Source organism: Mustela nivalis, assembly GCF_964662115.1.
Source record: "Mustela nivalis genome assembly, chromosome: 3".
NCBI lineage: Eukaryota > Metazoa > Chordata > Mammalia > Carnivora > Mustelidae > Mustela > Mustela nivalis.
In genome coordinates, this window is record NC_139022.1 from 133,300,158 (window position 1) to 133,371,266 (window position 71,109).

A 71,109-nucleotide genomic window follows, 5' to 3' on the forward strand; every position below is an offset into this window, starting at 1 on the left:
AAATAAATAAATTCTTTAAAAAAATTGAAACTATGGGGGGAGGGGGGTTAGGAGAAGGGGGGGTGGGGTTATGGACATTGGGGAGGGTATGTGCTTTGGTGAGTGCTGTGAAGTGTGTAAACCTGGCGATTCACAGACCTGTACCCCTGGGGATAAAAATTCATGTTTATAAAAAAAGAAAAAAGATAAAAAAATTGAAACTATACAGCAAACTGTGGGGGAGCAATACATTAGCCATGACTCTCACCTAAAGTGCATTGTTTAAACAATATATGTGAGCTGATAAAAATCATATGATAGGAAGAAACAGGGACTGGAGATGAAAAATTTAATTTTCCAGCCTCTATTTTTCTGTCTGGGCTTAACAAGCAGAGATACAATGTAATTGACTAATATGACCTCAGAGATTTTTATTTATGAACTCTATCAATGATGGAGGTAGTAAGACCAACAAAATCAAAATCTGCTCGGGTCATATTCCCAGGATCCTGGGATCAGGTCCTGCATTGGGCTCCACACTCAGCGACGAACCTGAGTCTCCCTCTGCCTGCCACTCCCCCTGCTTTTGCTCACCCTCTCTCTCTGACAAATAAATAAATAAAATATTGTTTTAAGAAGAAGGAAAGAAAGAAAACATGGGAAAAATCTTTGTGATTTCAGGTTAGGCAAAGATTTCTTGGATAGCATACAAAAATATAAACCATAAAAAGAAAAACGATAGACAAATAGGACTTTATCAAAACTAAAAATGTCTGCTCTTTGAAAGACACTGCTAAAGAAATGAAAAAGATTAGCTACAGACTGGGAGGACATATTTACAGAACCCATATCTGATAAAGGATTTACATCCTGGGTGTGTGAGTGCACCTGCAGTCTTATAACGGAATATTGAGAAAACAAAAAAGCCCGTTAAAAAAATGGGCAAAAAATTTGAACAGATAGTTCATCAAACTGATTGAATCGAAATTAACCTGAAGTTAATTTTATTATATGTAAATTATTCCTCAATAAACTAATCTTAAAAAATATTTCTGCTACCATTTAGGCTCAAATGATAAATACTGATGTCTTTTATGATGTGCTGACGTAAGACTCCAGTTGCCACAGACCCCTGCCTATTTCTGCCCTTCATCTACCACTCTTCTTTGCTCAATCATTAGAGAGCACGTAGGCCCCCTCTGTCTCTGTAACTCGGGAAGATCATGGCAGCCTTGGGCTCTTTGCTCCAGGTCTTTGCATGGTTGTCTACTTGTCATCGTTCATGTCCTATCTCCAAAGTCACCTGGGGGAGAGGTTTCCCTGATCATCCTCAATAAAGTAGCTACCCCCAAACCACATAATTATCACATTATTTTATGTTATCTTTTCCCCCCATATCCCTATCACTATCTGAAATTCTTACTTGTTTCCATGTTGCTGTCTGTGTCTCTCCATTAGAAGGCAAGGCTTTGTCTTTTTTACCTTCTAGAACAGTGCTGGGCACAGTAGACTATTTGTTTCATGGACATATTCCTTGTAAAGCTATAGGAGGCATCTTTAAGGAGTAAATTTTCCACTCAGATTCTGAAAATATCGCCACACAAATAAAAATTTATTACATGGTATATTTTCACTAGCCCCTTTCACAATATGACTTTCATACCATTATTTATTTGTAGTTTATTGTAAAGAACACGAGACTGAGAGTTAAGAGTTATAGATTCTAACCTTGATCCTGCTATTACCCAAAAGACACTGCACCTATGGGTTCAGCAACTCAAGTTCCAGGACTTTATCTCAAGGAAAAAAAAAAATGGATATTATGTACAAACAGATATGCACCAGGATGTTCATCCAGTATATTCATAATAGCAAAGATTTAGAGGAATATAATTTCACACAATGGGGCTTTGGCTAAATAGACTGATTTATCCTTCAATGTCACATTGTGAATTCATTTGAAAATGTGATTGAATTCATTTCGTTACTTATACAATAAATGTCCATTGAGTACCTGCCCATTTCAGCCACCAGTTCTAGGTGCTGAGAATGTAGTAGTGAATGAAACAAAGTCCCTACCCTCATGAACCCTGTAATTTGATGGGTAAGAAAAACAATAAAAATAAATAAAAATACTTCATAATATGATATCACATAATATGATATCACTTCATAATATGGTATCACATATAAGTTCTATGAAGAAAGGATACTGCATTGTAAAGGGATTGGGGCATCCCCCAGGAGAATGATTAGGGAAACTACTATTTTATATAGTGACCAGGAAAGACCTCTCTGAGAAGGTCACATTTGACAGAGACTGAATGAACTGAGAAAGTGAGGCATGTCAACATCTGTGGAAGAGAGTTCCAGGCAAATACAATGCCCCTGAGGCAAGAGTTATGGTGGCAATTTTGAGGGAAAGAAATAAGGCCTGGACAAGAGTGAGCATGGAAAAAAATGGTGGGAAATTATATTGGGGAAGGAGCCAAGGAGTGGGTTTTTTAAGGCCTTATATAGGCCATTGTGAGGATATTAGATTTTTATTGTAAGTATGATAGAAAACCTTGGAGAATTCTGAATAAAGATAATCTTCTATTATAAGACTGTGATAAATAGGCCAGGGGAGGACAAGAGTAGGAGCAAGGAGACCATTTAGAAGTCTATTTCAGAAGTCCGGTTTCTAGTCCTGTGGCATGGACTAGGACCATAGCAGTAGGAATGGTGAAAATTGGTTATGCTTGGGACTTTTACTCATTCTAAATAAAAGTAATACAACAGGCAGGTATGGTAGTATCAGAGAAAAAAAGAACAAAACATCTTTAGATCTGAGTCTTTGCAATTGAGTGAAGTGCCATTGAGTAAAAGTGTGTGATAGTGTTGGGTGGGGGGGCCTGAGGACAAAGGAGAGTGTGTTGCCAGGGCCTGGATATCACCTGGTTATTATCACCTGATGAGACCCCACCAAGAAGTGAGAACTCAGTCCTGGGACAATTCAAAGGATCAAACGTGCCAAATGTGGCTGAGCTTGGAGTAAAACGAGGACTAAGAATGACCATGGGAGGGCCTGGGGTGGGTCACATTGAATAAGGAGAGGGTTAAGATCCAGGCAGGAAAGATAGGAGGCCCCTGACCCCACTGAGGTGGCTCCCACAGGGCCTACATGACCAGGCTCACAGAAATCCAACATGTGGAGAAACGCGGAGGTGTACAAAACCAGAGAGAAAGGGAACAGATCAGACTGCCTGGCCCTGAATGTTAGGGAGTGCTGCCCCTCTCCACCCGCCAGCTACTTTGTAATCACAGAAACTGACAGACCTCAAAGAAGTAAGCCATTAAGGATGTTATCAACAGTCCTTGCTTAAACCAAGACCACACAAGATTTTCAAGGCCACAGTCTTCCTGGTCAGTTCTCAATAAAAGACCGCCAGTAAAAGGCCACAGTGACAACCCATTTGGGACCCCTCTCACTCTAGAGAGCTTTTTTCTTTCATTTCTGTTCTCACCTTCACTTAATAAATTTTCACTTCACTCTTTTGTGTCAATGAGATTCATTCTTTGACTCTGTGAGACAAGAATCCTAAAACCCTGGAAAAGCATTGGTCCTATTTGGGAAGAAGAGTCTGAATGGGGTACACTCGCAAGTGAATGGATTTCTTCAACAAATACATTGGTATGAGGGGAGAGGAGAACTGAGATGGAGAAGGCTATTAAAAAAAAAAACCACAAAGGGGTTAAGCACCTGACTCTTGGTTTTGGCTTAGTTCATGGTCTCAGGGTTGTGGGATCCAGCCCGGTGGACTCCATGCTCTGCCTGTAGTCTGCTTCTCTCCCTCTCTCTCTCTGTCCCTCTTTCTGCTCACTGGTGCGCCCTGTGCTTTCTTTCTCTAAAATGAATAGATAGGGGTGCCTGGGTGGCTCAGTGGGTTAAGCCTCTGCCTTTGGCTCACGTCATGGTCTCAGGGTCCTGGGATCTGGCTCTCTGCTCAGCAGGGAGCCTGCTTCGCTTCCTCTCTCTCTCTCTCTCTGCCTACTTGTGATCTCTGTCTGTCAAATATATAAATAAAATCTTAAAAAAAAATAAAATGAATAGATAAATCTTTTTAAAAATGGAAAAATAGGGGCACCTGGGTGGCTCAGTGGGTTAAGCCTCTGCCTTCGGCTCAGGTCATGATCCCAGGGTCCTGGAATTGAGCCCCGCATCAGGCTCTCTGCTCAGCGAGGAGCCTGCTTCTCCCTCTCTCTCTACCTGCCTCTCCGCCTGTTTGTGATCTCTGTCAAATAAATAACTAAAATCTTTTAAAAAAATGGAAAAATAAAAAAAGAAAAGAAGACCACCCCGGTCCAAGGTGGAGTCAATTGCCCACAGGATAGCAATCTAAGACTTAATAGGAGTTTCAACTTTTCCAGGAATGGAATTTTGTTATTTTTTTAACCTTTAATTTTTTTGAGAAGAAATTTATTTTTGTTTTTGATCTGAATTTTTTGTAAAGATTTTTATTTATTTTTTTGACAGAGACCAAGAGAACACAAGCAGAGGGAGTAGCAGAGGGAGAGTCAGGTCCTGGCTGAGCAGGGAGCCCAGTGTGGGGCTCCATCCGAGGACCCCGAGATCACGAGTTGAGCCAATGGCACCCAGGTGCCCCAAGGAGTGGAATTTTATTTATTTATTTATTTATTTATTTTACTTTTTTATGTTCAGTTAGCCAACATATAGTAGTATACCATTAGTTTTTGATGTAGTGTTCAATGACTCATTAGTTGTGTATAATACCCAGTGCTCATCACGACGTGTGCCCTCCTTAATGCCCATCACCCAGTTACCCCACCCCCACCCCCCACGCTCCTCCCTTCTGTAAACCTCAGTTTGTTTCCTGGAGTCCAGAGTCTCTCATGGTTTGTCAATGAGTGAAATTTTAAACCAATCAATCTGGAATTTTCTGGTCAGCACAAAATGAGGTAATCTATGGCATGGACCATTGCCCCTCACTCCCAAAGGAAGATGAGGTTATCTTCATAATAAAGCCCCTGCTCTTCCCCTTAAGGGAACAGACCTTGCGGAAGACAAAAGTTTCTTTTGCTAATAACTTCTTTGCTCCACCCTGCTTTCTATAAAAACTTCCCATTTGGTACACATCCTTAGAGCTCACCTTTACCTACAAGATGGGATTCTGCCCGATTCATGAATAGATTAATAAAGCCAATTAGATCTTTCAAATTTACTGGGTTAAATTTTTATTACTTAGCAGAACCTTTAGGTTAAAAGGTAATTGAAAGACATATCAGCCAGTCACAAAGGCTTATTGAATCCTGAAACAAATGGTATCCAAATAATCACTTGATTTTGATTTTTTTCCCCCCCCTTAGAGAGGGAAGGTAGGGGGAGGCGCAGAGGGAGAGACAATCTTAGGCAGATTCCACGCTGAGCACAGAGTGATCTCATGACCTGGACATCATGATCTGAGCCAAAATCAAGAGTCAGATGCTTAGCTGAATGAGCCACCCAGGAACCCCTGATTTTCATGATTTTTAAATAGTTACTGATTTAATTTTTTTTAAGATTTTATTTATTTATTTGACAGACAGAGATCACAAGTAGGCAGAGAGGCAGGCAGAGAGAGAGGAAGGGAAGCAGGCTCCCTGCTGAGCAGAGAGCCCGATGTGGGGCTCCATCCCAGGACCCTGGGATCATGACCTGAGCTGAAGGCAGAGGCCTTAACCCACTGAGCCACCCAGGCGCCCCACTAATTTAATTTTAAATGAAATAATGTTTCTGTGTTTATGGGGGGGGGGAAATGAAGAGCCCTATTTCAGAGACGCATGTTGAAATAATGTTTAGTTCTAATGGGCAGATACTCATTGAAGGTGGATGAGTACAGTTCTCTCTACTTTTGTATGTACTTGGAACCCCATAATTTTGTAAAAAATGAAATTCAAATAATCTTAAAGAGGTAAAGTTGAAAACTTTTATCAGAATAACAACCTTATTTTTTATGTCCAATATGCTCTTGTAAGATTCCCAGGAATTTATAAATTTGTGACTTATGAAAATTACCTCTGAAAAAAATAATTTTTATATTTGTTAATCTGTTACCTGGAAATATAATTAGACATGTTTCAATTTCTCAATGAAATTAAATATGAATATATAGTGAAGAAATGAAAACTGAGAACGTTACTGATTCCCAGTCATGTTGACAAATATTTCCAGATTAAAAATTAATGTAATTTTATTTTTGACAGTGGGATTAGAGCAGCTATAATTAAAAATGATCTGTTTATCTGTATTTTCTAACTTGCATGTAAGGCATTTGGATGCGCTGTTTAATTCTAGGCGTTAAAAAACAAGAAAAATAAGGAGTGAAGCTTACCAACTGCTAATTTTACTGATATAAAATACTAACACATACGCCCCCATCTCCAATCCCGCAGGCAACAAAACCGCCCAAGCAGGAGTAGAAATGCACAGGCGCAATAGCAAGCGATTAGTTGGAGGCGGGCCTAGAGCCTCGGCTAAAAGACAGCTCTTTAAGCCAATCAAAAGACAGCATCAGGGGTTCTTCCTGTAGGAGGCGGCCGGAAGTCGGATTTCGGTTGCGGAGGCGAAGGCGGCTCCAGTGTAAACCCTGAGCTGAGGTGAGTGGGCGGCGACGACTCTGGGCTTGGTTCCGCGTGCATCTCTCCTCCCGGACCCCGCGCCTTCCTCAGGGCGGGCTGGGAATGGGGTAGGCCTGGTGCGGGGCGTATGCTCTCTGACTTCCCTCTCCCGCGTCCCTCCGAGGTCGCCGCCTCGCTGCTGCTCGTGGGGAGCCGGGTGGAAGGTGGCTTCGGGCTCGGGGCTTTCTCTGTGTGCGGAGGCCGAGCCCGACCGCAGGTTGGGAGACCCGAGTTCTCGTCCTGCGCGCCGCTGGTTTGCTAAGCTGTGGGGAGTTGGCGAGTCCTTTAGCCTCCGGCCTTTGTCACCTGCCAGTGACCATCCCCGCCCTCCCTCCTCAGGCGGCGATCCTGAAATCGGCTGAGTTAGTGGGGCGCGGAGGAGGCCGGCCGACCCCAAGCCGCCTGGTCACTTCGTGTGGAGAGTTTTTAAAAAGCCGCTTTCCAGCGACCGGATTCACCGTAAATGAAACCAGTCACATGTCTGGGGGCGGGACCCTGGAACGCCGTCCTTTTTTGGTTAAGCTTCTATCTTAAAACAAGCCCTGTGGAAGGTGACTCTGGGGTCGGATAACCCACTGTAACGCTTGGCGCTGGCTTTACAAAAGACCTTGCCTCTGAAAAGCTCATTCGAGAGAAGCGATGCAGATACACACTTAACTTCTGTGGCTTGTCAAGTTCCTGTACTTCGCTGTCTTAGAGCTTGTACCGAGTAACGAAAAGGACAGGGATAAGAATTCTTGCTGTGCTTTTTACTAGCCGTTTTTTTTTCTTTTTCTTAAGATTTTCTTTATTTGACAGACAGAGATGACAAGCAGGCAGAGAGGGAGGAAGGGAGGCAGGCTCCCCGCTGAGCAGAGAGCCCTATGCGGGGCTCCATCCCAGGACCCGGGGATCATGACCCGAGCTGAAAGCAGAGGCTTTAACCCACACCCAGTGGGTTAAAGCCTCTGCTTTACCCCTTTACTAGCCTTTACTAACCCACCCAGTGGGTTAAAGCCCCTGCTTTAGCCCTTTGCTAGCCTTTTGATCTGGTGCCAAACCCTTCCCCTCGTTGAGACTCGGGAGCTTCCTCTGTAAATGAAGTTGACAGCAGTACTTAATTTATAGACTTTGTAGGAAGACAGAGGATTTAAAACGTGCCTGCGACGGAGTTGGCCCTTGGAAAATGGCAGCGTGAAGAGAGGCATGCCCGTGGTGTTGGGAAGCACGAAACAGGACCCCCCCAACTGAAAGATGCCTGAGGGAGGTGAAACTTGGGCTGTCTAAAATTGCTTTTGAAATACCAGATCAGTGCTAATTCCATGATTTTGGTAGTAAGGGAACGTTCCTATTTGAGGGAGACCACTAAGGCAAGTGAGGGAAAATGTTAACATTTCGAGAGCTGGGTGAAGAATATGGAATGTTCTTTATACTTTTCATTCAACTTTCTGTAACTCTGTATTTATGTTAAAAGTTGATTATCACTGATGGCAGCTATCCTGTGTTGTAAACAGGACACAGTGTTTTTAACCCTGCCCCCATGAAGTTTTACCAATTTTTTTCCTTAAGGGCTGCATTGTGTTATATAGAAATACTTGACGCAGTCATATTGATGAAGTCATGGATTATTTCCGACTTCTTTTCAAACATCGCTGCATTAAACACCTCTAATGCACATTTTTATGTGCTTCTGATGTAGGAAGGAGGTTAGGATCTGAAGTTGTGGCTGCTGCTGCCTGCTGACCCAGGATTACGTGGAGCAAGTGGGTTTATACCTTGGGATTGGGAGAAATAAAGGGAAGTTCCAAAAGGACTTTCATATGTTAAAGACGCATTGGACGCTGCTGGAGGAGTGTTATAATCTGCCTATCTCAAGTATTTGTGGATGGGCTGCAGATTATAAGATTTAATTTTCTCTGCATTCCTCCTTTGTTCTCCACATCACTTTCTCTCATTTTCTTCTTTGGGAATGTCATCCCAGATTTAGAATCAGGCTCTTAGCTGTTCTGGCCCTGTAGGGAAACCAGTTGGGGTGCAAAGACCCCACTAACCCCAGTTCTTACAGAAACCATCATTGCAGCCACCCCACAACACTCTTGGGTACTGGGCAGGTAAAACCCAAGACATTATGGGAGAATTCTCACACACAACTGACAAGAAAGGAAACAAATATATATTTGGAATTTAATTTGGCAGTATCAAAAGTTTAAATGGTGATATTCCTCGAGCCAGCAATTCTACTTCTAGAAATTTTCCTATAAAAAATATTGGTATGAGCGATGTGGGAAACAAAGAAAAAAAGTCATTATACTTCCTTGCTACCTATGGCCTGCTGACTAGGCCTTGAAACAGGCAGGGTGACATTCCTCTAGGAACTCAGCTGCCTTAATGTTAATATTTTGCTAAGGGCAGCTGGTAACCTTAGCCCAACCCCCAGGATCCTGTGAGTCTACTTTAACATATAAAAATTCTGTTGGAAACCTCCTTTGTTTCTACTCCCCAGATATTTGTTAGCCGTCATCCCCCAAGTATATGACCCACTGATGTACATCTGAAGGGTCTCTTGACTGAGGTTTTACTAACCAGTAATAAATGACCTTTCCTAACAATAGCTAGCCTTCTCAGGGTCCTGGAAACCTTGTTTCCTGGGAGGCTTACCCTATCCCTAACTCCCTCCCAACTCGAAAGTATTTAATGGACCACTCCTCAGGACTCCAGTCCAGCTCTTTCTGTCCATGGGTTCTGTCCCCAACCTTTTGCACCAAAGACGTCTCAGGAATTCTTTCTTGGCCCTTGGCTCTGGACACCATCAAATCTGATCAAAAACATTCCAAAAGAACCACATCAAAAGGATAGTGTGACCTCTGCTGGAATCCAGTGCTTATCACATGGAAGGTGTTCTAATATTTGTTGAATGATGGAATATCTGAAATCTTGATAGTCTATTAGATGAAAAGCATCGTTTTTAGAAATTTGCTTTTAGAAATGTATTAGTCTGAATATTTTCCTGCCTTTATTCAGCATACGCATTTTCCTTGTCCTCTTTTGTTTGTTTTTCTAGGTTTTAAAAAATAGAGGTAAAAAACAAAAACGAAACTCATCCACGGGGTCTTTATTGAGGATCTTCTAGGTGTTGAGATGCTAGAGGTGGAGTTGTGTACAAGACAGGCAGTTCCTGAAGTCCTGGTGCTTTCCTTCTGGTGGGGATGGAGTCAGAAAATGTTTTAAAAATCAAAATAAAATTTCTAGTATTTGCTCTTGGTTAGCTTGCAAGCATTTTCCTTTCCCAGAAGAATGGGATTGTGTTTTAATTTTGCTTGTGATACATTTTCCTATATGTAATTTTTAGACTTATTTTTGGTAATTAGATCTGTTTGTCTTTTGTATTAGCCTCAAAACTTGGTAGTTATTTTTTGTCTGTTTTCCTTGATAGGTTGTAAGCAACACTAGGATGGTGGGAGTGTTTTTTGTTTATCCTTGAAAGATGGTGTAGTGTAGTGTTTGAGATCTTTAGGCCCTAGATCCTTTACTCCTTAATCTATGACTTTATGCAAGTGGTTCAACCTTTCTGAGCCTCAATTGTCTCATCTCCAAAGTGGAAAGAGCAGTTTTTCTCACAGCCCTGAGAAAAGTAAACTGTCTGGCACATAGTATGTACACAGATATTATCTGTTGTCAAAGTCATCATCCCTGGATACTCATTGTCCTGTATTAGAAGACAAACAATAAACAGTCAAAAGAGGGAATACACATTAAGTATGTTTGTACCAGTTTCCAAACTCCACTGATTTGGACCCCTCCTGAAATGAATGAAGTTACTCAACAAATATTTATGAAGCTTCTGTGTGCAAGGTTGTAGACATAGAACTATGATAAGAGTTCTTTCCCCATGGAACTTACAGTCTGGTCGGGGAGAGAAATCAAATACTGCTTCAGAGGATAAAAGAAGAAAGGTAGGATCTGTTTTTGATTACTATTCCACTAAGTTATTTCTTTAGAGGTGACATTTTAAGCTACTGCCTGAAGCAGAGAAAAAAGCATATGGAAAGACCTCAGGCCAGAAGAAGTTGGTATAGTTATAAAATAGTGTAGAAATACTACATTAAAGACAGTACTGCTAGGATACAATGAAAGAGAAGGAATGATGGTTGAAAACAATTATGCTGGCTATTATGTGGAGGAACAGTAATGGAAGCAAAAAGATCCCTGGGGAAACGATTATATTCCTGGAGAAGAAATGGTGGCTTGGTCAGAATTGATGAACTTGAGATAGTGAAGGTGTGGAATCAACAAGACTTGATAGATTCGTGATGGTAGGGAGGAGAGGAGGTAATTCTTTTGGGGGGGGGTGCGGTCTGAATGCTTTATGAGCCATCCAGAAGTTCAGGCAGTCTGGATTGGAGGTAGAAACAGGGTTTCTCCACTTTGGCACAATATTTTGTTGACATTTAGGGCTGAATAATTGTTGGGAGCGGTCATAGGCATTGTTAGTGTTTAGCAGCAACCCTAGCCTCTATCCATTAGATACCAGTAGCACTCCATCGCCCAGTTGTGACAAGTAAAAATATCTCCAGACCTTGCCATTTATCTCCTGGTGGTCAAAATTGTTGTTTGTTGAGAACCACTGGTAGAAGTGGTGTTTTATAAAAGCCATGGAATTGACTGATACTGCCCAACGGAAAATAAAAAGCAGAGCTCTAAAATTATTGGCTCACAGACCACAAAGATTGTTGTAGATAAGTTCTTTTTGAACCTACAGAACTTGATGATTTCTGGAATTAATTACCAGTATTTAAAAACCGAGATTCTGGGATGTCTGAGTGGCTTAGTTGGTTAAGGGGCTGCCTTCTGCTTCGGTCGTGATCCCAGCGTCCTGGGATCAAGTCCCACATCGGGCTCCTTGCTCAGCAGGAAGCCTGCTTCTCCCTCTGCCTCTGCCTGCCACTCTGTCTGCCTGTGCTCACTGTCTCTGACCAGAAAAAAAAAAAAAAAAAAAAAAAGTAAAAACTGAGAGATCTACATAAAATACGGGTTTTTGCTGCCTTTTAAGAAATCAAGAAGCTGAGGAACAGTGAGTCTTCTTTCTCACATGAATGCTAAAGGCTGGAGACTTTGAGATTTGGCTTGCATGTGCTTAATTCATATGAATCCCTGCCCAGAGTGCTTCAGTGTTCTCCCCTTGGCACTTGAGTTTGTGATTCCCTAATTTAGAGTGAGGACAGGGCCTCAGAGCAACCCTCTGAGACAGGTCAGCATTAAAATTTGGGTAGCAGAGTGGTGGTAGAGAAGATTGAGAGGGAGTGGCCAGTGAAGTAGGAAGAGAACCTAACTGGAGGCTCACAGAAGCCAAGGCAGACGGGAAGTGTGTTGAAAAAGAAACGACATAACTGGTGAGGGATATGGGATCCAGATTTTATTTATAGATAAAAATACACTACTTAATTTTTTTTTTTTTTTAAGATTTTGTTTATTTACTTGAGAGAGAGACCGTGAGAGAGAGCATGAACGAGGAGAAGGTCAGAGAGAGAAGCAGACTCCCCATGGAGCTGGGAGTCCGATGCGGGACTCGATCCCGGGACTCCAGGATCATGACCTGAGCCGAAGGCAGTCGTCCAACCAACTGAGCCACCCAGGTGTCCCACTACTTAAATTTTTTTGTGTGCCAATGAAAGGCTTAAGCAGAGAAGGAGAAGTCGTTGGATGTTTAGCGATATAATGCTAATTAGAAAAAGATGGCAGCCTTTCCATGTTGTTTTAGAAACTAAGATCATTTTGTCCTGGGCCCCAAACTTGCCAGGGGGGGAAAAAAGGAAAATACTGTCTGTAGTCACCCAAGGTGACAGGTTTGTGTTGTAGCTGTACTCTAAATCTTTGTTTTATTTCCACAGGTTCTTGTTCTTCCGCTATGGGTGAGCCGCAACAAGTGAGTGCTCTTCCACCACCTCCAATGCAGTACATCAAGGAATATACAGATGAAAATATTCAGGAAGGCCTAGCTCCCAAGCCTCCACCTCCAATAAAAGACAGTTATATGATGTTTGGCAATCAGTTCCAATGTGATGATCTTATCATCCGCCCTTTAGAAAGCCAGGGCATTGAACGGCTTCATCCTATGCAATTTGATCATAAGAAGGAACTGAGAAAACTCAATATGTCTATTCTTATTAATTTCTTAGATCTCTTAGATATCTTGATAAGGAGCCCTGGGAGTATAAAACGAGAAGAGAAACTGGAAGATCTTAAGCTGCTTTTTGTACATGTGCATCATCTCATAAATGAATACCGACCCCACCAAGCAAGAGAGACATTGAGAGTCATGATGGAGGTGCAGAAACGTCAACGCCTTGAAACAGCTGAGCGGTTTCAGAAGCATCTGGAGCGAGTCATTGAGATGATTCAGAATTGCCTGGCATCTTTGCCTGATGATCTGCCTCATTCAGAAGCGGGGATGAGAGTAAAAACTGAACCAATGGATGCTGATGATAGCAACAATTGTACTGGACAGAATGAACAGCAAAGAGAAAATTCAGGTCATAGGAGAGACCAGATTATAGAGAAAGATGCTGCCCTGTGTGTCCTAATTGATGAAATGAATGAAAGACCATGAAGGATAAATATATATATATATATATATATATATATATATATATATATATATATATATTTTTTTTTTGCTTTTCTCCTTTTCTTTTCAGTAAATGTCATATATTCGTTATTTTGCTTTTGGAGAGTCTTAAAAGAGATATAACTAGAAGTCATGTGAATGGCTTGACTCCTGCTTCATCATTTAGGAGGCGTTACTGTCTGTAAGTGGCAAGCATAGGCAAATGATTATATATGTATACATTAAGAGTAATCACCTTAAAAAGGAAAGTTCTGGGATTGTGTGAAACGTTCCTGGATTTGGAGTTGCAGAAAACATTGAAGATCTCAGTAATAGCAAGCTTTCATCTTTGAAAACTAGATTTGTCAGTTGCTTTAAGAATGATAGATAAATAAAGGATATCGAGCTGTATAAATGTGAAATTATAAAATCTTCAGATTTACTTTTCTTAAAAACTTACTTGATCTCTAAAAATATAGTATAACATGTTAAAAGAGAGGAACCCCATAGAGTTATAAAACAGCAATTTTATTTTTCCTCTTGACTGCTTCTGTAAATAGATTATCTCAGCTTCTTGTTCCTACCCTGAGTAGGTCTATTAACTTTTTTCCAGTCACTCAGATAATAAATCTTTTGATTACTTTTTGTTACATTCATTTTGGTAAAATGTCTATGTAATTAGCTATACGTTTCCTTTGAAGCTATACTCAGACTCGCGAAGGCTGGAAGCCTGCAATGGGAAGGGAACTGGTAACAGACCATTGGATTGTGTACTAGAGATGCTTGTTCCCCTGAGATGTGGCTACCAGGGTCTGTGTTTTTTCACTCCTCCTGGGTCTACATTCAGCCATGGAACTAAGTTCTTAACAATGAAATATGGGTCCATCACTGATAAAGATAGTATCTTTTCCAGATACCTACTTTTCTTACCCAGTTCTTGGTATACCACCCTTCAGGGATTTGCTCTGTTGAGGTTTCTAGTCTTAGAGCTGGCAAAGTTCAGTTTAATGTGGCCACAGGCCTATTCTGTATGTGAAACATTCCTGCATCCTTTTCTTAAATCTCAGGAGTGTAGACTGTTGCCAAGTAGATGCCTCTCTATTGGGCAGCTAGTTGGCCAGTTTTTTATTTTCCTGTATATGTTTAATACAGATTTGGGGACACTAGGGACACAGTCCAGGCTCTCGAGATTAAATTGAAGCGGGGAGAGGAGCCCCCATATGCTTGTGGGGGAGCAGCTGGATGTTGCACAACACTTGAACAACTCTCCAAAGAAGTCTCTTTCCTATGGCCTTAACCATTTTATAACTTTGAGGGTGTTGGGCTAGGAGATACTAAACCAATTTTTGGCTGCTTTACAATTCTGGAAAAAACAGGTAACATTATAAGAGTCACAACATAGTTTATAGAAGAGTGTGTATATGTAGGGAGGATTAGGGGTCAAAATTCCACAAGGAATCTTAAATTCTGACTTTTGGAGGATATAATCTTGGAGGTCCTGGGTGGCACTTGCCCAAAACTAAGTGAGAGTTCTAATGTGAACTGTAATTAGAATGAGATTTGGGAACACTAGTGGTTTGATAGTTGTTAAAAGTTTCAAAGTTGGTTTTTTGATCTTGTGAGGGTCAAATACATCTCTGCCTACCTAGTTACAGTGAGTATTCCTAATAGACTGATTCCTCAAAGTGAAATCTCTCGAATAGCCTGGCACCTCTTAAAATTACTGATTCCCAGACTACAGAGATTTTGATTTCATTGTTATGGAGTGGGGCTTTGGCACTGGTTTTAAGAAATCTCTAGATGGCCTGACTGTGCAGTGTGTTAAAGAAATAGTACAGGGGCGCCTGGGTTGCTCAGTGGGTTAAAGCCTCTGCCTTCGGCTTGGGTCATGATCCCAGGGTCCTGGGATTGAGCCCCAAATCGGGCTTTCTGCTCAGCAGAGAGCCTGCTTCCCCTCCTTCACTCTCTGCCTACCTCTCTGCCTGCTTGTGATCTTTGTCTGTCAAATAAATAAAAATCTTAAAAAAAAATATTAGTACACTCTGCTCAACCTAGTTGAAGGAAAAAGACCAATTAAAAAAAAAAAATAACCATGTTGCATGGTTGAAGGATAAATTGAACAAACTATGAAGAGAACTGGGAGGATTTCCAGGGCAACTGAGATTCAAACTCAATTCAGGTCTCTTCACGGTTTCTCCTGTTTTCTTTCCGTTAGCTCCATTCTCTTTACAAACCAGCCTTATCGTGAATGGATGGAGAACATGGCTGCTAGCAGTTCTCGTGTTAAGTCTTTGTGCACCACTGTCGGAAAAAAGGAAGACTAATTATTAACCAGGCCAGAGGGGGAATTAGGGGTGGTATTTCTGATTCCAGCTGGGCCTATCAGTTGTGGCCTGAATCCTCTAAGAATTTGGCAGTCCTCCAAATGTCCATGTATGGGAGAAGGTAGTTCATTCTCAGGAAAGGAGGTGCTGAGTTGGTCATGTGGTAGATATCCACTAGAAATTGAGCACACACAAATTTTTGATAAAAATAAGCAGATTGTGCATATTTATATTCCCAAACTCCCCACCATCACTATTTACTTATTAATTGTATTCATTTAGTGAAAATTGCGGTCTTCCACCTGACACTGGTCTAGTTACCAGGGAAATGGAGAGTGTGGAGGAAAATGGAAGAAAGATAAACAAGAAAACAAGTGAATTGGTTTTTGAAGGTCTAAGTTTGTGTTTTAACTATCCAGCCATTACAACACTCAGAAGACTCTTGATTCTAATTTTACTACTATTGCCTGCTCAAAATTCCTTGTCCATATTATCTTTTTTCAAGTTATGTTTACATGTACACATTTGTTAAGGGCTTTAGAAGGGAGCTTCATCTGTGCTGGGCTGTATTTCAAAGAAAAGTCCTGTGCTAGGTTCTGAGGTCACCGGAGATAGCAAGTACAAGTGTCTTGTGAGGAAATAAAAGCATGATTTGGGTGAGAAAGGCTATTAATGGCTGCAACAAAGGGAAGAGTTTGGAGCTAGAGAAGCAGATGGAGGGCAGATTATAAGCATTAGAAGGTCAAAGGAAGAAGTTTGCTTTATCCTAAGATGGGAAATCAATGGCAAATACACAGAGAGCTTTGCTAGCGCTGTTGTAATTACTTTATATACATAAATTCGGTTTTTTCCTCACAGCTTCCCAATGAAATCAGTATGACTTTTTACATCTATATGACACATAAGGAAGCAGAGGTTCAGAGACGTTATGTAATTTTACCCAAGGTCACCAAGCTAGTGAGAGGCAGAGCTGGGATTGAAACCTAGTTTCAAAGCCTAAGCACTCAACTTCTATACTTGAGCACATTTGTACTTCATCATATAATTAATAAGTCATAATGGAGCCTAGACTGGGATCCCATATTTTGACCCTAAAGTTCATACTCAAGACCCTACACAATACTGGGCTAAGGGAGGAAAAGATTTGTAAACGAAAATGATGAGCTTCCTTTGAACATGTTAGGGCCTTTATGTCAGACTCCGCAGGTATCTTAAGGAGATACCTGCAGTTCCTCAAAAACTGCTCTTGGTAGGTGTTCTTCCACGTTATGAAACAGGATCAGTTTTGTGGCTTTCCCAGGTGATATATTCAAATTAGAATCTAGGTCAGGAGTTGGCAAATTTTTCTGTAAAGAGCAGGTTAGTAAATATTTTAGGCATTGAGGACCATATTAAGGTCTCTGTCTCAAGTACTGAACTATATACTATGGTACAAATGCAACCCAAGAATATCTAAGCAAATGAGTGTGGCAATGTGGCTATGTTCCAACACCACTTTATAGACACAGAAACTTGATTTAAATAATTTTCATGTTGTGAAATATTCTTTTGATTTTTCCCAGCCACTTAAATAGTCGCTTGTGGACTGTACAAAAACAGGCAACTGACTGGCTCAGAGGCTGTGATCTAGGTGGTTGGATTCAAAACCCTGGAGTGTGCTCACAAAACCAGTAATAACCACAGAAATAAAAATTATAGGATTGTTTTAAGGCCTAAAAGAGGTTATGGTTATAAAGCACTTACTCAATTTCTGGTATTTAGTATAAGCTATCAAAGGTCAATTGTATCTTTCCTGATAAGTCCTTTGTCTTCATTTGGCATTTAGGCTCCAGAGATTTAGGAACTGTTTTCATATTGCAGTGTGATGACTCTAACAGTAAGTGGCACTCTTATCTCAAGTTTAGAAGCTGCAGGCATGAAGTAGGCTGGAGAAACTTAGGTGCTGCTTATGATACTGGCTTGTTCTATTCAACAAGTGAGACTTGTTGCCGGTGCCTCTGGCTGACAAAATCTTTTCTCATGGAGAGAACAGGGTATGACTTTTTCAAAATACTTAATATTATGTTGTGGATACAAGTCTTTTGATCAGAGCCTTTCTCTCCTGGACAAGACCTGGGGAAAGCCTTGAACTATTGGTTAGTACTGAGAATGATGGTAGATACTTCTCTCATTTGCTTAACACACAAGACAAGGTTTGTGAAGCTGCTGGTTCCCTGCCCCCACTCTGATTTGGAGTAAGGGAAGATATTCAAAGGATGGGAGTCAGATTGTGTGGTATGATTGGGCTGACCAGGAATGCATTGTATCAACTACAAGGAAAGATGTCTTTTGGGTCTTTACTGATTTTTCCCATTCATTCATTCATTCATTCATTCATGCATTCAACAAACATGAAGATCTGCTATGGATGCCAACCAACCGTTAGCCATTCAAAATGAAAATACTGACATGGAAATATATTCTAGATATATCAAAGCAAACTTTGTAGACTGGGTTCATACTTGTGTCTATGTATATTCAAACTGGAAGAAAAAAAATGATTTCATGGATGAAGAAATTGAGACCAAAAATGTAACTTGCTATACACCAAGGACACTTCAGCTAGCAAATGGCAGAATTAAAACTCAGGTTTTTAAGAAAAGAAAGGAGAAGAGAGAAAGAGCAAGGCATGGTAGAATTGGGGCTCCACTGTTTATTGGTTGTTTTGCCAATTGAAACTCAATTTCCTTAACTATGGTAATTCTCATACTCATTTCAAAGGGTAGATACTGTTGATTTTGAGAATGAAAGAGAAGACTTTCTAACTCTTTCTGAAAGTCATTTGTCCCCAGGCAACATACTCAGGTCTCAGGCTTGCTAATCATCTGTGCAGAAATACTTGATCTGGAAGGGCCTAGGGGTTACCTGGGATTCTTACATGGATAGGGTACTTAGAAAGTGATTTAAAAAAAGGGGGGCAGGGGGAAGGGAAGGCATAAATAATAGCAGAAATGAAAATGGGACATTCCTATAGATTTTATAGACAGTATGAAATAAGAAAATGTTATGGAAAACTTTATAACAATAAATGCGAAAAATTAGATGGACAAATTCTTATAAAATTATTAATATTGGTTTAAGAATAGAAAACTTGAATAGTTTTCTAATGATTTTTTTTTTTTTAAACATACCAGTAGTCAAAATCTTCTCACAAAGAAAACTTTAAGTTCAAATAGCTTTGCTGGCAAGTTCTAGCAAACATTGCCTGAAAAAAGAAAAAGAAGAAGATAAATTTATTTTATGTAGACTCTTTTAGAGAATAGATAAAGAGGGAACATTCTCTTTTTTATGAGGCTAGCATAAATAAAATACTAGTATATTCAACCCACGAATATGTAAAAATAAAAGGTAATGTGTTATGACCAAACAGTTTAGTTTAGGAATGCAGAAGAGAAAATTAGTGTATTAAGGAGGGCACATATTGCACGGAGCACTGGGTGTTATGTGCAAACAATGAATCATTGAACACTATATCAAAAACTAATGATGTACTATATGGTGACTAACATAACATAATAAAAAATTTTAAAAAATTAGTATAAATACTGTTACTCTGAAAATAAATAAATAAATAAAATATTTTAAAGACAAAAAAAAGTATAGTGACAACAATAGTGGACTGAAAGAAAAATCACTTGATCATCTCAACAGATGAATAAAAGGCATTTATAAAATTTAGTATCCAGTCATGAAAAAAAAAAATTTCTTAGATATTTAGGAACAGAAGAGAACTTCTTCTTTATTTATTTATTTATTTATTTATTTGACACAGAGAGAGATCACAAGTAGTCAGAGAGGCACGCAGAGAGAGAGGGGTGAAGCAGGCTCTCTGCTGAGCAGAGAGCCCAATTCGGGGCTCCATCCCAGGACCCTGAGACCATGACCTGAGCCGAAGGCAGAGGCTTAACCCACTGAGCCACCCAGGTGCCCCGAGAACTTTCTTAATGTAATAAACAGTAGCTCCATAAAACCGACAACATAATACACAATCAAGGTGGAAGCTGAAAACTTTTCTTTAAGAGCTGGAATGAAACAGGATGCCTGCTATCAAGATTTCTGTGAAAAAGGAACTAGATTTTTCCTCCAGCATGGTAAGGGGGAAAAAAAATGTAGGATTGAAAACAAAGAAACTAAACTGTCATTATTCGCAGGAAATATGACTGTCTACATGGAAAACTCAATATAATCTACAGATAATTTATTAAGAGAGTTTACTGGTTGGAGGGGAAAAAAAAAAATCACCATTCAAAAGTAGAGTACATTTCAGGGGTGTTTGGGTGGTTCAGTGGGTTAAAGCCTCTGCCTTCAGCTCAGGTCATGATCCCAGGGTCTGGGGATCCACCTCACATCAGGCTCTCTGTTCAGCAGGGAGCCTGCTTTCTCTGCTCTCTCTCTCTGCCTGCTTCTCTGCCTACTTGTGATCTCTGTCTATCAAATCAATCAATCAATCTTAAAAAAAAAAGGGTACATTTCAGAATACCAAAACAAACAATATAAAAACTTAAAAATAAGATACATATAAAACAGCATCAATAATATGGAGTATTATTATTGTATTGTAAAGAGGTCAAATCTACTCCACAAAGTGGGAGAAATATACTGTATTTACAGCATATTAAATCAGCAGAGGACTAGTATCCAAAATATGTAAATTTCTCATAATTTATATGAAAACATCAATTTATGATAAGAAAAAATTGAGAATCCCAACAGAAAAATGGGTAAAATAAGCATTTGTCCCCTTAGTGCTTCCCAGTTCCAAATTGTTCATAAATAAAAGAAAAAGTATTTATTAACCTTGCTAGTAAAGAGGAAAATGCAAATTAAAGACACAGGGAGGGGGTGCCTGGGTGGCTCAGTGGGTTAAGCCGCTGCCTTCGGCTCGGGTCATGATCTCAGGGTCCTGGGATCGAGTCCCGCATCGGACTCTCTGCTCAGCAGGGAACCTGCTTCCTTCTCTCTCTCTCTGCCTGCCTCTCAGTGTACTTGTAATTTCTCTCTGTCAAATAAATAAATAAAATCTTTAAAAAGGAAAAAAAAGACACAGGGAGATGCTATCCTATCCTTTACCAGTTTGGGGGAAAAAAAAAAACAAAACTGGTACTACTGAATGTTGATGAGGACGTGGAGTAGGAGAAATTCTTACACACTGCTGGTAGATGTCTTGGGAAACAGGCATTATCTAATATATTTCAAAATGTATATCCCCTCTCAGTAATTTCACTCTCAGAAGTGTACTCCAGAGAAGGTTCTATACCCGTGCACCAGTGTTGGTGTGCAAGAATGGCCAGGGGGTCATTGTTCATGATAACTGAAACAGAAGGTGAAGTGTTTATCTATAATATAATGAACAAACAATTTAAGGCATATCTGTTCCCAGAAAAAATATTCAATATTGAAAACAAACAATCTACAGGAATACACAACAGCATGAATGAACTTACAAAGGTACTGTTGAGTGAAAGAAACAAAACACAAAAGCTTACAGATGATATGTCATTCATACGATGTTCAAAAACAAAACTATACCTATAATTTTGGAACACATACACAAGTGGAAAACCATAAAAAGGATGAAGGATTATTGCAAAATTTAGAATAGTGATAATTTGTAGGAGAGAACAAAGGTTTTGTGATCAAGAAGGGACCCATGGGCTTGGAGTGCATGTCAGCAGAACTTCAGGAGACTGGCAATATTTTACTTTTTTGGGGGGGTGGTTCCTGGTTACCTGAGTGCTTAATTTATAAATATTCATACCCTGTAAATTTGTACATGCAATGTTTTGTGCATCTCTTATGTTTCCCACCAGACATCAGTTTAACCTTAAGCCGTATTGTGACATCATCGTGCACCCATCATCTTGGAAAAAAATTCAAAAGTCTGGTGGGACTGTTACTGGCAAAGTCGTGGTGCATCCTAAGTGTTCTCTCTTGCTGGCTGTGAGAATGTCAGCTGGCATAAGTGCTTTGGGAAATGGCTCCACCACATTTGTGTAAAGTGGATGCCTATGAAAAAAGAAAAATGAAACTGTAGGTCAGGGGACGAAGGGGGAAAATAAGAAAAGAAAAGAAAAGAAGAAAGAGAGCTCACCGGATTGAGAAGGACTCCATGCCTTGAACTGAGGAATATGATTAGCTTCACTATCTGACCCGAGAGTAAAAGACTAATAAGCCAACAAAAGAAAGAAGAGGTGCCCAGGATGGGTGACCGCTCACACAGCTCCTCACACCAGCATGGTCTCCGTCGGGAGTCGCAGGCCCTGCATTTTCAAGATGGGACTGCAGGTAGGAGTTCCTGCAGTGACTCATACGTAGTTCAACGGAATTTTCTTGATGGTAGACCCCTTTTCATTTTTCAGTTTCGTCACTGGGAGCCTCGCTGAGTAATTGAGGGTAAATAATTTTACAGCCCTCCCCACTTCCCTTTCCTCTGAAGAGGACTGGTTATGGTGGGCAGGGGCACCATTAACTTCCCTTAGGAGTTAGTTACTTGCTGGGCAAATATTGCGATTTCCCAGAATGCTGACTTTTCCTTGCCGGACTGCTGTTTTCTGCAGTGTTGTAAAGAGCACGTCCTTGTAAGCTAAAAAGCACTTTATTAGTAAAATGCCTTTTTTTTTTTTTTTTTAATAAGGAAAAGAATCATGCTATTTGGAAGGTCAGGTTTTCTTTTCCTATCTCTCCCTCCCATCCCTTTCGGGGAGGGCATCTCTTGAATTGCACCACACTTTTTCTTGGGCAGAATCACCTTCTTTGACTTTAGAACACAGGGTTTGGGAATATGGCTCAGACTCAACCCAATTAGTCCCTGTTGAGCCTGGGGACCCAGATAGTTTAGCAATGAGTCTGTGACCCCAGGTGGACTTTTGAGGGAATGTGAATCACTGGACCCGTGTGAGCAACCGAGAGAGGTGCTTGGTAGGTGGCCGTGTGTTCTGCAGCTAGAGCGGGGGTACACTGTGGAGACTCTGAGGAACCGGAGACAACCACAAACCAGGTCCCCAGTGACTTCACTGGGGCCACTGCGTCAAGTCTGCCTGCAGCTGATCTTTTCAATAACGTCAGTCAATAAATTGCTTTATAGTTTAAGCTAGTTTGAAGTTGGGTTTTCTCTGAGCTACAACCTGAAGACTGATGAGGCAAAGGTTTTATTGGTGTAAGAACAACACTGAGATCTGGCCAGGAGAGGTGGTCCACAGCAAGGAGAAATTGAGTTGTCTTGTCAATGAATCATCATTCTGAAGACCTGGAAGTCCTTTCGGGTCTGCCCAGGGTCTCTCTTCTGAAGTCGCCCTCTCAGTGCCGGGGCCTGGTGGGGAAGGCAATCCGAAAGCAGCCTGAGGCAAGCGAGCGTTCTGAGACCACAAAAATGACTGTAAAATAAAAATAAAAGGACTTCCATCTGAGGTGGAGTCTTTGAACCGACAGGCAGTTTAATAGGAAATAGATGGATATGCTTTCTACTTTCTCCTTGATCCTCCTGTGTCCATGATGTTCCTAACTGTTCATGGGTGAGACGTTCTTTCCAGGATGTTGACGGCAGGTATTTTGTGCTACTGAGATTATGGTATTTTTAAATTTATATTCTTCTTTCTTTTTTTTTCACAATTTTCTACAGTGGGTATGACTCATATAATAAAAAAAGTTTTCAAGTACTGTACAGACACACACGCCTACAAGCACTTTTATTTATTTATATATTTTTAAAGTTTTTATATAAATTTCAGTTAGTTACTGTCCAGTGTAAAATTAGTTTCAGGTGTGCAACAGAGTGACTCAACGCCTCCATCTGTCACCAGGTGCTCATCATGACAGGTGCCCTCCCTCATCCCCATCACCTATTTCACCCATCTCCCCGGCCACTGGTAGCCATGAGTTTGTTCTCTATAGTTAAGAGACTGTTTCTTGGTTAGCCTTTCTCGTGTTTTTTTTTTCCCCCATGTGCATTTGTTTTGTTCCTTGACTTCTGCATGAATGAAATCATATGGTATTTTTCTTTCTCCGACTGACTTAATCCGTACAAGCACTTTTAGAGAGAAGTCACAGGGCTAGATGCAATCTGGAAGTCAGAAGACCAAGCTCAAAATTGCTTAACTTCTTACCCTTAATAACAAAACTTAGTGCCTCCTTTTGCAAAATTTTGGGACTGATACGACATGGAAATTGAAATGTTGTGGTTTAAATAAGAGAGGGCTTTTGATTCAAAACAAGTACAGGGGCGCCTGAGTGGCTCAGTGGGTTAAGCCGCTGCCTTCGGCTCAGGTCATGGTCTCAGGGTCCTGGGATCGAGCCCCACATCGGGCTCTCTGCTCAGCAGGGAGCCTGCTTCCTCCTCTCTCTCTCTGCCTGCCTGTCTGCCTACTTGTGATCTCTCTCTGTCAAATAAATAAATAAAATCTTTAAAAAAAAAAAAATAAAAAAATAAAAAAAAAAAAAAACAAGTACACATAGGATTCCTTATGAAGTCATCTCTCTGATACCCATTCTTCAGCAGCTCCCCCATTGTACAAAGTAGACTCAAATTGGACTGAGTTTTCCCAGATAATCCCATCTGTCTCACTCACGTTCTCCTGACTCCTGACCTGGGTCAAATTCCCTAACTTCCATTTTATAAATTTTGTCTAGTGGCCCTTCAGTTATCTATCACTGTGAATTCTAATTACACATAATCCTAATGTTTTCATTTGGGGCTTGGAGGCTATCTTTAAGGAGCTCGAGGTTTTTCTGCTGCAGAAGGAGAAAAGCAAAAACACAGACTTAATCTGTACAGTGGTATTGTTCTACACAAATTCGACACAAGCTGTAATGGAGAGATCTTTGGAATGGAGAGTTGAGTTTAGAGAGATGCAAGCTGATCAGTGTTAGTCCCCTGCGTGCAGAGCAAGCAGATGATGGGATCTGATGCACGCAGCCCACACTGTGAAGTACTCTTGCCAAAAAGTCACGTTGAATCTAACCAAAGCTCTAGAGCCAAGTTTTGTTTATAGGAAGCACACATAAAAAGAAGAATAATTTAAATGACCCCACAGAATGTGGAACATTCTGCAGAAGAACTGGTTTGTACAACCCGTCGAGGGCGAGAGGTGGGGGGATAGAAGGAAGACTGTTTTAGATGAAGATACTAAAGAGACAGAAAGCTGAATGCAATGTAGGGACCTTATGTGGGTCGGCATATAAACAAATGTAGGGTAAAAAGGTATTTTTGAGATAATCAGGGGACATTGGATTATGGACCTATTGAATTAGGTGCTACATCATTATTTTTTTTTTTAAGATTTTATTTATTTGACAGAGAGAAATCACAAGTAGACGGAGAGGCAGGCAGAGAGAGAGAGGGAAGCAGGCTCCCTGCTGAGCAGAGAGCCCAATGTGGGACTTGATCCCAGGACCCTGAGATCATGACCCGAGCCGAAGGCAGCGGCTTAACCACTGAGCCACCCAGGCACCCCCTAAGACATCATTATTAATTTGGTCATGTGTGACAATGGTATTGTGGTTATACAACAAAATTTCCACTATTTTTTTTTTAAGATTTTATTTATTTATTTGCCAGAAAGTGAGCGAGAACCAGAAAGTACAAGCAGGGGGAGTGGCAGAGGGAGAGGGAAAAGCTGACTCCCAGCTGAGCAGGGAGCACGACAGGACTCAATCCCAGAACCCCGGGATCATGACCTGAGCTGAAGGCAGACGCTTAACCGACTGAGCCACCCAGGCGCCCCCAGATTGTCCACTTTCAAAACCCAAAATGCACACTGAAGCTGTAAGGGTGAAATAACTGGATGTCTAGGATTCATTTTAAAATAGAAGTTGATAGTTTTGAATTTGTGTTTTGGGAACTCATGCTTTTCTCTCTGCTTTTGTGTATGTCCAAAAGGTTTTTTATATAAAAGAGTAAATAGAAAATGTAAGGTGCAACACAGGTATGCAATTTGTCTAAGAAAGGAGGGAATAAGGATATGTGTGTGTTTTTCTTGTGTTTGCATTGGGCGTATACACAAGAGACTTAGGAAAACAGAAACCTACAGGGTGGGTGGGGGAAACTGGTAGACTTGCGGTGGAGGTGGGAACAAGGCTTCTTCATAAAGCTTTGATATTGCTTTGAATTTTAGCCATTAGGATGAATTATCTAACCACTGTTTTTTAAAGAAACAAATAGAAGTTAAATAAACATGAAAATGCTCAGAAACAGCTCCCTATACATGGAAAAAAAAAAGAGAAAGAGTTCAGAGTAAATTTCTAGGCTCCTTTATGTCTAGACTTCAGTGAATTAATAAATTGTTAATATTTTATAAAGCTGGTTCCAGTAGTAACTCTAGAGATGGACAGAAAACAGAGTAATAACAATAAAAAACAAAACAAAACAAAACAAAAAAAGAGAACACAGACTCTGAAGGCTGAAACTTTTAAGAGTGTTGTCTGGGGTTATGCAGTAAACATGACCTCTGATGTCATGTTTAATTCATTCTGCCTTCCCCTCGAATATGGACATTTGCTGGTTGTTATGAGTTCCAGGGGCAGACCTATTAAGGGCAAATGTGAAATTCACAAAACAGTTTATAATGGACAAAATCTGGAGTTTGGGGGACTCAGTTCTCACCTGAAATTACCAATCATGTGCCCTTGGGCAAATCAACCTTATCAGGTCTCAGTTTCCCCCAGGGGATGATGAAATCTGAGTCTGATCTCTTCAGTAACGGCTACTGTTGCTGGGGAAGAACACACATAGGATAGGTTGGATATTTATATTAAATGCATTTATTGCCACAAAGATGAGTGACATGAAAATTCAGCAAGAAAAGACAGAGGAGGCTTGCAGAAACTATTCAGTCTGTGAGCTCACTTTTGTAAAGAACCATTGGCTTTTAAGTTTCCCAGACAAATGTCAGACTCCCAGGGCTCAGACTGTTGGGGTCTGAGAAGTTACCTCTGTGATGGAGAGTGTGGCTGGAATGCCACACTTTCTGACAATTCATGCTCGAAGCTCCTGTGGTGGGAGGGGACATCTTGTGTATGTGAGAGAGATGAAATCAAATATTGATCCCCCCACCCATGGTGGGGGGAAAGAAACACGCAGAAAGGAATGTGTCTTTCCTAAGTGGAAGTGTCCAAGTCCAAGTCAGAATATTAGAGCAGGGAGCTGTGCCTATGTCACCGAACACAATTTCCTCACTTTGTAAACAAAGGAACCGAGATTCAGCACAATTTTATTAGACACAACCCAATTTGTGTTTAGAGCAAGGGTAAGCATTAAGCTCCGGAATGGAGTGGAAAGGATAAGGAAGATGTGGCTCATCGTGGCGTTGTCCAGCTCCCTGTCCAGTTCCCGACACAAAGCAGGTGCTTCATTAACATTGGTCACGTGACCAACCAACTGCCTGATTGGACTGAATGCACAGATGCTGTGTTCCTACCTTGCGTCCCCTGGTAACCAGCTGGACCCACACGCCACCCGTTTCACACAGGGGATTGTTTCATTGGAGATGCTTGAAGCCTCTCTCTACTTGCTGAGAGTTCTCTTGGCTGAGACACTTTGCTTCCTCCAAGTGTCGCTTCCTCTTGGTTGATACTAAGGGGTAAATACCAAAGACTGACAGGATGTCTGTGGTGTAGCAGGGCAGAGAACTGGAGTTTCCTTAGTTGTAACTGTGGACTTGGCAGCAATAACAGAGCGAAGACGGGTAGTCAGATGCCATGGTGTGCTGGGCCAGCAGTTGCGAACAGTGAGCCCTGCTCCTGTCATTGTGGAGGAGATTCGATTTCTTTAATTCTCCAGTGTCACTGGAGAATCAAAGCAAAAGAGAGCCATTATTTGACTTGTCTTTTTCAGAATCCATGGTTTCACCTCCTTCCTTCGACTGTGTCCTGCTGTGGCTGCTGCTACTCACAGGTAAGTCCGGCCGTGGGCTTTCACAATTGGATGCTACACGATCAAGATGCAGGGATGGTCATCGCAATGTTTCCAATAGCAAGTTTGGAAGGAACCTCAGTGTCCACCAGTGGGGGAGCAGGTAGATTAGCTGTGATCTACACTGCAAATAGGGGAGGCCGACGACACACAGCGATACGGAATGCCTCTAAGTCCGAAGGTCAGATGAAACAAGAAGGCGCAGAAGGACACGTGTATCAGACTTCTATTTGTGTATGTGTGATGCAGGGAGTGGGAATATGTGAATGCTTCTTAACGTATGGACTCTGGGAAGGGGAACTGGAAAACGGGAAGGAGCAGGGAGAGGGAGTATATTTCTCATATACCTTTTACACTGTTCAAATGTTTTACTATATATATATTTGTTTATATACATATATATTTGTTAATATATATATATGCAAAGGCAATTAATTTTAAACCTCACGATAGCCTGTGAATTGTTTCAAACACACAAGCTTCTTATTCAGCCAGTGGTTATTATTCATCATGTGCTGAGGGCTTAAAAAGAGAGCGAGGGGCGCCTGGGTGGCTCAGTTGATTAAGCATCTGCTTTCTGCTCAGGTCATGATCTCAGGGTCCTGGGATGGAGCCCCGCATCAGGCTTCCTGCTCAATGGGGAGCCTGTTTCTCCCTCTCCCTCTGCCTGCCACTCCCCATGCTGTGCTCTCTTTCTTCCTCTCAAATAAATAAGTAAAGTCTTCAAAAACCAAAAAAAAGAGAGAGAGAGATCTTTATATCAAGTTAACTGCCTTTCATCCATGAGCAAGCAGCCCACTAGCCCAGACGGGTGAGCTGTTCTCCCGGCTGACAGTGACTCATTGTCTGATTATCTATTTCCATCACCCTTGCCCTCCAGTGTTCATAGGGCTGGACCACAATTCTCTCTTAGGGTACTGGTTCTCAAAGTGAGTTTCCGAGACCAACCATCTCAACAGCTCCTCGGAACTTGCTGGAAATTCAAATTCATATACCCCACCCCGGACCTATTGAGTCAGGAACTCTAGAAGTTGAGCCCACCCATCTGTGTTTTAATAAGCCTTCCCTGTGATTCTGATGCTTCTCAAGTCTGAGAATCATTGTCATAATGACTCATCCTCCAAACAGGACAGTTGCACTGGTTTCCTTTTTATTCTATAAGGCATTACTTGCAATTTTCTTGAAATGGTCCAACCTCACTCACTCATTGCTTGGGTATTGTTCTCTTTCCCTCTTTATTCAGGGTCTTTGGAAGGGGTATACGTAGCTGAAGTGGGTCAGAATGCTGATCTGCCCTGCACCTACACTCCCAACCCTTCTGAGGATCCTGTGCCTGTCTGCTGGGGCAGGGGAGCCTGTCCGGTGTTTGAATGTCATAGTATGGTGCTCAGCACAGACGGAAGGAACTTGAAATATCAGACATCCAACAGATACCATCTGAAGAGGAGTATCCACAAAGGAGATGTGTCCTTGACTATAGAGAACGTGACTCTAGCCGACAGTGGGATCTATTGCTGCCGGATCCAGTTCCCAGGCCCAATGAATGATAAAAAATTAAACCTGGAGTTGGTCATCAAACCAGGTGAGTGGACCTTTGCATGCCTTCTTGAATAAAATCACCTGCAGGTAATATTAAATATACTGATTGGTTGCCCTCTGATCTCTCCAGTTAGAGTCCCACTTGTCCATCTGTCCCTAAGACCTAAAGTTTAGCAGACTCCACCAGCGATGCCCAGCCACTTTTAACTCCCTTCATCTATTTTAAAACTCATGGACAGGATCTATAGAATGGGAGGAAAGGTCAAGATTGTTGGTTCAAGAGCCTGATTGCCTATTGAAATCACCTGGAAAGCTTTTAAAGCCCTACATAGCTCCTTGGTTCCCACCCATGAACCACAGAAATCAGCATCTCTGGAGGCAGAGTCCTGAGCACTAGGATTTTACAAAGTCTACCTTCAATGATTATCCCCCTCACCGTGCAGCCAGGATCGAGAACCGTCAGATGGTGTACATGTCAGGTACCTGTGCTCATGTGTTTGAAGATTTATAGAGCATACAGTGTGTGGCTGATGGAGCAGAGTTAAAATCCAACTTTGCCTCTTAACTATCTGCCATCTTGGGCAAGTTATTTAAACTCTGTGAACTCCTCCTCTATGAAATATGGTAATTCCTACCACACAGCCCCCCTGGGAGGATTTTACGAGGTGTTTGTGAAAAACATTTAGCGTGGCCATTTGGGTGGCTGCTAGTTCCATCGTTAACGATTAGACTGTGGCCGTGATGACTGTAACACTCACTCATCTGCTCCACACCTCAGGAGTGTCGTACATGCTCAAGGAAGGTGTCAGGTAGGTTTGGCAGTTGGCCATGTGCTTCTCTTTATTTGTTGCATTTCGTATTTTTTCTGCTGCCCCTTTGATTCCCTGCCACAAGCTCTCTGCTCTCAGAAGGGCTGCATCCTTATGTTGGTTTCTGATATCAGCCAAGGTCACCTCTCCTCTGACTCCATGGACAGACTTCACCGCAGCCTTTCCATGGATGCTCACCACCAAGGGACGTGTCACAGGTAATGATACTGGAGGCGTAGCACGAAGCCTTTGGGTATTTTCAGAGTTCAGAGGATTTTGAGTATGAGAAAGAGACGAGAAAAGGGTTTGAGTGGAGGCCTGAACGTCCCTGTGGACTTGAGTGAGATGTGTGTGGGGAGAGGGGAGGTGAGGACAAACCTCTACTGGGAAAAAGGAGCCCTGAGCTAGGCTTCAGAATTAGTCACAAGTACCTCTGTGACCCGGGCTGAAAACTTTCACTTCCCTGGATCTCTGCTTCTTGTTCTGTCCAAAGAGAGGTTTGGAGACTTTAACGTTTGTGACCTAGTAAAATTCCCTCTGCCTCCAAAAACAGAATTCTGGTGATCCACATATTTTTCCAAATAAGAAAAAAAAGAATTCTACTAATGCCATTATTGCATTAAAAAAGACATGTTTTTAAATTAAATACATTTAGTCTAATGAAAAACTCATTGCGTTGCCTTTATTTTCCAACTGACTCCCAGACTGGGATGTTTTGGCATGAAGCGGCCCCAGTTTGTGTTTGGGGTTGGACCTGGGGATTTCAAGAATCTCTTCTAACTAGAATGAAGCCCATCCTCTTCTTTCGATTCCAGCCTTGGAAAGAGCAGCTAAACTCTTTCAGTAATTCAGCAAGGACTTCTTCAAGCTGCCCTGGTAGAGAAGATAGGGTCAAAAGAGCAGACTGAGGGTTTCACTGAGCAGGGAGATTAATCTTAAATGTCTCCTGTCAGATTTCTGGTCCTTCTTATACTCTCTGGAGCTCAGTCTTCCATTCAGTAAGATAAGGGTAATAACGGGTAGGTCCCATATTTTTATCTCAGAAACCTCTTAAGTCCCACCTTGTGAGATTTAACTAAGAAAGGGTGTCTCAAGTGGTTAGCCCAGTATTTGATCACAGCATGTACTCAGTTATTGTCTTTAATGTTGCCAGTAAGATCTGGAGGCAGAATGAGGTTGTGGTTGAGTACCTCAGTGCCGGGGCTCCGCTACCAGCCCTTCATACTAGCTTTGTGAGTGTGAAGTAAAATTGCTCAAAATCTGTGAGGCTCAATTTTCTTACCTCTATTTTCGGTGTTTTCTCAGGACCTATTGCCTAAGATTGTTGTAAAAATTGAGTGTGACAATGTATGCAAAATGTTCAGTGTCATACCTGGCCTACAGAAAACCCTCGAAGATTAGTTATTATTATAAGTATTAACTTCAGCTCTCTACTGGTTTAATCTTTGGTGATTCTTTAGTCATTGGTAGCCAACATCTCTTATGAGAGGGAGAACATTAAATATGGTGAAACAAGATGACAACCGTCATCCCAAAAGGAATTTAAAGTGGATTTTAAAAATTCCTTTAAAAAGGAATTTAAAAGCCACATTGATAGAACTGCTAAGTAAACATGAATATTAACCACACACAAGATTTTCTTTTTTTTTTTAAATTTTATTTGTTTATTTGACAGAGAGAGAAAGCACAAGGAAGGGGAGTGGCAGGCAAAGGGAGAGGATTAAGTACAATCCCTGATGAGCAAGAAGCCCAACATGAAGCTCAATCCCAGGACCCTAAGATCATGACATGAGCTAAAGGCAGACTCTTAACTGACTGACCACACAGGCACCCCTATTGTTTTTTTTTTTAATTTATTTTTTATTTATTTTCAGCATAACAGTATTCATTATTTTTGCACCACACCTAGTGCTCCATGCAACCTGTGCCCTCTATAATACCCACCACCTGGTATCCCAACCTCCCACCCCCTACCCCATCAAAACCCTCAGATTGTTTTTCAGAGTCCATAGTCTCTCATAGTTCACTTTCCTTTCCAATTTCCCCCAACTACCTTCTCCTCTCTATCTCCCCATGTCCTCCATGCTATTTGTTATGCTCCACAATTAAGTGAAACCATATGATAATTGACTCTCTCTGCTTGACTTATTTCACTAAGCATAATCTCTTCCAGTCCCATCCATGTTGCTACATAAGTTGGGTATTCATCCTTTCTGATGGAGGCATAATACACCATAGTGTATATGGACCACATCTTCCTTATCCATTCGTCTGTTGAAGGGCATCTTGGTTCTTTCCACAGTTTGGCGACCGTGCCATTGCTGCTATAAACATTGGAGTACAGATGGCCCTTCTTTTCATGACATCTATATCTTTGGGGTAAATACCCAGTAGTGCAATTGCAGGGTCATAGGGAAGCTTTATTTTTAATTTCTTGAGGAATCTCCACACTGTGTTGGAGGGGATATGGAGAAAGGGGAACCCTCTTACACTGTTGGTGGGAATGCGAGTTGGTGCAGCCTCTTTGAGAACAGTGTGGAGATTCCACACGCAAGATTTTCTAATGTAAATCCAGGTTCTGCTTCCCTGTAATTAACCCTAGTCAATATTTAGTGATGCCCATGTTCCCATTCAGGGCTCCAATGTTCTTTACAACGTCACTGCCAAGTGGGCATTCACTGTATGCCCACACACCTTCCTCCTGAGCTAGTGCATTTCCTCAGGGTTGTCCATATCATAAACAAGTCCTTTTCCCTTTAGTTTTTACTTTTTAGTTCCTTTCCTCTACGGCAACAACAATGGGGTCTCCCCTTGCAAGTCAACTTGGTGTAGGTATACATACCTTTTCTTTTAATGTGGAATGTGGGTACATTGAATATGTTTGCTATTAAGTGGAGTGGAGCCTTAATAGTAAAGGTTCCAAGGGTCTTGGAAGAAGCAAGGGTCCTAAACATGCTTTGAACACAAAACATTGTCATGTCTCTTCAACCTGAAGGAGGTGGAGCCAGGTCATGGTGAGTCCTCAGCTCTGGAGATCGACTTGGTTTGAATCTCAGGTTTGCCAATTACTGGTTGTGTGATCTTACGCCAAGTACCTCTCTGAGACTCAGGTTCTTCTTTTGAAAAGTGGAAAAATAACAGTACTACTATATTGTGGTGAAGATTGAAAGATATGTGAATAAAGTGCTAAGCACCATGTGTGGCAGGTAATACGTGCTAGATGGTAACGATAGATTTATATGCTTCTGAGACCATCTCATCCTGCCCTCAAAGCCCCCTCCACTCCAGCCAAGTCTTGGGTTCTCTAGGAAAACTAATGCAGATTTTTTTTTAACTGTCCTACTCACCTTGGTTGATGGTTATCTATATGAAATTAAGCTGTGATAATCAATAAAACAGTACTCTTGGGTTATTTTCACTGTAAATTGATTTTTTTTTTTTAAAAAAAGAGAAGTCAGTCTTACCATTTAGAGCAAGAGAAATAATTACAGGGAAGCAGAAACTGGAATTACATTAGAAAATCTTGTGTGTGGTTAGATTCATGTTTACTTAGCAGTTCCACCAATGTGGTTTTTATACTTTAAATTCCTTTTGGGTAGTAATAAGAGCAGAGGCAAGTGGAAGAGAATCTCTTTTATTTCCTTTTTTTAAAAAATGTATTCAGGCTGAGAATATTAAAATTTTAATATTAAAATTATGGTTTATTAAACCAGGGGTTTTATATGAAAGGACTTGGGCTTTCAGGCTTCTAGAAAGTGGCCATGACATTTAAAAAGTTTCAGAGCCTCTGACTCAGCCAGAGACATGAACAGGCATCCTTAAGTTCCCCAAAGCTGACATTCTATATTGATTTTTTTAGAAGGCAGCATCTGTGAGGTCAGGGCCTGTGCCCAGGCTGTTGGCAGCTCTGTACCCCATGCCTGGTATAGAGTAAGGGTGTAGACCATGTTCATCGAATAGATAGACAGATGAATAAGTAAATGGGTAAGAAGGAAAAAAAGGTGAGCTGGCAACTGGGCAGTGTGTCCACTTGGAAGTGACCGTGCCAAGGTGAGGGTTGTTGAAGGCAGCATGGGAGTGTCTGTTTGAAGCCATGCAGACCTAAACCGGAAGGCCATTTCTGTTATTCACTAAGCTCCATTACCCTGAGTAAGTCTGTTCCCTTCTGAATTTTCAGCTTCTTCATCTAAGTAATGGAGCTAATAGTCCCTACTTTAGGATAACTGTTTTGAATGCTAAATGAGATACTTTGCTCAAAAAATTTAGCACAATGTCTGTTCATGGTAAATTAGAGCTATTGTTATTATTATTTTCATTTTTAGGCAACCAAATACCCTGTCTCCCTCTTAATGAGTAAATGTTAAACTTTTTCAAGAAAATTAATTTCTGTTATATTTTAAAGTCTAATTAAAATAGAACGCCTGCTTGAGTGATATCAATGTTGTTGGAATTCTGCAGCCCTCTTTGGGGCCCTGTGGACACAACAAAGCATATATTCAACAGAGGTCTTCCTGGCAGAGGTCTCCTTTTTATTGCACCTAAATAGCTGGGTTCATTATCTGGTTAAAAAAATTTGGTCACCCTAGGGGCACCTGGGTGCCTCAGTGGGTTAAGCCTCTGCCTTCGGCTCAAGTCATGGTCTCAGGGTCCTTGAGATCAAGCCCTGCATCAGGCTCTCTGCTCAGTGGGGAGCTTGCTTCCCCCTCTCCCTCTGATTGCTTCTCTGTCTACTTGTGATTTCTCTCTGTGTCAAATAAATAAATAAAATCTTAAAAAAAAAATTTGGTCACCCTAAAATTGCTTTGCAGGTATTTAGAAAATTTTATTGGTCTTGTGATTAATTATTGTGATGAGTATAAAGTAGATTTAATTTCAAATAGGATTATAGGTGTCTTTAGGATTTTTTAAAAGTCAGATAAAAGAAAAAATTCCTGACCATTCTATTGGCTTTTTTTTTTTCTCTTTATGACAGAGACTCAGACACTGGAGGGCCTCCATGATAAGGAACACACTGTAAGTGCATTTGTGTGCCTGTGTGTGTGTGTGTGCATGTGTATATGTGTGTTAACTTCATGCTCAACTCAGAGAAAAGAAAGTTCAGCTTTAGTCCTTCTTGTTTGCTCTCTGCTTGGGGAAAAAAAAAATGCCTTAGTCTCCCTTAGCCTCAGTGCCCTTGGCCGATGATGCCAGTTCCAACTGCATAGGCCTGTTGTAAGGGTGGAATAAGGGAATATACGTAAAATGCCTGGCACGTAGTAATTGTCAGAAAACCAAAATGAGGAAGCACTACCCTCTTCTCCCTCTTCTCCTATTTCACAACTGTATGACCCTGTGGAGGGTTCAAAGACCCTCCATCTCCCTAGAGTGTATTTCTTCTCATTTCCGTGGCAAGCCCAATGAAAAAGATTATTTAAATTTATTACTATATGACAAGACAGCAGTCAGGAATATTGTAAGCCAAGAATTTCAATATCCACCTATAAAGAAATCAATATTTTAATTAACCACAAATTTAGTGTCTCCCACCTTCTCAGAGTAAAAGGAAATCCCCTAGATAGCAAGCTTATAGTGGCGACTTAGAAATTCTTTGGGGACATATCCAGGAGTCTGCCTTCATTTAACCAAGTCCCCTACTTGTGTGTTTACAACCAAGGCTCAGCACTCTGTGTTTGCCCCTCTCTGTGACCAAGGACTGACTCTAAGTACCTCTGTATATCTATATTATTTAATGCACAGTACCTTGCAATTAACACTCCTGTAGTACATGTTTATTGAATAAGTGCAGGATTTAATTTCTTTGACTTCTTTGTTTTAAATGTGTTCCCTATTATTGTTTTTAAACGGGAACATGGACTAAAATTTTGGAAGCAAAGGAATTTTCTGAATCTCAGTTAAACAATTAAACAGTTCAGTGGATCAGAGCGATAGCCATAATAGTAACCACTGCTAACGCTGTGCTGAGCATTTTATATTTCTTATCACTTAATTTTTCCAAGGAGTCTATATGATGGTGGGAGACCTGGGATTTGAACCCAAGACTGTCTGGCTGTAAAGGTCTGGCTTTTAAATCATTGTCTTTCTGTGAATATGGGGGTTTCTCTGCAAGACACCAAGTTTTGACCGCTCTGAAACTCTCTGGAACACCAGGGCCCTTGAATGAATGGAGTTCCACTCTAAAGCCCATTTTTATTTGGGACGGGAGGGGAGTCCATTTACTAAGGGCTCCCAACAGCATAGAAGTGACACATTTTATTGCCTTACTATCTGTGAAGAGTATGCTCATCGCTTTCTTTGGGGGTGTAAGGCCTGTCTGCAAGGAGACAGATCAGAGACGTCTCAAGGTCCCTGCCCTCCTGTGGTGCTATGAAAGGGACGGTCTGATGCACAAGTCATGAGACTGGCTGAGCACACAACTGGTTTCCTGCCACCTCCTACAGTTCTCTTTGTGTTTCCATAGCAAATACCCACGTGGGCTACTGAGTTACAAGACGCTGGTGCGACCACTAGAATGGGAGTCTACATTGGAGCAGGGGTCTCCGCCGGGCTGGCTCTTCTCCTTATCACTGGTGCTTTAATTCTCACATGTAAGTTGGTTGATGTTGCTTCTCTCTCCCTCTGATGTTAGAAAAGGAACCAACAGGGTGTCTGGGTGGCTCAATTGGTTAAGTGTCTGCCTTCAGCTCAGGTCATGATCCTGGAGTCTTGGAATCGAGTCCCGCAATGGGCTCCCTGCTCAGGGGGGAGTCTGCTTCTCCCTCTGGCCCTCCCCCCTCTCATGCTCTGTCTCTCTCTCTCTCTCTCATTCTCTCTCTCAAATAAATAAATAAAAATTTTAAAAAAGAACCAACACAAACCTAGATAGAAATATAAGTTTATACTTATACCTGAAGGTGATAAAACTGAACACCCTGTAGTCCTCCCAAACCTACCAATAATAATAGCTATTTTTTACTCAGTGCTTACCATGTAATACGCAGGCATTGTGCTAAATGTTTTTACCTACATTTTATTATCACCATCTTATGCAGTAGGTATTATTTATCACCATTTTATCATGCAGGAAGTATAGCTACGAGAGAGTAAGTCACTTTGCCACAGTTTCAGAATCCCTAAGAGGCAAAGCTGGAATTCAGACCCAAGCAGGCTGATTCGAGCACCTAGTCTCTTACCTTTGGCTAAGAACAAAAACCTCTTTAAATCATGAATTAGGCTTATTAGGAAGCACAAAAACAAAACTCCTTTCTTTCTGTGCATTTTCCTATCTTATTTATTCCTCAGGCATAGGTCTTTAGGGAGAGGTGGCAAGTCCTGTTTCCGATGGGTCATGGGCCAGGATTTGTACATTTGTGTTTTGCTCCTTCACTGCATTTGCACACACATTATTATCTAAGTGATTTTTATTTAAAAAATCTTCTTAAGTTATGGTTTATTATACTTTAACTGCATATTTAAAGTATGTCCAACTTGATGAATTTCAACATGGAAGTCTATCACGACCTTTAAGACCCAACCAATGGCATCACCCCAGAAGCCTCACACACTGTTGTAATTATGATATATTCTCTTCTCTTTGAGGGCAGAGACTAAGGCCTTATACTCCATGGCTTAGTACATTCTAACAGCCTTTCCTACTCTACTTAAACATGGACTGCATAGTGGGTGACCAGCTGTCCCAGGTTTGCCCGGAAATGATGGGGTTCCTAGGATGTGGGATTCCAGTGCTAAAATTGGGACAGAGATTGGAAAATCAGGATGAATTGGTCACCCTAGTTGTGTGGCTTAAAGCTGATGAGTGCTTTATGCATATTAAATTCTCATAATTACTCTACTGACAAAGATACTAGTATTATTCCAATTTACCAAATGGAGAACTAAGGTGCTGTCCAAAGTCATACGGTTAATTGATAGATATGGAATCTTTCAGCAATCTGAAGACAAGATTCTCCTCTTCTTCACCATTATGCTATTCTGCCATTATTGGTAAATGGATTGTTCAAAGAAAAAAGCTACCCCATCCACACTTACCTGAGTTTACTGAGAGGTAGCGGGGGGGGGGGGGTTCATGGATTGATCACAAGGATGTAAAGCCTACAAGTTGATAAAGAAAAGTAATAGCACTCATTACCTTTTTGAGTTCTGCCATGGGCTGGATATTAGGGGCCATTCTAGTCTGTGTAAAGAGGTTTGAAGTGAGGTTTCTTCTCATTGGGGGAAGTCTGACACTTTGCACCCACATCTTTATTACTCCAAAGACATGGTTACCTAGAAGAACAGATGGGAAAGTCATGTTTGATTTGTGATATTTTCCCTAGAAGTTGCTGGAGAAAATCTTAAAACCAAGGTGACAGGTGTTTAAGTCAGGATATCAAAGCCATTAATTGGCAACAATACAACTAGCAATCTTGTATCTTTCTAGTGCTCTCTTTGCAATGAACATCCATCCTCAGTACTACTCAAATCTCCCTCATTTCTCACTCAACTGATGAAGTATCAAAGACCTATTCCTTCTTTGCCTTAGCCAAGACTTCATTCTTCTTTTTACCCCTTTCTCTAGAATCATCCAGTAGACACCTCTGTCTTCATTGTCATCAATCTTTCAGCAATATTTAACCAAATCGACCCTCACTCATTCTAGAAAGTCTTCCTTCTCTGGGCTTATAGAACACCACTCTCCTACTTCATTGGCCAATACTTTTCAGTCATTTTTGTTATTTCTTTTTTCTGCTTCACCTTTAGATGTTGATACTCCTCAGGGCTGGCCCTTTCCCTTTCTTATACACCCTTTAGGTGATCTATATTTCGACAGGCTTAAATGTCATCCTTAATTTCCCTCTACAAGTCAGAGTGTTTGTACAGTTGATACTTTCACTTAGATGTCTCCCACATTTAACATGTCCAAAATGGAGGTCTAGAGTCCATAATCCACCTTCCCAGAACACAACTTCTGCCTCTGATCTTCCCCATTATAGCGTTTCACTACCATCCATCTGGTTGCTTAAGTCAAAGCCAGAGGCCATCCTTGAATCCTGTTTTCTCTTAACACAAAATTCAGTTTTAATTCCTGCAGACTTTCTCCAAAATACATGTAAAATCCATTCATTATTCTCATCTCTCTTGGTCACCACCTTCCTCTGATCTGAGGCATCATGATCTCTACTCACTTCTCCATTTTTTAATGCCTCTTTTAATCTACTCTTCACACAGCAGCTAGTGTGATCTTAAAACCCAATTAGCTCTCATATTTCTGCTCTCCAATTATTTCTAATAGGTCTTTGAATAAATTCCAAAATCTTGATTATGATGTAAAAGGTCCTTTGGAGCTAGCCCCAGCATACCTCTCAGACCTTATGTTGGGCCACTCCCTTATTTCAGTTTCAGGAACCCCCCATCATCTTTACCAGGGGTTACCAGGGTTTACCACCTCTGGCTGAATTCTCCCCCTGGCTCTTCACTTGGCTGACACATTCTCTTTGTTCAGAACTGAGCTTGAAGTTCACCTCTTCTGAGAGTTTTTTTTCCTGACCACACTCTCCATCATCTGTTCTAGAGCCTTATTAGTTCCACAATTTGAAATTATTATTTAAATGCCTGCCTCCCTAGAACACAACTTTGAAGAAGTCAGGGATCACAATTCACTTTTGCATCTCCAGTGCCTAGCATCCTACCAGGCACATAGTAGATGCTCCATATATTTGCCGAATGTAAGAAATGCATCTGTATTACTTACTAGCATAGTCTGTGTAACAAATCAAGACACACATTGATAGTTTGATTTATTTCAATCCAAAAGGAGACCAGATTTCCCTAAACAATCCCTGCCTCCAGTGAGTTCATTTTATTTATCTCTTTTGTTTCATGAGAATATTTTTAATGGACTTTTCTTCTACTTTTTACCTAGGGTATTCTTATAGCAAAGAGAAGTTACAGAACTCAAGGTAAGAATAATGGGTGTTGTAGGGGAAGGTGAGAATGTTGGAGGCCCCTACTCTAAGACGGCTTTGCTCTTAGACGTCCGGCCCTAGGATTTAAACTTAGACTTCTTTCTTACCTTAGGCATGGATTAATGCAATACTAATTAAACATGCTACTCTGTTTTTCTTTTTGATTTCTCTAGTTTCATGGCCTAAAGTTAAGGTGTAGAATTCATCTTGCTATTGATAGGAAATGCTTTTCTGTATAATAATTTTTTTTTCAATGAATTGACCCTTCCGATGATTGAGCTACTGGGTTACAAAAGTAAGTGAGAAACCCAGAATCTACTCTTGGGCTTTTATAGATCAGCCCAGGCATTCTCAACTTATGTTCCTATTAGAATCATCTAGGGCATTGAACATATTGTTGCCAACCCCAGAGCAAATAAATCAGAATCTTTGGGGGTGGGACCTAAGCATAAGTGTTTTTCTAAAAAATTTCCAGGTGATTCTAACGTGGAAACAGGGTTGAGATCTACTGGTCTATTATATTGCAGTCTTGGTATCCATTTTTAACTATATGTATATGAATACATATACACACATGCACATACCTCCATGCTAAATACATAAAGCTTAAATAACTTCTAGTGGAATGTACTGATTTTTGGCACATGGGTAGAATGAAGTGTAAAAAAAAAAAAAATGACTCTGCCCGTTGAATACTATCTAGACCATGAATAATTTTAGAGAAAGTAGAGATAGTAATTTATGAAGACAGATAATCTATAGTAATAAAGTCAAATAAGGCCAAATAAAATATTTAATTATCACTGGCTTTCTATCTTCTGTGTGAAGATTTGTTATTAGAGCTGAAATTTGAAATGTGATACTACACATAGGTAATATTTACATGAATTAGTTCATTATTTGGTTGAAATTATTTGGTAAAGTTATCTGCTTAACGTTCATCTCTATCTATATATGTAAGTTCCATAGAAAATTAGGGCACTCTTGCCACATTAGTTTCCCTACCTCTTGATAGAGAACATGATGCTTAGTAGGCACTTTATCTGATGACTGAGCGAATAAATGCTCCTTATGGCAGCCCTGTGAAATAGAATGCTTATTATTCCCATTTTACAGATGACAACACTGAGACACAAAGTTTACTAACACGCCACCTCCATGGGATTTTTGTGTATTGTTCACTGCAGCATTTCTTGCTTCCTGGAATAGTGTCTAACATCCTAAATATTTCTTGATTGAGTGAGTGAAAAAAGAAACAACCAACCACCCAGTTTGTCTAAGATACTATGGCTGGTAAGAGACAGAGATAGAATTCCAACTCAAGTCTGACTCGGTCCATAACATATTCATACTTTTTTCTTTTTGAAATTATTCAAGCCCATAGAAGAACTGAAGTTACCATACAAGGCACCATAGAACCTTACAATGAAACCTGTGATTTAACATTTTGACATACTTGCTTGGTTTGTTTCTCTGTTTATATACACAGTTTTTTCCTGAACCATTTGTAAGGACATTTCAGGCATCTTCACACTTCACCTCAAGACTTCAGTCTGTCCCTCCATATAAAACCATGCCAATTTTGTACTTAAGAAAATGAAGATGAATTCAAATTTCCTTAATTATTCCACGTTATTTTATTGCTGTTTTATGGCCTTTTCCTCCTAGTTAGGACCTGATTGGGGATCATGTACTACATTTGGTTGTCCTCTTAACTCTATTCTGTGCTACCCAGGAGACGCTGAACTCAACTGGGACATTTCTTTCCACAGCCTCCTCACTTTGGGCAGCCCCCCTCCCTTGGGGTTAGCAAACACAGGAGCAGAAGGAATGCGCTCGCAGGAAAACATCTATGTCATTGAGGAGAACATATATGAAATGGAAGATCCATACGAATACTACTGCTATGTCAACAACGAGCAGCAATCCTGACAACCTAAAGGTTTAACCCTTTAAGTGCCACCAGATCCCACGACGTCATTTTTGAGCATAGTGTCATCTTTGAAAACTATGAAATGTGTCAAGTGATCAGTTTTAGAGACTCTGTCCATGGCCACCAAGCAGAGTTTGGTGATGATAATTAGCTCCCAGAGGGAGGGAACGGTGACCTGCCCTGCAGTTGGCACAACATGACTTCTGTGTTTCAGCCATCAGGGCTACCCAACTCAAAGACTACTAATTGGGACATTATAGCTCAAATGGGCTTTTATATAGAGTAAGAATTTTTAATATGCAGTCCCCGAAATGCCAGGAAATTCAGTCACATGACGGATCGACAAAGCTCCTGAAAATATAGGGAAAATTATGTGCTGAGATACGTGCGTGTCTTTTTGGGGACAGAAAGACAAAAGGGCCCGCTGATTTTCAAAGAGATCTGTGATCTATAAAAAGTTAAGAAGCTATTGGAGGAGGAGAGAGTCTCGAATGTTCTCTCTGAGTCTCAAGACTAGTGCTTCTTCTCTGAATATTGATTCTTTAACAGTAAGTGCCACTGCAGAGCTCTCCTTTGCCAGTTAGGTAGACTTCCCAGCAGGTCCTGTGGTGTGGCAGGAGCTCCCAGAGAAAAAGGAAGTGTGCCTCCTGTGTGTTGCCAAGTTTTGTCTGGGGTGCACTCAACGGGAAACATCTCCCAGCAACTTCTCCATTCATGGAGAGAACTGGAGCTCTGCTTTTATAGAAGAAGAAGCGGTGACTGGGACACACATTCTGGTGGAAAGAAGGCAAAGGGCTCCAACAGTCTAGATCAGCATCAAGTTCTTTGAGGGAAAGACTGTGCTTCTTAAGCTTCAATTTCAAGGTGTTAGTGACTTGGTTTATTTTGCCCATTTTTTACCTGCCCAGTGCTCTCACACCTCACAGAAATTTATTAAACATCTTTGGAGTGAAAAAAACCTAAGAAAGGTAGCCTTCTGCAAAGTCTTTTCCATTGTAGGGTTTACATAGAGCTCTTCCATCGAGCACACAGATAGTCCTAAGACCCCATATCTGCCCTTATCTGGTCCCGGGTGGTGTTTGTTTCTTAGCTTCATTCCCAGCTCAGGCCTTTGGAAGCCTGTTACTCTTTTGTCTGTGTCTGCCTTTCTTTTTCTTTTCTTTTCCTTTCTTTTTTCTCTTTTTTTTTTTCTTCTCTTTCCCTTTCTCTTCTCTCTCTCTCTCTCTCTTTCTCTTTCTTTCTTTCTTTCTTTCTTTCTTTTTTTTCTGGAGAGGGGCAGAGGAAGAGGAAGAGAAGGAATCTTAAGCAGGCTCCACAGCTGGCACAGAGTCCAATGTGGGGCTTGAGCTCTAAGATCATGACCTGAGCTAAAATTGAGTCAGATACTTAACCAACTGAACCATCCAGGTACCCTTGTATCCCCCTTTCTGCTGAGCCTCCTCAGCACATAAATAATCAACAATAAAGTCCTGTTGCTGCCTTAAAACTGCTCCTCCCCACGTAATAATTAAACGGCTACCATGCTGTATGCAGAAAATGTTGGTCACCAAGGATATAGGCAGCCTGTTTGTTTCTAGGAGTCTTTCTGGCAGTCTTGTGTGAGTTATAATGTTGAGGCTGCATTTAGACAGTTTTGGGAAGTACTGCCTTTCTATAGGGAGATATATAAGGGAGATCATTTTGCAATGATAGGCATTGCATTGCATTGATAGGCAGCAGCTCTCATACAAGACTAAGAATTAATTATAAGTATTTTAAAGTTATGAAATTCTAGAGGGAAGGGATTTCAGAACTTATTGAGATCGACTCAATGGTTTCCCCAGCAGAAAGAAATTCTTATCCTACAAAAATCTTTAAACAAGGGTAATGTAGCCAGGATGATCATTGCAACAGTACTTGTAAGAGACTTTTCACCACCTGGGGAATCGTTGGTTATTGTGATGTCAACATGCTGGTGCAGTTAAAAAGAATTAAGTGGTGTTAATTCATCATTGAACTGTTTTCCTAATTCAATGAATATTTAAATGTCTACTATATGCCAGATGTTCTGGTGTTGAGGTCATAAAGAGAGACCGAACAGACTTATCCTTGACCCCACAGAACTCATTTGATCTGACATAAGGTGGATTCATTCCACTCATTCAGTCATTGAGCATTTACTGGTACCTACTTTGTGCCAGACACTGTTCTTCTCTCTAGAAATACGGCAGTGAGGGAAACGGACAAAATTCCTGCTCTCATGGAGTTTATATTACTTGTTAGAGGAGAACACTATATTGCAAACAAAAGAAAAAAATTCTGGAACAATGTATGTAGTAGATGCTCATTTTTTCTTTTGCCTTTAAAAAAATCTGGAAAAATACACCAAAATTAATACGGCTACCCCACAGGGGCAAATGGTCATGTGACAGACTTTGTCCTTTACGTGATTTTATAATTGTTGGAATTATTATTTTTTTTTTGTAATAGAAAATTAGATTTAAGCATTATAGCACTGTTTTCCTGTCTGTCTTCCTGATCAGAGGAAGAAATGAAGACTAGGTTAAGCTAGATTTAAGGTCAAGACTGGCAGCAAGCCAGGACTGGAATCCTGGTTTTCAGAGTAGAATCTCTTCTATGTCAATTATGTGGAAGGGGGAAGTTGGCAGAAAGGGGAACAAACCCCTACAAGGCTACTACAAAGAGCCCAGGAGATAAGTGGTAACTTAATTAAAAACAGTGTAATAAGAAGCATCTCAGCATTTTTCCTCCACAGCTCTTCCACAGGAGACCCCCAGGACAGGGGCACTCCTTGACCATTTGAGACTGAAAAACATAGCAAGACTGTGTTTTATCTGCATATCACTTCTTCTAGATTTGGAATTCCCGAGGCAGAAGTTCCAAGCAGGTCAATGGGTACCCCATCATGTCCATTCTCATTTAAACTCAATTTTCATTTAAATATAAATTTGAAAAATTAAGCTGAACACAATTTTGTTTCCAGTTTCTATTCAGAAAGTCTGGATCCTTCTGGAGATAAGTATAGATAGATGTCCCAGAGCAGCAATTTTTAAGATTTTTTCCACCATCTTTTTCTGGGACTCAGTTGGGAAGTGGGGGAAAAGGAAAGCTGGATCATTCGGTCAAAAGGCTCACAAGCTTGAGGAGGGCTCATAGTCTGTTTTCATTGGAAAATCTGTGCCGAGAAGCATATGAGTCAGAAATGTTTTAGGCTTGTAGATTCTCTGTGTCATTTCTTCAGTAATGGTGACCACAGTTACAGAGGTCATTCCAAGTCACTCATTTACTCATTCACTCATAGCAGTGATAATCTTTTGTGAATTATTGTTCGAATTCCTTCAGCTTATGGTGCAACTCTCCTTTTTCTGAGAAAGCAGTGAGGTTTTTTTTTGTTGTTGTTGTTTTTGTTTTTAATGATTATTTAAGCTATTCCCTTGTGATGGCAGTGAGACATCTGTTTAAATGTGCACATTATTTTAATGTGATTGTTTTGTAGGTGGGTCACCTTTGGAAAGTATTTCATTATGGTTTTATATTCTATACTTGTAACCTGTTCATGATACGTTGATATGTGTCTTTTGTAATTTCTATATTTTGTGTTTGTACTCTTTCATTCATGTAAAACTAGTTCATGTAAAATAGAAAGGGTTTCTACACCAATGCAGTGTTTACCTTCTTTTGGTCAGCTCTGAAATATCTATAATCTGTACATCTGTATCTAATCTGTTTTAAATTTTATGTGCAGCTTCATTTGCCCTTACTGATTAATTGCAGCTGAATTTAGTTCTTGTTCAGAAAACACTTCAGTAAAAAGTAACAAGTGTAAAAATGAGGGGAAAGTTTTTTCCCACAGTTTTGCTATATTGTAACAAATAGACTATATACTGTAATATATTATAGCTATATTATAATGCAGATTTTTGATTCATTTCTTTATCCCAAAGTTCACCACTATGACTTAGAAAACATCTCTTGACCTTAGTATTGGTTGACTCTGACAGTTAAAGTAGGGATCCAAGGGGAAGGAGCTTAAAAGCTTTAGGCTACCGGATCTCTGGAAGGTTCTTGCAGGGGAGTGGTGCCTTCCATCATTCTCTCCAGCAACCTTCAGACTTCAACAAAAATTCCTGTTATGTAAACAGCAGCCAAATAGCTTCTGATCACCATGGGAGAAAAGAGTCATCCAACCTAACAGAATCTCAGGTAAAAACCAAGAAATAGGACGTTATCCTAGCTTTCTTATTTTAAGCAAATGTGTTTACAAGGGGCACTCTGGGTTAGACAGCCGATATGGAGCTTTACAGTATATTAAGACGTAAGTAAGAATCTCTATGAAGTGGAAGACACACATCTTGTTATATTGCTTGTTTCCCTTATTATTGTTTTTTAACTTGTTATCTTGAAATACTTTAGGGTTTACAGAAAAATTGCAATGATAGTACAGAGTTTCTATATTCATTCACCAGTTTCCTCTAATGTTAACAGTGTACATAACCATGGTACCTCTGCCCAAACTAAGATATTAGCATTTCTATAACACTATTAACTACAGATTTTGGAATTCTGTTATTGATTTTTAAAATTTTAAGTTAAGTGCTTTTTGATAAATAAAACAGAGTTTAGGTTAAAGGTCAGTATTCCTATTCCCTGCCCTCCTTATCAAAATTTCTCCCCAATCCCAATGCCCAGGAAGAATCAGTGTTATTGCTTCATTCTTTTTGGCCAACACCATCTAGTAGAAATATAATGAAAACCACATAGGTAATTTTAAAAATATCTAGCCACATTTAAAAAGGTAAGTAGAAACAGGTGAAATTAATTTTTAATAGATTTTTTAACTCAGCCGTCTAAAGTATTATTTTAGTGTAGAATAAATATAAACATCATTAATAAGTTCCTTTCCCCCCATTTTATGCCTGAAACTCCAGTAAGTATTTTTTATTTAGAGCACATCTCATTTCTAATTAGTCACATTTTAAGTGCCCTATAGTGACATGTGGCTAGCAGCTACAGTATTAATACAGTTCTAGTTGATTCCCTGTTCTCTCTCATACACACACAAAGACACACATTGCAATTTACTTTTTCCACTGTTTGAAAAAGGCGATTGGTTTATGTCAGATTACATGGGACAAAAGTCTTTACTGAGATAACGGTAGTATTAAATAGAACAAATTTTCATCATCTATTAAATTATTTCCCCATGCATAGATATTTAGCCCCCCCCCCCATCAAATAAGGCTGCAAAGAACATCCTTTATACAAAGACCTATGTGTATGTGTGTACTTCCAAGGCATAGGTATGGAATTGTAGTGTCAAAAGTAATTATTGTGTTTCAAGTATTATGACTATAGGACAATATTTTTTTAAAGATTATTTATTTATTTATTTGACAGCTCACAAGTAGAGAGGCAGGCAGAGAGAGAGGATGAAGCAGGCTCCCCCGGAGTAGAGAGCCTAATGTGGGGCTCGATCCCAGGACCCTGAGACCATGACCTGGGTCGAAGGCAGAGGCTTAACCCACTGAGCTGAGCCAGGTGCCCCAGAACAGTATATTTTTAAAATAGGTATTTTAATACCTATTAAATTAAGCCACTATAGCCAATCACTGTATTGCTAAATGTATATTAACAGACATTTTAGAACACTATTTACTCCAGCAATGTTCTTTCATCTCAGAATTATTTTTGTTTTTTTTTTGAAATTTGACTTAAGAACCAGTTTAAGGGGGCAGCTGGGTGGCTCAGTGGGGTAAAGCCTCTGGCTTCGGCTCAGGTCATGATCCCGGGGTCCTGGGATCGAGCCCCGTATCGGATTCTCTGCTCGACAGGGAGCCTGCTTCCTCCTCTCTCTCTGCCTGCCTCTCTGCCTGCTTGTGATCTCTGTCTGTCAAATAAATAAATAAAATCTTTTTAAAAAAAGGAACCAGTTTAAGCTAAAAATACATAGGCTAGGAGACTGACAGGCCTCGTTGCGTTGTAGTCACGGTTATCATTCACTCACTCATTCGTTTCCTTCCTTCTGCTCGTCTCCTTTCCCTCCCTCCTCCGTTCCTCCTTCTCTTCCTCTTTTCCTTCTTTCATTCCATCCATGCGCCTCCTCATCCATCCCAGAAACAGCTTCCTGCCGAGATCCCCATTCCACTTTTGCTCTCCTAGGGATCTCCTACTCCTTACACAGCAGCCCAAGTATTTTCTTTTGTAAAGTCATCATCAACCAGGTGCTCTGTTATTCAAAACTTTTCAACAGCTTCTCATGGGACTGGATATTTTCTGACCTCACCAACGTCTTCTTACTCACTCTATTTCAGCCACGCTGGGCTGCTTTCTGCTTCCAAAGCAAAATAAGTTCTTTCTGGTTCCAGCGCCTTTGCAGCGGAATTGTTCCCTCTGTTTGGAATTCTTCTCTCAGACCCTTTGCAGAGCTGCCTTCCTCGTCTTGCCTGGTTCCATGGCAGCTGAGCGCTTCCCAGACCATCCAATCGAGAAGTACCACAACCTGCCTAGCTTTGGTCTAGTTTACTTCCTACATAGTTTGAGATGGAGATTCCCTTATTTGTTTACCTTTTCGGCGTGTGATTTGTCTTCTCCAATGCTCAACTCCAGCGCATTCTATCCTTCCTCTCCCATCCCAGATGCCCAATACAACCCTTGGCTTGGAGCAGGTGCCCGACCAGCGTTTGTAGACTAGCCCACAGGATGAATCTCCACCTGCTCCACGGCAAACTCAAACCATGACACAGGTGCCACAGAAACAAAGATTTGTAAGTTTTTCCCTCAAGGAAGTCAGCATTCGTCAGGGCAGCCCTAGCGCGAAGCAACTGATTACAATGAAAGACCATAAGCAGATAGCAGACCGGCCCTCTAGATTCTGAATAATACAGAAAAGCATTTTTTTGGTGATATCTTCATTTTTCCCCCCTCTTTCCTTCCCATTCTAGTCTTTGTCTTTACTCTTTCCTTAATTTGACTCTAAAATTCCAAGGAACTCTAATAGGATAAAGATGGCCTGGCACATAGTAGGTGCTCAAAAGATGTTAATTGGGGGGCACCAGGGTGGCTCAGTGGGTTAAAGCCTCTGCCTTTCAGCTCGGGTTGTGATCCCAGGGTCCTGGAATGGAGCTCCATATCAGGATCTCTGCTCAGCAGGGAGCCTGCTTCCTCTTCTCTCTCTGCCTGCCTCTCTGCCTACTTGTGATCTCTGTCTGTCAAATAAATAAATAAAATCTTTTAAAAAATTGTTAATTGGGTGAATGCATGAAGTGTCACAGATTCTATTGGCAGAGCCATTCCCTCCATGAATAAACAGAGTGACTTGAGGTATTTTCTATTTTGTAGAAAAACGTGCACTTTACGATATAAGCACTTGTTTATTGATTAAAGCATTATTTCATAATCTGCCATCTTTCTATGTGCTTGGTGATGTCTGAATGTGGCTTTAGGCAACCTAAGCTGCTTTCTTTTCCATCTGGGATAAAGAGAAGGATGGCTGTAATTAGGTTGTGAAAAATATGTTACACGAATGTAAAAGACTTCTGCTTTTGTAGGAATATGCAGTTTGGGGACTCGCTTGATTTTTTAAAATTTTTCTTTAGTTAAAACATTTTACATACATTGTATAAGCAGTACACCGGCACTTTGTACTGAAAATACTGACATGATAGAGCTGGGTGGCTGATTTGGTTAAGGGTCTGCCTTCTGCTCATGATCTTGGGGTCCTGGATGGAGTACGGCTTGGGATCTCTGCTCAACGGGGAGCCTGCTTCTCCCTCTGTGCACCAGCCCCCTGTCCCTGCATTTTTCTCTCTTCCTCAAAAAAAAAGATTAAAAAGAAAATACTGAAGTGGGGGTGCCTGGGTGGCTCAGTTCTTAGGCATCTGCCTTTGGCTCAGGTCATAATCCCAGTGTCCTGGGATTGAGCCCCGAATCTGGCTCCCTGCTCAGCAGAAAGCCTGCTTCTCCCTCTCCCACTCCCTCTGATTTTGTTCCCCCTCTCGCTGTGTCTCTCTCTGTCAAATAAATAAAATCTTTAAAGAAAAAATACTGAACTGGTATATGCACAGCCTTAAACTGAAAGTCCTCCTTGCCTCTGCTTGCGCCCCTACCAGAGAGGACACTGAGCATGTTGGATGGTACCCCCATCTCCTTTGCCTCGACTTTGGCAGGTAGATACACATGCATATGTGTATGCTGTCATTTGGTCATGGTGTTTTTACAAAAATGGATTTCTCTGAAATAGATTGTTGTGTGAGGTTCTTTTTTTCCCCCAGTTAATATTTCTTGGAAACAGTTCTATGTGAGTGTTCCAATAAAATGTTGACACTCTATCAAAATATATTATTACTGAGCAGAGGGTGTCATGGATATTGTTGAAAATTGCAATGCCCATCGCCAACACGGTGCTCTGCCAAGGGTTTCGATAGAGCCTAGTGTTTATTTTGTCGAACTGCTACTATCAAAACAGTGTGTTGGACTTGTTGCCGGAGTCCTGCAATGGTCTTGGTTTGGTAGAGTCCTTTGGAAAATCATCCTAACCCTATCTGACAAAAACCTGTCTCTGATCCCCCAGCTCCCCTAAAATGGGTGTGAATGAAACATCTCAGGATCCTGTGATCATACAAAGAGACACAGGTGAGGACTGGAGGTTTTAATCCAAAAACCAGTCAGTGCTGTGGTCGTTTTTAAGTAGATAACATTGTTTTAGTTTCAGGCAGGAAAAAAAGGCCTATAATGGCAAAACGTGTTGGGGAAACCTTCTGCTTTATGCAAACAGTGCCCCCTAGCGAGCGAGCAGGAACTCGGCTCACGGCCAGCCTTCTGACCTTGTCATCCATGGCTCCAAACTCAGTCTCACCGACATGTTATTAGCATCCGAAAGATGAATATATAAATTCAATTGGAGCATAGTATAGCTTTACCTCTTTCTTATTAAAGGTGGCAGCTTGTTTTCCTAAACTTCCGAGGGCAGAGACTGGAGATTCGCTTTATGTGCTTAGAGTGTTCTGTTGTCTAGCATGGGCGCTTAATAAACACTTGGTGAAATCATGTTTGTTGAGTGACAAGAATAGTAGACTAGGCAAACCTGGCTCTCACTATCCCATCTGACCTGAGTGACCTCTATGGGTCCCATACTCTTCTTCTTTTTATTCTTTGTTGTATTCATCTGTAAGATTGAGGGGTTTGGCGCCCGTTTAAGGACCCTTCATGTGGAAGCAGTCTCAAAGTCTCTATGGCTTTCTGGGTCTGGAGCCTGATGTAATATCAAGATCTTTGCCGAATCTTTTGAAAACATCCTAGCAGAGAACATGGACAGGCAGAGAGAACAGCACACTTGCATCTCCTTATAACCTCTGTGAGTTAGTCAATAGATCAGTTCCAGCAGAAAAGACTGAGAGATTGGAGAAACTTAGCTTTCAAAGAGACGGGTGTGGCAAAAGAGATAAAGAATGGAATGCTGGGAGAAAGTCATCCTTCTGCATAAAATCCTTTGAGGGAGGCTTGGTGACAGACCACCAGAGGAGCTGGAAAACTCTGTCCTGGCGTACCTGTAGGTAAGTCCTCTGGAAACCAGAAGCTCTGTTGCTGGAGCTTCTCTATTATGCAGGCTCTTAGGACAGTGATGACTAGGCCAAGAGGAACTAGGGGAAATTCACTTATAGTTGGGTAAATCTTTGTATTTCTTTGGAGGTAGGTTCTCATTCAAATAGAATCATGATCGTCTTTCACTGTCTGAGTTGTTTTTATGCTTTTCCTGGGCAACATCTGTGAGAGGAATATTGTAACTGTGGAGGAAGCCATATTTATTGAGGCTTACTTGAAGGCTCTGTGACCTCAGAGTCAACACATACCTTTGCTGGGCCTTCCCTCCTCTGTGCCGTGGATATTATATAACACCATGAAAATGGGAATATGTGTGTCTTGAGCACAGCTACACTGGCAGTTTGGCTTACTGACTTTTGTGATTTGTAAAAATACTTGTAAGCTGTAAAAGATAACTACTTGTATAAAGTGTGATGAACCGTCGAGGAAGACCCTCGTTTTGGCTTCTGACTTTTCGCAGGTTTCATCATGGTCACTTCTGCGTCAGAGGCTGTTGGGCTTAGAAAACTTAGCAGATGTGGATGGATTAGTTTAGTTTTGTGAGGCTTGGGAGTCAAAGGGTGTGGTCAGCTTGGGGGGCGGTGGGCAGCTTTCAGAGTTTGGGCTTGGGCATTGGGAAGCCATTGAATACTTTTAAGGTGCGGGGAGACACTTGATTAGATTATTTAGAGGAAGGGGATAGACTGGAAAAGATTTTTTTAAAAAAAGGTACCGGGATATGGAGTCTCCCACCCCTCCCCCACCGCCTGTGCCTGAGGGTAGGGTAGCCAGGGAGCAGCGCCAGCTTGTTGGGCTGGTCTCCTTTTCTTGCCCCCACCTCCCGGGGCACTTTCCTGCTGCCAGATGGTCCTACATTAGTCCTGCGTCCATTTGTTCTTACAGATGCGCTGCTCTGGACGTGTCTAAGTGAAGTCCCTCCTGGGGCACTGGATCTCATCCCTCCATTACTCCACACATTTCCCCTCACCCTGAGTCAGTTTTTCTTCCTCTTCTGGATCATCTCCAAATCATACAAACGGGCTGCTATTTTTTTTTTTTTATCATTTTCAAAATCTTTCTCTTGATCCTGTTTCCCAACTCCCTCTTCCATTCCTTTTTCCTTGTAAAACTCCCTGAAAGAGTTCCCTGTCTCCAGGGCTCTCTCGATTTTCCCTTTCTTTGTGGATGTCTTTCTCTGAGGGGCAACGTCCGTTGGGAAAGTAAACGGTTGCTCAGCGGCTCTTCCCCACACCTGCTTTTGCTAAGGTCATGAGTGATTCTCAGGTGGCTCCATCCTTTGGACAAATCTCATCCTTTGCCTTAGCAACGGTTGCTGCGTGATCATTGCCTCTTCATCGGATGCATTTTTTCACTTGACTTCCGGGATCCCATTGATCTTTTGCTTTTCCTCCCACCTCCTTGCTTTGCTTCTGTGTGCTTGCTGGTGCCTCTCCTGCTCCATCTTTCTCGGGAAGGCACCCACCCCCACCCCCCGCCACACCTAATCCTTAGCCACAAGCATTCCTTTGAGCATCTCGTCCAGGTTTATGACTTTAAAATACCATTTCTGTACCAATGACTCCCAGATACGTATCTTTGTCCTAGACCCATCTCCTGAACTCCCAACAGCCTCCCCCTAAACTCAACACTTTGAAAATCCAGGCTGGTCCTTCCCAAGCCTGCATTACATGCAGCATTCCCTGGGTCAGTTGGTGGCACTTCCAGTTGGTCCATTGGCTCAGGCCCAAATCCCTCGGAGTCATGTTTAAGCGCCTACACCTCATATCCTGTAGGAAATCCTGTTTGCTCTGCTTTGTAAACATCTAGAGCCTGAACAATCCACTCTTTATCCTTTCCTCTCTCTTGACATGCTCCAAAAGTCTCCTGACAGGTCTTCGTGCTTCTCAACGTAGCAGCTCCAGAGCCCCTCTCAAAGGTAAGCCTGATGCCATCACTTTGGTGCACCTGCTGGCCGCTCCTCAGGTAGAGGAAGCAGCTGGAAATTCATGTTTGTTGCCTGAGCCTTGTCACCCATTGGGCCTTACCCCTTAACTCGGTATGGAGCCTTCCAGGGGTCACAAGGTTGGCACTAAAGAGTAGTGATCATGGAGGTTGTTTGGTTCAAATTAAAACAGAACAAAACTGTGCTGTCGGAGGGCCTTTAGGACACAATAGAGGTTGTCATGGGAGATGGACTTGCCAGAAAATTCAGTCCTACAAAATTGTACAGTCAGTGAGCCACTCAGAACCTTGGTTCTGTATCCCCATTGTGGCTCTTGCTCATGATTTCTTCCACTTAAAACACCCTCTGCCCTTCCCCCATTTTCTGATGATGAACCTTACATGTTGCTTTTTTAAGGGATTTTTCTGCCACTCCCTCCTGTCTCCCCTGCCCCCACACCCCAGTCACTGAATGATCACCCCCCCATGCCTTTGTGCTTCCATTAGTATATTTAATCAGTACTAACTGGATCTCTTACAGTGTTTCAGGAATACAGTAGGAATACCATTTTGGAGGAGATTATGGTCTAGAATTGAGTATTTTCTAAGACCAGAGCCATGCATGGCTGTTTAAATTAATTAAAATTAAATTACATTAAGCATTTTTTTTTTTAAAAAAACTTCTCAGTTGTACTAGTTACATTTCCAGTGCTCAGTAGTCAGATGTGGCTAGCAGCTATTATGTTGCATAACACCCATGTTCTGGAATAACCCCATCTTTGTGAAAGGTTCTAACAGTACAAGAGAAAGGGGGGATGGACAACAGACACACACACACACACACACACACACACACACACACAATTAAGGGAAACAAGGGAATAAATGCTGCATAGGTAAATGAGAGAGTGTAGTAGAGTGACTGGTTGGCTCCTTTAGACAGAGGGACAGAGGGATGTCTCAGAAGGCGACATTTAAGAAGAGGTTGAGAAGAAAAGGAGAAATCTGAAACTGATGGGGTAAAGGAATGGAGATCAAGGCAGAGGGCCCCACTAGGGGAAAAGTCCTAATGTGGGGACACATTTGAAAGAATCTCAAATGGCAGGAGCTCTGTGGCAGGGGAGAGAAACGCAGAAGAAATCCAGATCACTGTGGGGGACTTTGTACATCTGGGTAGAAAGTGAGTGCTTTTGTTTTTAAATTTTCTGAGACCGCTATGGGAGTGTTGTAAGGGGAAGAGTGACACAACCTGATTATATATTTACCATTTACATCATTCTGTCCAGTTTTATTAGTTGCTTATTTACCTGTCTCTCTACCTGATTGCACAATCCTGGGTTTTTTCATTCTTGGTTTATTAACTCATGTCCCATTAGTCTCCATATATGGATAATAACTGGTAGGATTGAATTAAATTAGAAAAATCCTTATCACTGACCTGGTGGGCTTTGGCTGAATCTCTGAGTATAACAAAACTAATCATGACATATTTTGCCTCCCAAATTAATTAATATAAGGTATGACCTAATTCTTTTTGAGGCATTTCAGAATTTGTCCCCTGACTTTTGGTGGTGGTCAAGGTAGGGGTCAATTTTATTCCTTCCAAGTATATAAAGGCAGAGAATAAGAACAAAGTGGGTGTCCAGAAATGAGTGTTTCCCCTGGAAGAACTCATCTTGTTACCTATTTGGGTTCAGGTGTGGAGCACTGAAAAGCTAGGAGGGCTTTTACGGATCAGATAGTACAACTGTTTTATGGAAGAGGTGAATTTCAGCAAACAAGCCCAGGGACAGCTTCTGTGATGTCCCAGCTTGTGTTCATGGAGGTGGAACAGAGTGTAAAGCAAGGGCCTGCTCTAGCTAAGGCCTTCTTCAGACACCAAATCCCGCCCCCCACCCCCTCCCATCCCCAGGGTTGGCACAGCAGCAGGCTTGAAGGGGCACACTCTAAGGGTGGTGGGTGGTATGGGCCATGAACTGCCATCTCACCGTATCTCCTGACAAAGCGGAAAAGTTGAGTTCTCATACATGCTCTCTAGATTTTCAAATCTTGGCCATTCCTTAAGAAATGAATTTTAAAAATCATGGGACAAAGTACTTCTCTGGGCCAAATACAGTCTTTAGGCCACCAGTTTGCTGATGGAGCTGATGGAGACCTGGAGCTGTTGTGCGTGGTCTCTCATCAGGCTTTAGATCTTTGTCCAAGTGCGGAGACTGCTGGAGTCTTGGGGTCACATTTCCAGGTAGCATGGGACCCAGCGCCACATACCCAGCCCACCATCCACGTTTCCACGAAGCCCAAGATGGGCTGCAGGTGGCCTAGAGATGGAGCATCAGTGCTTCCTTGGGAGGGAGGGACTGAATTTCTGGACCAGAAGGGCAGTTCATGAAGTACTAGGCAGGCTTACACATACTTCTATGGCTTAATAATTACGAGCAAAAGTCAGAAGACCTGGGCTGGCACCTCGGCTCACTTAATCTCCCCAAGCCTCAGTTTCCTCCTCCATGAATGAGGTTGGTAGCAACACCTGCCTAAGGGGGTCTGTGAGCATCAAGTGCGTGTGGGTGCTTGGCATAGAGCCCCCTACATAGTAAGTTCTCCAAAAACCTTGCTTTGCGTCAGTGCATATTTAGGTTTCATTTTCAAAGGTCTCCCACATCCCTTTTGCTCATTATAACCATCCTTTGAGGGAGACAGAGCAAGTATTTTTAGAGCTGTTTTTACAAATGAGGAAATCAAGGCTTGGAGGGCCTCAGTAACCCGCAGGGATCCCCAGCTTCTCAGGTGGCAGACCTGGGATCAGAAGTCTGGTCCAGAATGTGCTTCCTGAAAATATTCTCTTGTCATCACTCAGTAAGATACAGTCTGAGTCATCGCTTCCTGTAACATGAATGGTTGGACACAGTGATTCACAGTCTTTATGAATTCTTGCTACTGGCAAACTTGACAGTATGATGAAGACTGGGCACTGACCATCCTAGCTACAGAGCCGAGAGTTTCTGTCTTTGAAACTGCCTCTGGTTTCCTTCCTGCTTGCTCCCTTTATCCCCTGTGTCAGCATCAGGGGGCAGTTTGGACTCTGTTGGGGAAGGAGCTGAACCTGAGGGTCTGCTGTCCCTTGCAAGGTACAGAAGGATCAGCCATCCCAGAGCTGACGGAGACCTGAAGCTGTTGTGCTTGGTCTCTCATCGCTAACGGAGCAGGCTCATGTGACTGACCCAGTCAGGGTGAAAGGAGAAGTTTCAAACTCAGAATTAATACTTGTTCCAAGACCATCTGGGGAGGTGCACACCTACCAGTCTGCTTTTTCTGTCTTTCAGGCCGTAACCATCATGCAACCTTGGGTAGCCATCTCAGGCCTCCTGCTACTTCTGACGGGTAAGCAAATAGGTGGGCTGGGGTCTGGGAAGCCCTGAGGATGGGAGAATGTAGGAGATGTGCGAGTGTGGTGTAGGAGGATGGATGTGCTTGGGCTTTGGTGGGAGCTAGTGGGTCAGCTGGTAAGCAAAGATCCAGGCTAAATCTTACTCAAAAGAAATTGCTTAAATGCTATGAATTGCAAAATCCATGGGTGAGTGAACCAGGTATGATAAACTGTGTGTCATATCTTGCCATTTGCGTTTAAACAAACAAACAGAAAGGGGGTTAGATAGTTGTATGAGCATGGACTACTTAAGTGTATGTAAAAATATAGTAACAGTGTTAGCCTGAGTTGGGGGGGATGGGGAGAAGAGACTGGGCTCAGATGGAAAGGATACCAGTCCTTCATTAAACTATCTTGTGTCCTTTGGTATTTTTTTTTTTAAATCATGTGCAACTGTTTCTTTTAAATATATTTTATTTCACAAAGTTAGGAATAAACATAATCTGAAATTTAAAAAACAATAATCTCCAGAAGTCCAAGTATGGGCAAAAGTTCATTTCTTATTACATTGCATAGCTTGATTTTTATGATTAACAAATTTTATTTGTAATCAAAAAATGATATTAGGCAAAATAAAATATTGTAGGAATTCAGTGAAAAAGTTACTTTCTTATTTTATGTAACCATGAGCATTTTTATTTCCAGAGTATTTCCCAAAGTCATAGCCCAATTCTAAATATAACTGGTTGGGGAATTCCCGATTTCTTTTAAGGGCTACCTTGACTGCATTTGGCATCGTGGAGTTTTTATACCACTGTTCCAGGAGAGACTTCTTGTTTTTAAGTGGCATAATTTAGTATATGATTGAGTATTTTCCAGTTCTCTGTTTTCATGGGAGAAGTGGACCTCACGCAGTTGTGGGGCGAGTATCAACTTACGAGGTGGGGTCCCTGTTGGATTTTTTTAGACTGATTCTAAAGACCGTGGTAAACCGCAGCTCCTTCTAGAAGTATTAGAAGCCCATTTTTTTAAAAAAAAAAAATTATTCATTTTAGAAATAGCTAGAGAGTGTGAGCAGGGGCAGAGGAAGAGGGAGAGAGAATCTCAAGCCAACTCTGCCCAGAGTGCAGAGCCTGATGCAGGGCTTGATTTCATGACTCTGAGATGATGACTAGAGCTGACCCCAAGAGTCAGACACTTAACCTACTGAGCCACCCTGGTGCCCCGAAAAACCCATTTTCTAAAAGTTGATTTCTGAGGAGTTTACTAGGCTTCTGCCTTTAAACCAATAATACTTTTTTAAAATCCATTTTTTATGTTAATTCCAGTATCGTTAACATAGTGTGATACTCATTTCAGGTGTACCTAAGTGGCTCAGCAGTTCGGTACATTACGCAGGGCTCATCCTAATAAGCGGGCTCTTGGTCTCCACCACCTTTGTCATCCATCCCTCTACTCACCTCCCCTCTGGTAGCCATCAGCTTGTTTTCTATAATTCAGAGTCTGTTTCTCGGTTAATCTCTCTTGCTCTCTGTCTCTCTCTCTTTCCTTTGTTCATTTATTTGGTTTCTTCAATTCCATATATGAGTAGCAGCATATGGTATTTGTCTCCCTCTGACTGGCTTTGCTTAGCAGCATCCATGTTGTTGCAGAGGAAAGCCAGTGATGCTTTAAACAAAACATGAGCTCGGCTTTTCTTACAAGAGAGGTGTTGTGCAGTGACTTCACTTGCAATAGCCGTTTAAAAAGTTGGGATAAAAATTAAAACTTGCGATGCAATGGAATTTTTCAAACATATTTCAATTGAGGCAGTGGTTGAATCTGGGGGAGGAGGAAAGCCACAAGTCTTACCTACTGAATAAGCATATATACCTGTCAGACACAGAATGAAATACAGAGTCATGTATTATTGGAGTATCATTGGTTCAAACCTTTTAGAAAGAAATTTGGCCACGTTCATCAAGAGGCTGAAAATATCGGTGACTTTTGTCCTGGTAGTTTTTCTCTTAGACGTTTGTGCTGTTAGAAAACAATCCTAAATATAGGAAAAAAAGCTTAAATTATATTTTATCCACAAATATCAAATAAATAATGCTTTTAAAGAGTATGTTAATGTAAAAATGCTTACAAAAAATTTTTAAATTTAAGATGCAAAGTCCTATGATTACAAATGAAATAAACTATGTAAAATAAAACATGAAAATACATGTAAAGTTAAAAGATGGAGTCCTCATGCTCTGTTTTCTCTTTATTTATAGATGCTGTAGTTTCTTACACTCAAGTGATTGGCGTGGTGGGTCACTCCATCACGCTGCCCTGCACCTACTCAATAGCCCCTGGAGTCACTACCATGTGCTGGGGTCGAGGGGCATGTCCCATGTCCCGTTGCTCCGATGAAGTGGTCTGGACTAATGGATCCCATGTCACCGTTCGGAAACACCCACGTTATAAGCTAAAGGGAAACATTTTAAGAGGGAACGTGTCTTTGACCATAGAGAATGTGGCCCAGACTGACCGTGGTCTCTACTGTTGCCGTGTTGAGCACAGGGGGTGGTTCAATGATATGAAACTCACCCTGTCACTGGAGATAAAGCCAGGTAAGCTTGTCTTCTGTCTTCCTTTGATCACTTCATGTGGGTGAACTGAGATGTTTCCTGTTTGGTAGTGACTTTCTCTTCCTTTAATCAGGAAAGGGGAGGTTCCTTGAGTCTTGTTTTTCAGTAACTGTTGGAAAGTAGAATAACTTCTATTGGTATAAAATGAAGTATTCAGAACCAATCTTGAACAAGACCATAGGGGAGAGGATCTTCCCAGTTCGCAAACTATCTCCTAAAGCAGGTTTTCAAAAATGCTTGTTGGTTCAGGGGCGCCTCAATGGCTTAGTCAGTTAACTGTCTGCTTTAGGCTCAGGCCATGATCTCAGGGTCCTGGAATTGAGCCCTGCATTGGGCACCCTGCTCAGCAGGGAGCCTGCTTCTCCCTGTCTTCCCACTTGTGCTATCTCTGTCTCTCTGTCTTAAATAAATTTAAAAAAATGCTAGTTGGTTACTGTTTGTTTAATGTTCCATTGTGAAATAGAGTGAACATTCTTACCAAGCTGAATTTGCTAAACTTAAAGAACTGCCCTTTATTCTCTGAGATTATGTTTTAGAAGAATTTCCCAATGTCCTAAACATTTTAAAACTGTTTTGGAGAATTTCAAACATATAGAATAGGTAATATAATACGAGGTCTTGTCAAGTAGGGATAGCACCCAGGTATGACAATCGTCAGCTCAGTCTAGTTGCATATACATTGTAAAGGATATATAGTTCCATCCTTCCCCCTGCCCTGCCTGGGATTTTTTGAGGCATATTTCATATCCTATCATGAAGTTGCTTGTTTAAAAATTAAAGTGACGATACTGAAATATGAAAACATTTACATCCCAATGACTATTCACCAGTTGATTTTAAGAATTTGATGAAATTTAAAAATGTGTCTTGATGTGAAAATCCTCCTTTTCTTTACCATTGGATAAATAGAGTGGATTCTTTGGGATTTCCCAGTTTCTGGTGTTCCTTCCTAATGCATTTCCCACCACTAAGCTCTGATACTGGCAATAAAACCCAATACCTGTGGCCTTAATAAACTCTGTGTCTTCCTTCCTTCCTCTCTTCCTCCTCTCTTTCTCTCTTTTACTTCTCCCTCCCTTCTTCCTTCCCTCCCTCCCTTTCTTTCTTTCTTTTCTTAAGAGGAACTTGGTTTTGCAATCTCCCAGCTTTTGGACTTGGTTTGTTTCTTTTGTGAAGACGAGCGACATAAGGTCAGTTCTGATGGAGAAACTAGCTGACCATGGGGAAACCATCTGTGGGAAGCAATTTAGGGAAGCCAAAAGAGGCTGGTGATAATCGTGTGCTCTAGACAGAGGCTTCTTCTGTGGAGAAGAGATTATGATTACAACTTTCTTGGATTTGTAAAATCTATTATTGGTATGGCTGAATGTTAGGAATTGACCTAGTAGAGAAATGAGTAGGACACTTCTAAAGTGCTTCGAAATTCTTTAGTAGGTGGGCACATAGAAGGCCGGTGCTCTGTCAAGGGGGAAGAGGGTCTGTAACTGAGCCAAGGAGACTCTGCCTCCAGTAACCAATTCTTTGCTTAAGTTTGCTTGTGGTTTTCACTGGCTAAGCTTACTCTTCAAACTTCTGTTCAGGCTTTTTTAGTACCAGCATCTGCAGTACAGTTTGCTCCCTTCAGCCTGGGGAAAATACTTACCAACTGAAGAAAATAACCTGGTTAGACAGTTTGATTAGGTTACCCCTCTTTATTGTTTGCCTTACTCTCCTTTGATCAGATGTGTTGCATGTGTGCTTTTCCCCCTGCAGATTAGATTTTAAACCGGAAGGAGGGGATTGGATTGTATTCTTTTCTACAACTTAGATCAGGGTCAGCAAACCCTAGCCCTGGGATCAGGGCTGTAGATCAGATTACAGAATAGTCCCACTGTTTTACACATTTTTATTTGAGCAGCCATGCATATATATTGTCTTTGGTGGCTTCCCTTGAACGGGGAGTGGAGCAAGTACCCCCGAGACCTAAAGCTTAACTGTCTCGACCTTTCCAGAAACATCGCTGACATCTGCTTTGGACTAATGCTTTGTCTATGATTGACACTCACAGATATTTGTTGAAAAAAGTGTTTTCCTCTTCAGATTCTAAATTAAATTGCATCTTTCAGAAAGAAAAGTTCTCAAACCAAGTGAACCCTATTTAAGAGACATGGTTTTCTTTTGTAGTCAGGTCAAGATGTAAGGAAACTTCTTGCAGAGAAAAGGGTGCCCAAGAGCAAAAGTATACATTCTTGGTTCAGTCCTTCATTAGTCCTGCTTTAGTGCCAGGCCCTGTGTGGGGGCTAACTTCTGGTTTTCGTTCCATCTGGGTAGCTCTGATACCCCCACTAAGTGATTTGGAATCCTATGCCGCCGCAGAATCTGGAAAGTCAACGATGGTATGGTATTAGCTGTTGTTATATTTTAGGTTGGAAGGAACTGTAAAAGGTCTAGTTTACCTTCTAACCAAATGTAACTTATCTGTGTGATTCATCTGGCATATGCTAATGGCTGTGAGTTAGTCCTCATTTAGGACGCAGGTCCCTCTGTCCGTATGTCACCCTCAGGCCTGACTGGACTAAATGCTATTTATTTGGCAAGCATTCCAGGCGTGGGAACTCCTACTGAAGTCTTAGTCATTCACCACGGAGAGGATAAAGGCTGCTCCAGGCTCTGGACATTTTCCTTACCTCACAGATGTTTATGGAGATACATAAATCTGATATGCATGACTGGTCTTCTCAAAGTGCTTCAGTGTAAATCCCAGGTGACATTTTTCACCTCTGAACCTCCCTAAATATATACGTTTTAGTGCAGCTGCTTCCTTTTTGCAAGTATGTCTTCAAAGCCTTCCTCTGTCACAGATTCTAGTTAACCGATGACAAGAACTCTCAGTTCAGGGAAGATTAATGCCTAATTTCTGCCCAGGGACAGCCTCTCATTGGTTGTGTTAGTCACGGGCCCAGCACAAGGCTCTTGTTTCTTGCTGGTTGATTAATCCTTGCTTTCATGTTGGTTTCTAACTCCAGCTGAGGTCACCAGTGTTCCAACGTCACCTAGGGTCTTTACCTCTACTTCTTCAACGCCAGCACCCACGCAGAACCTCAAGCCAGGTAAACCAATGTGTTTCTTGAGCCCCGAGTCTTCTAATGAGAAGATGTAGCCTGTCCAAAGCATTGTGTTAAGGCAGAAGTACAGTCTAGGGTAAAGGTTCTTTCCTGGGTTCCAAGCATGGGCTTCACAGGGTCTGTGAATCCCTGTCCCAAACTGTTTGGTCCCCCCAAAATTGGGTACCCCATGATTAAAGGAGCGAGACTGATACAAAGCAAAGGTCAAGCAAAGCTTTATTCGTGCCAAGCCTCAAGAATCAGACCGACCATCAGCCAGACTGGTCGGGGATGCCCCTACAGAGAGGACGACCCCTTCCTGCTTTTCAGACTAACTTTTATAGAGCAAAGGCCATGTGGTTGGGCCTGGCCACACACAGGTGGTCAATGAGATTGTAATACACACAGGAAACTCCACAGTGATGCTAGGCAACCAGTTGAATTACAATTTACCCTAGTAGACATTTGAACCAGCCTATCACCTAGTTCAGAATTGGCGCCCAAAAGGTGCCCAAAGGGCGGGGCCCAGTGTGCACCCCCACTGATTGAATACCGTCACCTGGCCTGACCCACCCTAGTATTTGGACTTTGTTACCTGGGACTGGTTACCTGGACTTGCTTTTAAATAAGTTCCCCTGGGCAGGGGTGGGGGTGGGGGGGTGGGGGGTGGGCAAGGTCAATTTAAGTTTTACAACAAAATGGCAGTTCTACTGGGGTGGGGCCGCTCTGGCTGAATAGGCCCTTACAAAACCATATGCACCTTTTTATAGATAATCATTTTTAGAGCAAGGGAACTCATAGCTTTTGGCCAGATTCTCCAGGGCATTGATTATTAGCAACACCCCCCAAAAAGCCGCACCATTGACATCTAATAGACATCTAATAAGGGTGGAGTGGATTTGGCCCAGTTGAGCACACGTTTTTGAGGAAAAAAAATAGGAATGTCAGAGAACAAGGGTCCAGGTAATGAGATTCTGTTCTTACAAGGAGCTCTGAGTAGAGATCAGTTAGACCATTCTAAAGCCAGACCTCCATTTGAGGGTGAAATTTCAGTGAAGTTAACATTTTCTTTGTTTCCTGTGTGACAGAACCATGCTAAGTACTTTTTGAGTATTATATCTCTTAATTCTTATGATGACCCGGATGCACTATAGTGTGATTCAGTCCCCTCTTATAGTTGTGAGAACTAAGGCACAGAGTCTGAGTTCATTGTGGAAAGTTACATGGGTAGAAACTACTTGAATCTCCATTAATTTGAATTTTGGGAATGTGCTTTTAATGCCTGGATTGTGCCTACTGCCATGAGCACAGAGCTTGGATGAATTTGTCCTGATCTGACATCCTCACTGAACAATCATTCATACTGATGAGGGAGCACGAGGCTGGCTAAGAACAAAACAAAGGCTGGCACCTTGCACCCCCTCTCCACCGGCTCCCCTCCCCTTGGTAATGTGTGTGGCATTCCTCAGGCACCCCTGACCGCCCTAAGAAACAAATAGTTAACTTGCAGAGAGCACACCTTGCCACCTTGCCCGACAGGAGTCTCCCTTGCTTTGCAAATGTCCTAGAGATCTATAAACAAAGAAGTTACCTTATCAATAGCACAATTTCCAGAGGCAAATAACTCAGTTCCTCAGCCCTAAATAAGAGTTAAATTTCTTCTAAACCCAAGTCTCACTAACAAAGAAGCTTGATAGCAAAAATGCGAATGGCTTGCTAAAAGACAGGGTTGGTCTCTCGGCACCAACTAGGCCCTCTTTAGCATATGAAAGCTCCGTTGAAACCTCCCTTCCCCTCACCTTCCCCCAACTACAGGGTACATAACCTGCCATCCCTCACAACCCCGGGCAGCAGCTCTTCCTGCCCATGGGTCCTGTCCCCGTGCTTTAATAAACCACCATTTTGCACCCAAGATGTCTCAAGAATTCTTTCTTGGTCATCGGCTCTGGACCTCAGCCCACTGAACCTCACCTAGGTTCTAGAACTTCATCAATACCATTACCCTGTCTTTGGGCAGTCAGTCTGCTTACACAGTTTTGCTTCCAGCATCCTTTAATTGATTTGTGCAGCATGGAAATAACAAAAGATACTATTTATACTGATGAAAAAGTAAACATCAGGTTTTAAAGACTTCAGGGACTTAGAACTTACACATCTTTTTTTTTTTTTTTTTTTTTTTTCATTCAGACCACCTGGTTGATACTTTAAACTTCTGATAAATAAGGGCTTAAATTTAATACAGATGGAGAATAATTTGACTTAAAGGTAGAAAAGTAGCTTGCCATTCTGAGGACAAGTTTAGGTGCAAACTTTCTATCTCTAGGATTAAAAAGATAACTTTTAGTGGAGATTTGTAAAGCCTCTTTGACCCCTTGGAGTGGGGCTGGATTCTGTGGACCAGAGATGTCACAACCTCTTAGCCAGAAAAATCTGGTGGAACATACTGATTTCCCTGGACCCCTATTGAACCACATGTATATTTAATCAGGAGGGATCTGAAGGATTGGACCTTGAGCTGAGGTTGGAAGACGGGGCTTTAGGTTAAAACTGGGATTTGGGAGCCATAAAAGTTTGTAAGAAAAACAGTTTTGTTCATTCAAGGCAGCTGAACACACTTGACTTTCTCAGTATTGATTTAGCTTTGTAATACTTAGTTTGTGCCTGCAAATGGGGGTGGATTAGTGGCCTTGGTTTGGTGAACATGCATGTTTAAAGCAAAGATTCAGAAGAAAAATGTTGGCCAGTATGTCCATGTGACCTTCTCAGGGATAGTACTAATTAAGACTTATCCTTGTCTTGATGGTTTTCTCCTGAGTTTGAGTTGAGTTGAACAGGAAGGAGGTGTGTGCTGGAGCAGATCCAGTGTGGGAATGTTTATCTTTACTTTAATAAACCACCATTTGTTTTACTTTAATAAACCACTTTAATAAACCATCCATGCTCTTTCAGTGTCTCTTCTGTATCCTAGTTGCCTAAAATATTCATGGCATGGTTGGGTTGATTGTTTTAGACAGGGAGAAAAGATGCCCACTAATACACAAACTTGGGGAAAAAAGTTAAGCCCAAGAGATCGTCACATCCGTGCAAGTTGAGTAACGATTCTGATCACCTGACTTCACTGTCATCCTGTTCTTAGTTCTTAAACAGAGTTACACCCTGTTACAGATTTGAGCATTAGAGAGAAGCAGGAAAATAGCTCAGAACACAGGAAAGAGTGATGTTGAAATGTGGAGACCACTGTGGGGAAGGGAAAACAGAAAGACCAATGAAAGTGAAGAAAAGCCCAGGTTTGGGAGTTCTTATCCTGCCAGCACCACTAACATGGTCTAAAATTTCTTGTGCTCTGTGAGGAAAGTATATAAAATGAAATATTTAAAATGTTAAGAAAATACACAGAGAGGAAAGTGATCAGAGCTACACGTAAGGTGAGATATTAGAAAGGAGTGATTTTAGAAAGGAAAGGGAAGGAAAGGGAAACCCGGCCCCTACTGGAAAATTCTTAGTGAAGATTTTTGGTGCAAAACTGAAGATGAGTCAGATAACAACGGGAAATCAGTCTTACAAAAGGAGTGACCAGAGTGCCAGTGCTGAAGGAGCCAGGTCAAGGTCCACTGAGAGCAGGGCTTTGAGAGTTGTTAATTATCACCAAAGTTCAGACATTGGACAGTGTTGTCACCTGGAAAGAGACCTCAAGGAATTAAGTAATGTCCATATGTGTTCTGTGCTGATCCATATGTGTACCTTCCTGGAAAAATGTGTGGATGCATAATGTGGACCTTGAATAAGGCCAGGAAATCTAGATGGGGCTATCTGGGAGGAGAACGGGCAAGTTAGCCCAAACTCCCATGCCCTATTCCTGTGAAAGTAAAGTATTACTTGTAGGAATAAAAGCTTAATTAGATGTCCTACATATGGTGTGCTGTTGTCGGCTTTGGACATTTAGAGAGATCCCAGGAGTAGAAAAATTGTGAAATAACTCTAGATACTAATAAACTCTCCAGATCATTATCTAGATCATGGTACACATAGATGGCTGTTTAGTGCCTCAAGGCCATCTTTGAGTACATTTCTAAGAGGAAGTTGGGAAGAATGGAAGTGGGTGTGTACGAGGCATGCCTTCAGGGGCTGGCTGGCTGTAGGCACTGCTGGGAAGTGGATGGTGATTCCTGATGTTAGTTTTGTTTTTTATTTTTGTTGAGGGTGGAGTGTTCCTCTATAAGGAGAGCACAGTTCTTTCATTCTTTTCATTCCAGAAACTACTTCATCCTCTGCCAGGCAGACAGCAGGAACCCAGCCTACTGGGCCACGGGAAAGGAGCACGAGACAGCCCACCGATTCACCATTGTACTCCTGCCCCACCGGTAACTCCTTTTTCTTTCCTGGATCCTTGGGAGTCCTCACATTTGGATAATTGCTGAGACGTTGTAAAAGACCGCCTTCCGAATAAGGCACATCTGATGGGAGTGCTGATACTGGCCACTGCAGTCAGCCAAAATGTCTTACTCATTTATTTATTTATTTTTTTAAAGATTTTATTTATTTATTTGACAGAGAGAGATCACAGTAGACAGAGAGGCAGGCAGAGAGAGAGAGGAGGAAGCAGGCCCCTGCTGAGCAGAGAGCCCGATGTGGGACTCGATCCCAGGACCCTGAGATCATGACCTGAGCCGAAGGCAGCGGCTTAGTCTACTGAGCCACCCAGGTGCCCCTGTCTTACTCATTTAGAATCAGATTTTATCATTTGTGAAATGGACGGAATAGCAAGGATCCTGTAGGATGCTTTTGAGGATTATATGAGATGAAAACGCTAACACCTCGTTAAAAGGTGGTAAGTAATAGATACAATAGCAACTGCGGCTCTTTTCTTCAAGTCTAGCATCCATATACCTCACTGGCCCAGGGAGCTTGTATGATTTGGGCACACCCACATGCATAGCACTATTTTTCTTAATCAGATGAACTGCTCTTTACTCCAGACTTATTAGTGGGCTTGCTGTCTTGGGCCAGAGCCATGTATCAATTAAATCCAGCTCTCCAGTATCCAAACCAAACTGATCAACCATATTTATGCTTCATCGAAGACCCAGACCCTAAGTACATCTAGGAGGCTCCCCTGCTACCCTGTGAGACTTGCATGTGGACACTTTGAGATGGGCTGAGGACATCAGCACCAGCCCCAAGACACATGTCCCCTGGGACTGTCTATCGTCTTTTCTAATTTTGGTCCCACTGTTCCCATTCTGGGCAGGTTTCATATAATCTTTGCTTATTTGAAACCCAAGATTCTCCTGTCTTTCCTGTGGTAGAAAAAGGTGATGCTGAATGGTCTCATTTGCCTCAGATAATTCCATTACCCAGAGAGGTTATTTTGGGGAGTGCCACAGGCTGAACCTTTTGTAATGCAGAGCTGGTTTACCTGTGCTTGTGTTTGTGCTGAATCCAAACAGGTTCAACCTTGGAAGACTCCTCTGTAATGTCTGTGACTCACTGTGCCCAGGAGTTCCAGTCAGTAGGGCCCTCCCCCTTCCCGCCATGGCTTACCTTTTGCCAGTCATTCCCGGAAGCTGGTTAATTTAAAATGGACCTGCAGCGAGATTCACAGAGGCACCTGTTCAGCTGGGATTAGATAATGGTGATATTTGGTTTTGAAAGTGGAATCCTTAGTGGGAACTGCTTCTGGGCATGAAAACAAAGTGGAAATAAAGAAAAACACAAGGTAGCAGCAGGGGGAAGCAGCCGCACCACACGCTTTTCCCGTGCGAGTGGCAAGCACATCGGAATCGGGAATCCTAGGACGAAAACCCGATCAAGGTAGAGCTTTCCACAGTGGAACAGACATGGGACCAGCTGCTTCCCCTGTGACTTAGCGATCGATGCCACCTTGGCGGTGTGCCTGAGGGTCTCGAGCCAAATCCTCACTGTGCCTGTGTCAGCCTTCAGCGAACTGAAGACTCAAAAGAGCGAAGAATGTTCATTCGGGTTGGAAGGGATTTTGGTGCTCATATGGCCGCCACACACACTGGATAGAGGGATGTGCCGGGAAGCTGTCATACGTTCTCTCACTTAATTCTTTGAAGGCAGGTCTCCTTGATTGCTGTTGCTAGATTAGGGAAGCCCAATAGTTCTGCTTTAGAGACAGGCAGCTCCCAGTTCCACGGCCTGCCACTGACTGCATGCCCACGGGCGTGATGGTGGCACTTGCCCCCAGATGTTAAAGATCATAGAAGGACGTGGTATTTGGGAGGTACATTGCACAGCGTCTCTGGCTCCCTGCTGCTCCTTCCAGGGTAACATAATAATTAATAACAGCTAATATTTACCTAATAATAGTGTTTAGTCCTTAATGTACATCATCCAATTCTACAATTTCATGAGGGGGGTACTGTTACAGCTTATAGTTCTAGCTGTATTTACAAAATCAGTATTTCAAAACTCTCGTAGTAAAACTTGAATAGTCAAAGCTTTAAGGCATAATATCCTTTATATTGGGATTTTTGGCAGTATAAGATATATTAGTTTCACAGATGATGTAACATATTTTATAAAATATTTCTGGATCAAAGTCTGGGCACATTGGCATATAATGGAGGAGTTACATTGCCACCTGCTTTAGATCTCTTAGTACATTTTACTCACATTCTGAATAAAACCATTGTAATGTCCATTCAGGAATAGAGTGATCCTGATCTTTGGATGTGCATGTGGTCTTTGGAAACTCATTAACAGGTTCTTAGCTGGCATGAAAATACCGATTATCTACCATTAAGCAACATTCTTAACTCACTTCCAAAGATGGGCCCCTGCGATTTCCCTAATTCTGTAGATCAAACTTTGTGTCTGCGTGCATTTTTTCCCCATAAAGATGGCAAACAGTGTCCATTTTTTTTTTAAAGATTTTCTTTATTTATTTGACAGAGATCACAAGTAGGCAGACAGGCAGACAGAGAGAAAGGAGGAAGCAGGCTCCCTGCTGAGCAGAAAGCCCGATGCGGGGCTCGATCCCAGGACCCTGGGATCATGACCTGAGCCAAAGGCAGAGGCTTAGCCCACTGAGCCACCCAGGCGCCCCAACAGTGTCCATTTTTAAGGGTCCAAGACAAAATGGTCAAGAAACACAACCTTAGAGGATAAATTAATACAGCTTAGTAACTTGGTATGACTTCTGCAGTGTCTGCAGCATTTCGCCATATTATTATTCAACTTTTCTTTCACCACCGGAAGGCAATGTGAATATATTTAGTGTCTACAGTGAAAATTCAATATTTTTTGTAATTATAATTAATTTTCTTTCTTGTTGAGCAGATGGGAATGGCACTGTGACACAATCTTCAGATGGCCTTTGGCATAGCAATCAAACTGTAAGCATTTTTCTTCCTGCTTTATTAGCTGAATTCACTTGTATGTCTCCCTGAAAGCAAGTTACATTTAGAGAATATTTCTGTAAGACTAGCCCACAAATTGATTCTACTAGTTAAAATAAAAAAATAAGAACATAATTTGACTCAGATAAGAATACTTTAATTAATTTGAAAAGTTCATACAGGTGGACTGGTTTGTTAGAGTTTGATAAATGATACTGTATTCTGTGTACACATACATATACATACATAACACATACTACAGACTTTCTCCTGTCCAGAAATTAGCAAGAAAGAATGAACAACTTTAAGGAGAAGGAGTTAACATGATAGACCAAGGAAGACTTTAGTTATCATTAGGGAAATAACACACTTTGACTCAATGGAGTGGAGGCCACCCAGAACAAAAATACTATGTCAGCGAACATGTAGTTGCCTAAGTGGATTCTCATATTCTTTTCTAACCCAATTGCTGTCCTTCATAGACATTTTGAGGCCACTGTTGAGTTTTTCTATACATAAACCTCCCCGTATGATGACATATTAAGGTATTAACATCTTAAATAAATTTGTGACTTTAAAAAAAAAGATTTTATTTATTAATTCGAGAGAGAGAGTGAGAGAGAGCATGAGCAAGGGGGAGGGCCCGAGGAGACGCAGACTCTCCCCTGAGCAGGGAGCCAAGCAGGACCCCAGCAGGGATCCAGATGCAGAGCTCAATGTCAGGACCCTGGGACCATGACATGAGCTGAAGGCATATGCTTAAGGACTGAGCCACTGAGGCACCCCAAGTAAACTTGTGACTTTGAAAGATGTTCTTATACTTTTCCCATAGTGATCTTGAGAAAAATCTAAGGGGTCCTCGTCTCATGATGCTCATCAAAGTCTCATCTTTGCAAATAAGTTAGACAAGTTTATCAGTAGGACTTTTTCTCTTGGTTTCTCTGGAAGAAATAAGTTTGCTTTTAGTATGTGCAAATAACTCTCCGAAACAGCAAACAAAAAGAATTTGGAGGTGTGAGAATAATCTTTCTGGTCTCAAGTAGTGAGAAATGACAACACAGCCATGATAAGAGAAATTCAAGCTCGGGCATGGTGGGGTTATTTAGCAAGGCGTCAGATGGCTTTATAGCACATACTTCAGTGGTAATACTACATAGGAGTGATATAAAAATTTTTAACAACTTATGTGGCATGGGCACTGATTGATCTGATGGATATGGGTAGAATTTGTAGATACTTACTAAATGTTGGAACAACCACTATGTAAATGATTCTTCTATTGCTATATGGCTAGACTTAATGCTGGATTAAAAAAAAAACAAAACAGACAAAAATAACCTTCTGAGTGGTGAAATTGTTCTTTATCTCAGTTCCCTGTAGACAGGTGTGGTTAGGAGCGAGTAGTAGCGATTTAGAAGCAAATTCACAACAGGCAGCAGTGAAATCATGGGCCTTTT

The 71,109-nt window shown here is 41.5% G+C and overlaps 3 protein-coding genes across 14 annotated transcripts in view; all 3 read left to right on the forward strand.

The window, feature by feature from the left end:
- Positions 1-6,290: 6,290 nt before the first annotated feature.
- Positions 6,291-13,875, forward strand: MED7 (mediator complex subunit 7). Of its 5 annotated transcripts, XM_082725045.1 has the most exons (3): positions 6,291-6,615; positions 6,976-7,187; positions 12,504-13,875. In XM_082725045.1, exons 2-3 carry the CDS (start codon positions 7,100-7,102, stop codon positions 13,220-13,222), a joined length of 807 nt encoding a protein of 268 aa, XP_082581171.1. In that variant the 5' UTR covers positions 6,291-6,615; positions 6,976-7,099; the 3' UTR covers positions 13,223-13,875. The 5 variants fall into 5 exon arrangements, with proteins under 5 accessions (XP_082581171.1, XP_082581170.1, XP_082581173.1 ...); XM_082725044.1 differs by having other exon boundaries at positions 6,291-7,187; XM_082725047.1 differs by lacking the exon at positions 6,976-7,187 and having other exon boundaries at positions 6,292-6,704.
- A 7,941-nt stretch (positions 13,876-21,816) lies between these two features.
- HAVCR2 (hepatitis A virus cellular receptor 2) lies at positions 21,817-45,624 on the forward strand. 4 transcript variants are annotated; one of them, XM_082725042.1, is made up of 8 exons: positions 21,817-21,867; positions 27,410-27,469; positions 28,731-29,069; positions 29,970-30,053; positions 34,808-34,848; positions 36,293-36,419; positions 39,734-39,770; positions 41,549-45,624. In XM_082725042.1, exons 2-8 carry the CDS (start codon positions 27,415-27,417, stop codon positions 41,706-41,708), a joined length of 843 nt encoding a protein of 280 aa, XP_082581168.1. In that variant the 5' UTR covers positions 21,817-21,867; positions 27,410-27,414; the 3' UTR covers positions 41,709-45,624. The 4 variants fall into 4 exon arrangements, with proteins under 4 accessions (XP_082581168.1, XP_082581167.1, XP_082581166.1 ...); XM_082725041.1 differs by lacking the exon at positions 21,817-21,867 and adding an exon at positions 26,986-27,155; XM_082725040.1 differs by lacking the exon at positions 21,817-21,867 and adding an exon at positions 27,188-27,302.
- A 3,531-nt stretch (positions 45,625-49,155) lies between these two features.
- Positions 49,156-71,109, forward strand: part of HAVCR1 (hepatitis A virus cellular receptor 1) — a 29,925-nt gene continuing 7,971 nt past the window's right edge. The window contains exons 1-6 of one of the 5 annotated variants that reach the window (XM_082725035.1): positions 49,156-51,264; positions 56,550-56,607; positions 58,852-59,190; positions 62,214-62,297; positions 66,545-66,652; positions 69,594-69,649. In XM_082725035.1, the coding sequence (XP_082581161.1) occupies positions 56,562-56,607; positions 58,852-59,190; positions 62,214-62,297; positions 66,545-66,652; positions 69,594-69,649 (633 nt within the window). In that variant the 5' untranslated portion in view covers positions 49,156-51,264; positions 56,550-56,561. Of the gene's footprint in view, positions 51,265-55,965; positions 56,083-56,138; positions 56,608-58,851; positions 59,191-62,213; positions 62,298-66,544; positions 66,653-69,593; positions 69,650-71,109 lie in introns of those variants that run through there. The other 4 variants (XM_082725033.1, XM_082725037.1, XM_082725034.1 and 1 more) reach the window with 4 other exon arrangements.

What these genes read in the sequence shown, in the direction of transcription:
- HAVCR2 (XM_082725040.1), top strand. Translation starts at nt 27,269, where the DNA reads ATGCCATGGTGTGCTGGGCCAGCAGTTGCGAACA. An exon ending in GTGGCTGCTGCTACTCACAG is followed by an intron (nt 27,470 to 28,730) that starts GTAAGTCCGGCC and finishes CTCTTTATTCAG; the next exon opens with GGTCTTTGGAAGGGGTATAC. An exon ending in GAGAAGTTACAGAACTCAAG is followed by an intron (nt 39,771 to 41,548) that starts GTAAGAATAATG and finishes TTCTTTCCACAG; the next exon opens with CCTCCTCACTTTGGGCAGCC.
- MED7 (XM_082725044.1), top strand. Translation starts at nt 7,100, where the DNA reads ATGAAACCAGTCACATGTCTGGGGGCGGGACCCTGGAACGCCGTCCTT. An exon ending in TAAAACAAGCCCTGTGGAAG is followed by an intron (nt 7,188 to 12,503) that starts GTGACTCTGGGG and finishes TTATTTCCACAG; the next exon opens with GTTCTTGTTCTTCCGCTATG.